The sequence below is a fragment of the Podarcis bocagei genome (assembly GCF_964188305.1).
Source record: "Podarcis bocagei genome assembly, chromosome: W".
In the NCBI taxonomy this organism is placed as follows: domain Eukaryota; kingdom Metazoa; phylum Chordata; class Lepidosauria; order Squamata; family Lacertidae; genus Podarcis; species Podarcis bocagei.
In genome coordinates, this window is record NC_138131.1 from 78,293,590 (window position 1) to 78,363,655 (window position 70,066).

Here is a 70,066-nt window from a genome sequence, read left to right on the forward strand (position 1 = left end):
TGTAATTTGGCCACACGGGAAGGAAAAACTAGATAGCTTCCTCACACATCTCAACAGCCTACACCCCAAAATACAATTCACTATGGAAATAGAAGCCAACAACCAACTTCCCTTCCTTGACGTCCTAATCTACAAAAAACCTGATGGCTCCCTAGGACACACTATCTACCGAAAAAAACACACACCAACCGCTACTTACATGCACAATCACACCACCACCCTGCACAAATAAACTCCGTAGCCAAGACTCTCATCTCCAGAACCAAACGCCTGGCTGACAAAGACCACTTGACAACTGAGTTACAGAATCTCTCAAATGTGTTAATCGCCAACGGATACCAGCAAAACAGGGTTACGAAGCTAATCCAAAAAGAAACACCCCCCAAAAACCAAGACACAGAAGAAAACAATGGCATGGCCCTCCTTCCTTATATCAAGGGCACTACAGATAAAATTAGCAAAATCCTCCATAAACACAATATCAAAACAGCCTTTTGCACCAACCAAAAAATAGCCAATATCCTCAGAAACCCAAAAGATAAAATCCAGTTAGAAAACCAAGGGGTCTATGAAATACCCTGCAAAGTCTGCCCAGCCACGTACATTGGACAAACAAACAGACGAATAAATGCACGTATCGCAGAACACAAGAATGCCGTCAAAAAAGAAGAAAAAACTTCCTCTCTTTACCAACACATGAAAGAAACAGGACACGAAATTAATTTTGCAGATTCCAAATTGCTCTTTAACATGGAACATCACCACAAGAGAATAATCATGGAAGCCATCGAGATAGAGAAACACCCTCACAACATGAACAAGCGTGACGACACGTCCCGCCTGCCAGACATCTGGAAATTAGCCCTCCCCACAAAAACCGACACCAGAACCAGAGGCACACAGAACGCCATCTCCAATCAACCACACCAGACCCAAACCCAGACCCTCTCCACAGATAAATTACAGACACCATCCAGTAGCCAAACCATAGTGGCACCTCCGGATGCTGCACCCCCCTGCAATCCCTACACAGATCTGACTGGCACAGGGCACAAAACCACAGCTCGCCCCTATACACGAAGCCAAGCCAGAGCACAACTAAGTGCAGTACAGCCATCTTCTCAGAAAAACTCTACACAAGCTCAAGAGGTCAAGACACGAAAGCTTTAGCAACTAATCCACACCTAATGACCCTCCTAAGTGGTACTCAGAATATCACTCAAGAAATCACTCAAGATATCCCTCAAGTAATTAATGAACAAAAGAAGAAAAGGCACAATAACCTGGGAACTTCCTCTCTGCCCAGAACGTTGGAGGCTATACACCACACCCCCTCAACAGTATTTATAGGAACTCAAACACTGAGATCCTGCTCTGTTCTAGTAACAAGAAGCCGAAAGCACCAGCCTGAAGATGACGAGTGAGACCTCGTCGAAACGTCGCCTAGACACCCCAACTCTTACACGGGAAGATACCCGAAGACACCAAAACCTGCATTCCTGTACCCGTGAAAATCTACGAAAGCATATATATATATATATATATATATTCTTTCAGGGCCTCAGTACCTTAAAACTTGGAGTTAAAAATTTAATTAAACTAAACTAGGATCATTAGCTCCATCACAGGGCTCCCTGCACGTCAGTTTTGGGTAAAAGGGAGAGGTTCCAAGGCCTCCCCAGGCCCTTATCAGGTAAGCAGTTTTTCTTTCCTCCCAAAGATTTCTCTCTAATCACGTTCTGTTCCTTTAGGGAGTTATACTCACTCGGCTGCAGTAAAAGTTCACAGCAAGGTTCCTTCAGCTATTAATCTCGGAACTGAATTTCGCAACGCTGTTTTTCACAACAGAGACCTACTTCTTTTTCTTTCTTTTTTATAATATTTTATTAGGTTTTATCAATAGAAAAGTTTAGAAAAATACAAAAACGAAAAAGATACAAAATTACAAAATACAAAAATACAGACATTGAACACAAAAAAGAAAAAGAAAAAACACATATAAAAGAAAACAAAAATTCCCTCTTTCTTAATTTCTCATCTTTAGTTAACTTATTTTCCTGACTTCCTCACGTCTCCCATTTTTGTATCCCTTTTAAAAATTGGTTCAGCAAATTCATGTCCTATTAGTTTATCTATTATTAATCCAATCTTACATTTTACCTTGTTGCTAGAACCCCTGCAATTCATTTCAATGTCATCAGCATTCAAAAATTTTACAATATTTCTGCAAATAAGTTTTAAATTTCCTCCAATCTTCTTCCACCAACTCTTCTCCCTGGTCTCGGATTCTGCCAGTCATAACAGAGACCTACTTCTTGTTGTCTTGTTGTCTTTGAGTCTCTCTTGCTCTCTCGAACTTTTAACTTGAGCTTTTAACTCAAGCCTTGTGAGTATATTAGTTGAAGAGCAGCTGCCAAATGTTGTAGATAAAATACTGAGGCTGATAAGAGCTGAATAAAAACTGATAAAACTAATAAAAACTAATAAAAAACTGCACAACTGCTGTGGAGCTCAAGTCAGTGCTTCCACTAACTTTCCACCAATCAGTCGACTGATTTTATATTGGGGAACCATTTGTCCCAGAGGAAGAGGAATGAGATCCTCAATGGCGACTATGTAGATATGTTTACACCTTCTCCCTCCTACCAAGCTAACTGGGAAAGGGGAAAAGAAGCGCTCTTTCAGTAAACGGAGGTATAGGACGAACGCACCTTTGAGACCTGGTTGGATGGGTACCAGGTCTTCATGGGAGTTATCTGTGTGGCTTATCCTAAACGTTCAATGGATCTGGATGCTTATTTGGCTCATGTGAGGTGGGCTCACACGCTGGCAGGTGAGACTGCGGCATTAACGTATGAGAATTTTCGTAGAAACGCTTCTCTCGTGCCCTCCACCCGGTGGGACCTAAGGGACCCCAATTACTGGGGCGAGGACATTAACCCCTATATCGAAAAGAAAAACCAGGAATTGGCCAAGTCGGGTAAGACAGAGGCAAAACGGTGCCGCCAGTGCTGGGAGTACAACAGGGGTGTGTGTTCGCGACCTTCCTGTAAGTATCTTCATGAATGTGAGCGGTGCCTGGGAAACCACCCCGCCTCTGTTGGGATTCGCAGGATACTGGATAAGTCTGCAGGCTTCAACAGGATGATGCAATACTCTGCTGGGTCAGAGTGACTCAGCAGGAGTGTGATTAGTGTAATTGGCTATCACCTGTTTTAAAAAGGAAAGCCTGTTTAACAGGGGGTGTGGTGGTTGTGCCGTAGTGTGGTGGTGCTGTGGTGGAGAGTATTCGTTTGTAAGTACTCTGTATGGACTGTTTCTTTTGTAAATGCCTGTATATAGCTCACATTAAAAAGGACTGCACTGAAAAACCTGGAACTCTTAGTGTTTCGCTGAAAACGCCGCGTGGAATACGCGACAGGGTTATGGGCCCAGCACGCTTCCGCTGCGCAAGAGTACAGGAGGCAGTTATCTAGCCGTGGGTGCTGGAGGAGAGCTGCAGGGATGGAGCAGTCCAGAACTGGCGTGTTGCTGGAGAAGCTGACGGCCACGAACTACAGCATCTGGTAGGTCCGCATGCAACACTTCCTCAAGCGTGAGGGCCTGTGGAAGGTGGTGGAAACTCCACCGCAGCCCCCTGAGGAGGATGAGGACGACGATGAAAAGCTGGCACTAGCAGAGGCCCAGCTTGAAAAGGATGAGAAAGCTTTGGCTACGATCATCCTTGGAGTGGATGACAGCCAGCTAGTCTACATAGATGATAAGGTGACGGCAAGTGAGGCGTGGAATGTGCTCAAGGCTGTCCATGTGCGAGAGACAGCTGGCTCACTGATAACACTGACCAGGAGACTGTACCGGTGTCGGAAGAAACCGGGGGACTCCCTGGTAAACCACCTAAAATTCCTAACAGGCTGTTTCCAGGAGCTAGCCTTAAGAGGGAGGCCTGTGGGGGAAGAGGACAAAGTCTTTATAGTCCTGAGTTCCCTTGACGACAGCTATGATATGCTGGTCAACTCCCTCGAGTCTGTAGAGACTGATAAGCTGACTCTGGAATACGTGACCGGACGGTTGTATGCAGAGGAGGACAGGCGTGCAGAGCGAAAGATGACCTCAGCCCAGCTGTTGGAGCATCCCAGAGGGAGCAACAGCCGGGAAGAGCAGAGGTGTCGGGAGCCGGAGAAACAGCCAGGAGGAGCTGCTGCAGACCAGCCGGTGGTCAACAAAGTAAAAAGGTGTTTTTGCTGCAAGTCCAGTGGACATCTGCTTCAGGACTGCCCGAGAAAACAACAAAAACAGCGGAAGCACAAGTGGCAGCAGAGGGAGTCTACCGCTTGGGTGTCTGCAGATGGTCAAGAAAATGAAGAGCTGTGGGTTCTGGACAGTGGAGCTTCTCAAACCTTTTGTAAAAGAAAAGGATTGCTAACTGATGCTAGGGCTTCAAACAAAAAACATGTAAGTCTTGCTACGGGCCAGAAAGCAAATGTGGTTTGTGAGGGGGAGGTTGTGTTTCCACAGCTGGGACACACATTCAGGAATGTGTTGTGTGTGCCTAGTTAGCAAAACAATCTCCTGAGCATTCCTGATTTGGCAAAAGCAGGCTTTGAAGTAAATTTTGTGGGAGATCAGTGCCAGATAAAGCAAAATGGGGCAGTGTTGGCAAATGCTAGCCTTAGAACTAATATGTATGTACTGCAGTGTGAATCTAAGGTTGCGAATGTGCAAAATGTCCTGACCCATGATATGTGTATTCATCTCCTGCACAGGCGTCTAGCTCATGCTAGCTATAAGGTGCTAAACAAAACATTGGAGTTGTGTGGGGAGATGAAAAACATAAAAAGTTGTGATAATTACTTAGACTGCAATATCTGCAAGGAGGTTAAAAGCAGGGCTTGCCCAGTAGCAAGAGCAAGCCAGAGAGAAACCAAAAAACCACTGGAGTTGATTCATGCTGATGTAACTGGTCCTTTTCCGCCAAGTGTCTCCCACAACAAGTACTGTTTGATCCTAGTGGATGATTTTTCTAGATTTGGCTGGATCTATCCATTAAAGCAAAAGTCTGGCATTGCCCAAACTTTGAAGTTCTGGGTAAGAAGGGTAGAAAGGCAACTTGGTGAAAAGGTGTGCTCTATTCAATCAGACAGGGGAGGGGAGTTTATGGCAAGCTCCCTAAGAAACTGGTTGCGTTCCCAAGGGATTAAACATAGGCTTACCAATGTGGCCACGCCTCAAAAGAACGGAGTAGCAGAGCGTAGGGGAGGTGTCTTGCAGACACAAATGAAAGCATTGTTAGCAGATGCAAATATCCCAATTAAGTACTGGGCTGAAAGTATTAAGACTGCGAATTATATTGGGAATCGCTTGTGGTCAAGGGTACTAGATAACATACCCTATAAAATTCTCTATAACAAAAGTCCCAGTTTACAACATTTAAGAATCTTTGGGACAAAGGCATGGGTTGACATACCTGTGAAAAACCGAAGAAAAGGTGGGAAAAGGGCACAGCAGTTGCTATTTCTTGGGTATGAAAGTGGTACGAAAGCCTACAGGTTTGAAGATGATAAAAACCTTTTGAGTTATAGTCGATCAGCCAGCTTTAATGAGCAAAGAAATTGGCCCAAGATACATGCAAACCTGCTGCCAGGAAAAGTTTTACTGCCGAGCATACCTGATAAGGCAGCTGAAACAAAGCTAAGAATTGGCAGCTCTCCCAGAGAAACTGAAAGGGAGGAAGTAAAGGTTGAGCATTTATCTCCAGCTGCTAGCATGGAGCAGGGAAGAGAAGAAAGTGGAACAGGGACAGGAGGAGGTAGTTCTACAGAGTCAATCCACCCCAAAAGCAGTCCTGAAGGTAGCCCAGGGGGTGAGATTAATGAACCAAGGAGGTCTGCAAGAAGTAATAAAGGTCAACCTCCAGACCGTTATGGGTTCCCAGCCACCATAAACCAGGTTGTGTAACTGAGCCAGAAAACTTTGAAGAAGTGCTAGAGTTACCTACTCTAGAGAAAGAGGCGTGGTTAAAGGCAATGCAGGCAGAGTATAACTCTCTGCTAAACAACAATGTGCTTGTACCTTCAGAATTGCCTGAAGGTAAAAAGCCCATAAGCTGTAAGTGGGTTTTTAAAGTGAAAAAGCTGGCTGATGGAAGTTGTCAGAGGAAAGCCAGGTTGGTTGCATGGGGCTTTACACAGAGGAAAATGATACATTATGATGAAGTGTTTGCCCCAACAGCAAAGGCTGAAACAGTAAAATCAGTTTTAGCAATGGCAAGTCTGAGAGGGTTAAAAGTTAATCATTTTGATGTTGCCTCAGCATATTTAAATGCTCCTATTGACGCTGAGGTGTATTTACAGCAAATACCAGGTTATGAGCTGGGAAAAGACAGCATGGTGTTAAAACTGCAAAGGGCACTATACGGTTTACACCAAAGTGCACGTCTATGGCATGACTGCATAGACACAACTTTGAAAAAGATGGGATTCAAACAAAGCCTGGCTGATTCCTGTTTATATTCAGCAATGGTGCAAGGAAGTGTTTGTTATTTACTTTTGTATGTTGATGATATCTGTCTAATAACAACTGCACAAAAGCATAGAATCATAGAATCATAGAGTTGGAAGAGACCACAAGGGCCATCGAGTCCAACCCCCTGCCAAGCAGGAAACACCATCAGAGCACTCCTGACATATGGTTGTCAAGCCTCTGCTTAAAGACCTCCAAAGTATCCAATATTTCCAGGCCTTTGACCATTTTGGTTGCCCTCCTCTGGACACGTTCCAGTTTGTCAGTGTCCTTCTTGAATTGTGGTGCCCAGAACTGGACAGAGTACTCCAGGTGAGGTCTGACCAGAGCAGAATACAATGGCACTATAACTTCCCTTGATCTAGATGCTATACTCCTATTGATGCAGCCCAGAATTGCATTGGCTTTTTTAGCTGCCGCGTCACACTGTTGGCTCATGTCAAGTTTGTGGTCAACCAAGACTCCTAGATCCTTTTCACATGTACTGCTCTCAAGGGACGGGTTCTCCATGGGATTTAGAATCCCAGTAGCATTCCCCCCCAACACCGTGGACCCCCAAAATCAGAAGTCTGTGCGGGAAAGGCCAGAGATAGTTAGGAAAAATATACAGAAGGAGATCACGGCAGGCAGGGTTGCAGGCCCTTTTCCCGAGCCCCCTCTGGAGGGACTTCACCTATCCCCTCTGGGCATAGTACCTAAAAAAGCTCCGGGGGAATTTCGCATGATCCACAACCTCTCTTACCCAAGGGGAGGTTCAGTGAATGATGCAATACCTCAGGAACTGTGCACGGTAAAATACGCCTCTTTTGACCAGGCAGTCAAAATGATTTGTAGATTTGGCCGAGGAGCGCTCCTAGCGAAATGCGACATCGAGTTCGCATTCTGCCTCCTGCCTGTGCATCCAGAAGATTTCCGTTGGTTGGGGTTTAGATTTGAGGGGGCGTATTTCATTGATAAGGCAATGCCTATGGGCTGCTCCGTCGCATGCTCTGCATTCGAGTCCTTTAGTACCTTTCTTGATTGATTTGTCAGAAACAAAAATTCTCATGTGCTTGATGTATGGTTTCTTGCCAAACATCTTTTCATAGGGGGTACAACCAATCGGTGATTATAATCTGTGATTATAGGTGTAAACAAAACAGCCGAGCGCTTCTGCCCAATAACTCTCTGGAAGATTGGCATCATGCAGCAAGGTTTTCAAGCCTTGAAGCAATGTTTGGCTTGCCCTTTCACAAAGTCCATTCATCCAAGGAGACCGTGGACTTGACAGGCCATGTTGAATTCCTTTCTCAGTCAGAAAAGCTTCAAACTGCTGAGAAATGAATTCTCCCCCTCGATCTGTAAATAAACATTTCACCTGTTTATCATGCACATTTTTCAACCAAGCACAGAATTCCTTGAACCTAGGAAATGCTTCTGATTTCTGCTTGAGATTGAACACATGAATATATCTGGGATATGAATCAATGAGAACCATAAGGTACCTGGCTCCACCCAAAGAGTGTGTTAGTGGACCAACGAGATCAGCATGCACTACCTGGTATGGTTCTGTAGCTTGTCTACTAGACACTTTACCTTTTGCAGCCATTTTGACCTTGTTTGCTGCGCATGCCTTGCACTTCATGTGGTACCTGCAGGGTTTAATTGTCATACCTTCAACTAAGGCAGGCATTTTGGAACTGCCTTGAAGTTTAAATGACCAAATTTCCTGTGATAATCATGGATACATCCTGCATGCAACACCTTGTTAGTATCTGCAATACAAGTTTCATCCTGCACAACATCAACAGAATCATCATAATGCAATACAAACAAATGATCAATATAATCAGCATGCAATACAAAGTCATCTTTCTTGGTGATGGTGCACTTCCTCTTCTTGAAGGAAACGTCTATGTCCTGTTCAGTCAGCTGCGAGACGCTCAATAGGTTGTGTACAGTATCTGGAACAAAAAGAATGTTGCGTATTGATGCATCCAAGCTGTGAAGAATAACCGTTCCATAGCCTTGAGTGGAGATCGTGTGGTCATCCGCTTGGTGAATTGCACCTTCCTGTGGAGTAAAGGACACGAACAGGTGTTTGTCTTTGCAGATGTGCCTCCCGAGTCGATGATGAAGAAAGATCTAGACGTCTTCTGGACCTTTGGAGTGAAGCGTGAGACCATTGCCTTGTGTTGCGTCGTCCTGGACTTCTGACCTTTGCCTTTGCCTTTTCCATGTGTTGAGCTTTCGCTGCGCTGCTCTGTTGCCTTGGCCTTGGGATGTTTGCAATCCCTCTTCATGTGGCCTAGACGTCCACACAAGTAGCATTTCACTGCCTTCAAAGCTTTGGTGCCATCTAGTGTCCTTCGGAATCGCCCTCTAACAAATAATTAATGACCTGAGCCTTTGATAAGGCTCCAAGGCACGTTCCCCCATTCAGCAGAGTTTCCAAAGCAGCAGAAGTGATGAGATTTATGGCTACATCACTATGCTTTATTTCTTACTACACAGACAGCAAAGAAATATACATCCTCTCTCTATGAAAGCAGAGAGCAACTGGAACAAAGGAAACAGGAAACCAGTAAACATCACATCCGTCTCCCTTCTCCCGTGAGACTTCCAATAGCCTGGACTGTCTCTGGAATGTAAACAGAGCCTTGTGACTCTAAGCAGCTGCTCAGTGGCAAACAGAAACTAACAGTCACTCCCTGCTGGGATATTCATGGTAACTACTCAATAGTCGTTATATTGACCCTACTCAATAAATATGACTAACTAGGGTATAGGGACGCGGGTAGTGCTGTGGTCTAAACCACTGAGCCTCTTGGGCTTGCCAATCAGAAGGTCGGCGGTTCGAATCCCCGTGATGGGGTGAGCTCCCGTTGCTCGGTCCCAGCTCCTGCCAACCTAGTACTTCAAAAGCACACCAAAAAGTGCAAGTAGGTATTGCTCCAGCGGGAAGGTAAACAGTGTTTCCGTGCACTGCTCTGGTTTCGGTGTTCCATTGCGCCAGAAGCGGCTTAGTCATGCTGGCCACATGACCCAGAAAAACTGTCTGCAGACAGTTTTTTTTGCTCCCTCAGCCTGTAAAGCGAGATGAGCGCCACAACCCCAGAGTTGTCTGCGACTGAACTGTCAGGGGTCCTTTACCTTTACCTTTTTAACTAGGGTATATGAATTTCAGTGTGTCTGCTGTCAAGAAAACTTAGTTGAATGAAAGCTAATGTTTTTAATTGTTTTTAGAAGTCTTAAAAAAGTCTTGAAAATTATTAATGACCTGGTTGCCACCTGGGGCTCCTTCAGAAGGAGCAGGATATAAATTGAATAAATAATAATAAATACATAATGTGTGCTTGGGACCTGAGATCTTTGTACCCATTTTTCATACCTGGCTGCAGTGCCTGATAAATCACTGAAATTGATATACCCTAGTTAAAAAGGTAAAGGTAAAAGACCCCTGACAGTTAGGTCCAGTCAAGGGCAACTATGGGGTTGCGGCGCTCATCTCGCTTTCAGGCCGAGGGAGCCGGTGCTTGTCCACAGACAGCTTTCCGGGTCATGTGGCCAGCAAGGCTAAACTGCTTCTGGCGCACGGAAACACCATTTACCTCCTGCCACAGCAGTACCTATTTATCTACTTTCACTGGCGTGCTTTCGAACTGCTAGGTTGGCAGGAGTTGGGACAGAGCAACGGGAGCTCACTCTGTTGCAGGGATTTGAACCGCCGACATTCTGATTGGCAAGCCCAAGAGGCTCAGTGGTTTAGACCACAGCGCCACCCGCGTCCCTTTTCCCTCCAAGGTAGGCAGTGACTGATAAAGTACTTCTAGCCTTTCAGAAAAGTTGTTGTTTATTAAATTTGTATACCACCCTTCATCCATAGATCTCAAGGCTGTTCAAAACATAAAAATACAATATAAGAACATAAAATACTTAATAAAAACAATACAAACTAATACTCCCTCCCTCAAACACACGCTTACTCAGCCAAAAAGGCCTGGTTGAAGAGGAACATTTTTGCCTGGGAATTTAGAATATGAGATGCAGCTGACCAGAGAGACTTTGAGTGCATAGAGACATGCCTCACGGCTGTGCAGGGTTGGGCGATGTCAACTTTTCAACATTGTGGTGTTGAAAAATGGAGGGAAGAACAAGCTGTGTTGGGACCAGCCCTGCAAGGTGCTGGAGTGAAACTGCTGAGGCCCTTCATCCAGGTAGCATAATTACATCTTACTTGAACATATATAATGTGGTTAGTTTGGGGGATTCAGTGGTTAAAGTAGCCAGGCCAGCTTTTGGGTGAGTCAGTGGGCCTGGGCATGGTATAACAAAGGAAGTGGCTTTGTACCAGAGGACAAATGGGTGGGCCCTGGGCCCCCTCCCTCACCTGGCTGCTAGTGAGAAGGGCAATAGCCAGCGTTGTGTGAGAGAGCTGGGCTAGAAGCAGGCGGCTGGCAGAAGCCAGGGCGTCAGAGCTGTACCCGATTCCTGCTTGGAATCCAAGGCTGTGGTCGTGGGAGAAGCAAGACCCTTTCGGGGTGCTGATGCTGTGAGCACCTCCATTGTAGACTCAGGTTGTATATATGTGTAGATAAACCATCTCTCCTAAAGACATAACAATTGCTGCTGTCCATCATTCCAAGGAAACCGAACATGGGTAAGTGCCTGAAACCCCTGGAGTCCCACACCCTTCGGAGACTGGGGTAGTGAAGCACAAAAGAGGGTGTGTCTACTTGAATTTGCTTCAATTCATGCAAATTAGTATCAAATAAATTGTTGTAATAATTTTAAGGTGCACACGCTTAGTGGGCCACACTCCACAGAAAACCAGTAATAATAATAAGTTATTATTTATACCCCACACATCTCGCCGGGCCTCCCCAGCCCCTCTGGGTGGCTTCCAACAGGGTATTAAAAACACAATAAAACGTGAAACATTCCCTAAACAGGGCTGCCTTCAGGCGTCTTCTAAAAGTCAGAGAGCTGTTTACAGTATTCCCTTGACATCTGATGGGAGGGTGTTCCACAGGGCGGGTGCCATTACCAAGAAAGCCCTCTGCCTGTTTCCCTGTAACCTCACTTTTCGCAGGGAGGAAACCGCCAAAAAGCCCTCGGCACTGGGCCTCAGTGTCCAGGCTGAATGACGGGGGTGGAGACACTCCTTCAGGTCTACTGGACTGAGGCAGTTTAGGTGTGCTGGTCCAGGGGGGAGGTTACTGTTATTGGTTTCAGAACTCACAGGGTTAAGGAGTTCTGGTGACGTCTCTTTCCTGAGGCGTGGTTAGAAACACATACGGGAGTGGTTTGACGCTACGTGTTTCAGTCTGGTTTCGCTTTTGCGGAGGGAGGACGCAAGATGTGTGCGTTGTCACCGGGACAGATTTAAGATCTGGTTTACTTCATGATTAAAGGCTAACAAGATAAGGAACGCTTTGTGTCAGTTCTGAATTATTCACCCACATGCTGCAATTGCTTCACCGCTGTGTTTATCTCTGCTACCGGCAAGAGGGAGAGGCAGGAAGGATCTTTGGATCAGCACGGACAGACAACAGAGCTGCGCAAAGGGAAGCGTGCTGGACTCCATGTTTGTTTTTCTTGGAACTCATGGCAACACTGACCTCTCCGTTGCCATAGGTTATGGGTGCTTGCCAACGCTTTGAAGCATTGCAGGAACGTCTCACATGTGGGGGAAGCCAGCAGGAAAGTTGCTGGGGCCAGCCGGAGCTGTCTTTGAGGCTGGAAGGAGCTCGCTGGGAGGAGAAGCCGATCTGCCAGAGGCCGGAGGAAGCTGATGCTGTCGTGAGTACGCTTACCCCGGGGGAGAAGGAGATGGCTCAGTCCCAGGAACATGGCTTTGAGCTTAAGCTGCCATGTGCGAAGTTAACAACCCAAACGTGGTTGGAGTGGAGTTATTTAGCAGAGTTGTCCTTAGTTGGAGCCAAGCTCTGGGAATTGGTGAAGCCGATGTCTTCGTCAGCTGGGGCAGTTGGAAGCCAACGTGAAGCTGAGCAGCGTGTTCTGGTTTTCTGGCTGAGAATGTAAGTGCTGATTTAAGGCCTATAGTTCTGGATGCAAGGAAGCCGACGGTCGCTTGGCTAGCTCTCCAGGAAGTGTGCAACGCTGGGGGCGGAAGCAAGGGCCGGGAGATGGCTGCATCAGAACAGGAGAGGCAAGATGGAGCTTACCACCTTTGTGGAAGCCAGTGCACAGCTGGGAAAGGCTGTGGGACCCCTGAGGGGGGCAAAGGGACTATTACCACTACTGCTGCTGTTGCTGCCAGTTTTGCAGAGTCTAAAAGCTGCGTGGGTGATGCAACGTGTCTGCGTGAGGAGCTTGGAGAGAGGCAAGCTGCTGGGGGCCCTTTACCTACCACTGGGGGTGCAGGAAAGCGTCCTGGGAGCCCTGGGAGCAGTGGGGGGGCAGTGAGCAGTAAAAGAACAGAAAAGCCTCTTTTTCCAAAGGCTGCCAAGAGTTGTTTGCGTCGTGAGTCGAAGCCTGGGAAACAGGACAGAGCTAAATGCTTCAAGGTCAGACATCTGCTGCAGAGGGAGATAAGGCCTGCAGAGTTGTCTGGGAACTCTGAGATAAGTCCAGTCTTCAGAGCAACGCAGGATGTTGCGGTTTCGGACGCTGCCAAGGACAGAGGCGGCAGCGGGACGTTTGTTGCTGCTATGGCAACTTTGAAAAACAATGCCAGCAGGAACACAGATGTGAAGTGGGTGTTGGATTCGGGTGCCAGTCATCACCTCATTGGGACGCCATCTGCTGGGGAGCTGCGGAATTGCAGGGCTGTTTTAACTGGAACTGCTGTCACATTAGCTGACGGGACAAAACGAAAAGTTTCTAATGCTGCAAATGTATATGTTTCTGTTTTGCAGGCGGAGCTGGAGTGTTTCATTGTACCAGGGATGAAGTGTTGCCTGTTATCGATACCTGCTTTGGCGAAGCAGGGGTACAAAATTTGTTTTGAAAATAACACCTGTTCTATTTCCAGAGGGGGGAAGCTGCTTGTCAACGTGGAAGGCAAGGGCAATCTCTTTGTTCTGGAGACACCTCTGGAGGGTGGGGGGAATGCAGGAAAAGCACAGGCGCAGTGTGCTAGTGTTCCCAGTCATGATTCATGTGTTCATGTATGGCACAAGAGAATGTCTCATGCTTGTCTGGAAGATGTTAAGAGGCTGCCAGGCTGCACCAAAGGTTGTAAAATCACACCATGTGAGGGATCCCTAGTGTGCAGGGCATGCAGCAAGGTTCAAAGGTGCGGGTTTCCCGGGGTAAAGAGGGTAACCACAAAACCTTTTGAGTTGGTTCACACAGACCTTACAGGACCCATGAAGTGTGAGAGTCTGGGTGGGGCCAGGTTTCTGCTAACGATGGCAGATGATTTTTCTCAGAATTTATGGTGTTTCTCTCTCAGGTCACAGAGGGAGGCAGCGCAACTGATCCAGGATTGGGTTGCGGAGGTGGAACTAAGGTTCTCCACCAAGGTGCAAGAGTTCAGGAGCGACCGTGGGTCACAATTCACTGGGTCTGCTCTGAAGGAATTCTTCAAGGAAAAGGGAATTCGTCACCAGGTGACGGGTGCAAAGTCTCCTCAAGAGAGAGGCATGGCAGAGCACAGGAGTGAAGCACTGGCTGAAGCTGTCAGGGTTTTACTGTGTGACTCTGGGTTGCCTCAGAGCTTTTGGAGTGAAGCTTGGAAATTTGCCAGCTTTGTTTTTAACAGGTCCTACAATCATGATGTAGGTGACACACCGTATTTTCTGTTGCACAAGAGGAAGTCACAGGTGCATTTCTTCCGTTCGTTTGGGTCTAGGGCTTCAGTGCCGATACCAACAGCGCAACGGAAGGAGGGTGGTCCTAGGTGCCAGGACATGATCTTCTGTGGGTATGATCCTGCAACAAATGGGTGGAAGTTTGCATACCCAGAGGGTGATCAGACCAAGCTGCTGGTCAGCAAGCATGCTGAGTTCTTTGAGCAGGGTGGTTGGTCACAGCCTAGGTATGGTTCTGATTTTCTCTCAGAATGTCTGTCCGATTCTGAGGGGGAGAAAAGGGAGGAAGAAAGGGAGGAAGGAGAGTCAGAGGCGGAGCCTGTTGCTGATGACCAGGTTGCTGATGATGGTCAAGCACAGGGGTGGGTTTCTCCACAGGTTAAGATGGAACCCAAAAGTGAGCCTTCATCTCCTGTTAGCCAAGTGCAGGAGGCCCGAAGACGCAGCAAGTCAGAGGGGGAGTCCTCTGTGCTGGGAGACACACTTGCTGACCCCAGTGGGTCAGGAGGAGCGCCCGAGGTTGTACTCCGGCGGTCAACTCGGACCAAAAAGGGGATTCCACCGGAAAGGTTTCAGGTCACCAATGCGTGGGTTGGTTTCGCACAGTGTGATTCTGGGAGTGTGGAAGGGATTCAACAATTGCCTGGGATAGATGCCAGTGGGAGGCAAAAGGCAATGGGAGGTGAGTTGAACTCAAAGAGGTCTGTAAATAGGGGTTCACAGTTTCCCTCAGGGTTCGAGACGAGAGGGGGTGTTATTGGTTTCAGAACTCACAGGGTTAAGGAGTTCTGGTGACGTCTCTTTCCTGAGGCGTGGTTAGAAACACATACGGGAGTGGTTTGACGCTACGTGTTTCAGTCTGGTTTCGCTTTTGCGGAGAGAGGACGCAAGATGTGTGCGTTGTCACCGGGACAGATTTAAGATCTGGTTTACTTCATGATTAAAGGCTAACAAGATAAGGAACGCTTTGTGTCAGTTCTGAATTATTCACCCACATGCTGCAATTGCTTCACCGCTGTGTTTATCTCTGCTACCGGCAAGAGGGAGAGGCAGGAAGGATTTTTGGATCAGCATGGACAGACAGCAGAGCTGCGCAAAGGGAAGCGTGCTGGACTCCATGTTTGTTTTTCTTGGAACTCATGGCAACTCTGACCTCTCCGTTGCCATAGTTACCGTGGGGCGAGGTCCAGGACCTGAGTCGAGGGTCGGCAGACAGTTCTCCACGAGCGAAGCGGGGTCCACAGCGAGGAGCCGGGCAAGGACAGGAACAGGACTGGGTGCTGGCCGAAACAGCTCTTCAATGACGTTGCTCCCGCAACCTGGGACCGGGCTGACTGGCCTTTATCTTCTCTGAGGCCGGGGGCAGTCCCGGCCCCCAGGTGACCCGCCTCTCCTGGCCTTAAGGCGAGCACTCCTCCTGGGAGAAACCAGTTCCCTCCGCCTCTCTGTCCTGAGCCTCTGCAGCTCAGGAGAGGCCGGTGGGTTACTGGACCCAGGGGGAGACTCATTTTCCCCTGACAGGGCTGGGAGAGGCGCACCTGTAGGCAATGTGTCCTCAATCACCTCCGGAGCCAGAGTGGATTCACCTGGTGCCTGCTCCTGAGGTGCAGGCGCTTCAGAATCAAGGCCCTGCCCCAGCTCAGCCAGCCCTGGAGGCGGGGACTCCTGTGCAGGCTGGGATTCCTCCGGTTCAGCCTCTGAATCGGATTCCCAGGCCATCACATTAGGGCTTTAAAGGTCAGCACCAACACTTTGAATTGTGCTCGGAAACGTACTGGGAGCCAATGCAGATCTCTCAGGACCAGTGTTATATGGTCCTGGCGGCCACTCCCAGTCACCAGCCTAGCTGCCACATTCTGGATTAGTTGTAGTTTCTGGGTCACCTTCAAAGGTAGCCCCACGTAGAGTGCACTGTAGTAGTCCAAGCGGGAGATAACCAGGGCATGCACCACTCTGGCACGACAGTCCGTGGGCAGGTAGGGTCTCAGCCTGCGTACCAAATGAGTCTGGTAGACAGTTGCCCTGGACAGAGATTTGACCTGTGCCTCCATGGACAGCTGTGAGTCCAAAATGAGTCCCAGGCTGCGCACCTGGTCCTTCAGGGGCACGGTTACCCCATTCAGGACCAGGGAGTCCTCCACACCAGCCCGCCCTCTGTCCCCCCAAAACAGTACTTCTGTCTTTTCAGGATTCAACCTCAATCTGTTAGCTGCCATCCACCAACCGCCTCCAGACACACAGGACCTTCACCGCCTTCACTGATTCTGATTTGAAAGAGAGGTGGAGCTGGGTATCATCCGCATACTGATGAACACCAAGCCCAAACCCCCTGATGATCTCTCCCAGCGGCTTCATGTAGATGTTAAAAAGCATGGGGGAAGAGGACAAAACCCTGAGGCACCCCACAAGTGAGGGCCCAGGGGTCTGAACACTCATCCCCCAACACCACTTTCTGGGCACGGCCCTGGAGGAAGGAGCGGAACCACTGCAAAACACTGCCCCCAGCTCCCAACCCCTCCAGATGCTCCAGAAGGATGTCATGGTCGATGGTATCAAAAGCTGCTGAGAGATCCAGCGGAACAAGGAAACAGCTTTTACCCTTGTCCCTAGCCCGCCGGAGATCATCAACCAGTGTGACCAAGGCAGTCTTATGTGGATTAAGCTTCAGTTTGTTGGCTCTCATCCAGTCCATTACCATTTAATTTTTAAGATGGCAAAAATGGCAAATTTAGGATGATCTTGGCATTCATGTGGGAGGAGGCAGTTCTCTGGGGAAACTGATCTCCCAGCTGTTGTCAGACTACAACTCCCAGAATCTTTAGCAATGCTGACTGGGGCTGATGGGAGTTGGAGTTGAGGCTGATTTTCTACCCCTGGTGTTCATCATTTTGACAGAAAAGGAAGCTGTACTATGAATATTTAAAGTCATTTTCAGGCTTATTTAAAGGACAGAATGAATAGCTAGCTGAGCTTTCCTTCTGGTCCACCTGGGGGCAATTATTCAACACCACCTTCTTCATGAAGTTTGTTCACCATGATTTCTGAATCCCACTACAAATCTCAGCATCAGGCAAGCCATTCCCCCTCATGTTCTTGGCCCCAGGTATAATAATAGTGCTGACCTACCTTACAGGGCTGTTTCTAAGAATTAATGTGGAAAAGCCTGTGAAGAACCTTTGAGGACTTTGGTAGGCAGTTGTGCCTACCATAGTGTATAATAGCATGTAGCTACCTCCCAATGATAATCCTTACAAAAGCCCTGTAAGGTAACGTTTATTAAATGTTCAGCCTGTTAACTGATTGCCATGTAAAGCGTCTCCAAGCAACTTACAAAACTTTTAAAAAGCATAAAGCACAGCATAAAAGTATGTGGTTTTTTTCAGGTGGTTCACAATTTAGCGGAACCACCTGCAACATCGGGGCCCAATACGGGCCACATGTTCTCCTGCAATGATTTTGCAAAGTTTTTTGCAGATAAAATCGCTCAGATTCGGGAAGAGGTAGACTCCACCGTGGGAGCAGGGCGGGAGAGTGCTAGAGTTCTGTCTAGTCAAGTTGCGTGGGATCAATTCCAACCTGTTACCTCCGAGGATGTGGACAGGCTGCTTCGACGAGTGGAGCCAACCACCTGTCTCCTGGATCCTTGCCCATCCTGGCTTATAAAAGCTAGCCGGGAAGGACTGGGCGATGGGCTTCGTGGGGTGGTGAATGCTTCCCTCTGTGAGGGAGCCTTCCCAGACCTGCTGAAAGAGGCGGTTATTAAACCGCTTCTTAAAAACCATCTTTAGATGCGGCCACGATGGCCAATTATCGCCCAGTCTCAAATCTTCCATTCTTGGGCAAGGTGATTGAGCGAGTGGTTGCTGAACAACTCCAGGCACGCCTGGAAGAAGCGGACCATTTGGATCCCTTCCAGTCGGGATTCAGGCCTCACCATGGGACTGAAACTGCCTTGGTCGCACTGGTTGATGATCTCCGGCGGACTAGGGACAAAGGTGAGAGCTGTTTAATAGTTCTGCTGGATCTCTCAGCGGCATTTGATACCATCGACCATAACATCCTACTGGACCGTCTTGAGGGGCTGGGAGCTGGGGGCACTGTTTATATATACAGTGGTTCCGCTCCTTCCTCCTGGGCCGTGTTCAGAAAGTGGTGTTGGGGGATGAGTGTTCAGACCCCTGGGCCCTCACTTGTGGGGTGCCTCAGGGTTCTGTCCTCTCCCCCATGCTTTTCAACATTTACATGCAGCCACTGGGAGCGATCATCAGGAGGTTTGGGCTGGGTGTTCATCGGTATGCGGATGATACCCAGCTCTACCTCTCTTTCAAATCAGAACCAGTGAAGGCGGTGAAGGTCCTGTGTGAGTGTCTGGAGGCGGTTGGAGGATGGATGGCGGCTAAAAGATTGAGGTTGAATCCTGACAAGACAGAAGTACTGTTTTGGGGGGACAGGAGGCGGGCAGGTGTGGAGGATTCCCTGGTCCTGAATGGGGTAACTGTGCCCCTGAAGGACCAGGTGCGCAGCCTGGGAGTCATTTTGGACTCACAGCTGTCCATGGAGGCACAGGTCAAATCTGTATCCAGGGCAGCTGTTTACCAGCTCCATCTGGTACGTAGGCTGAGACCCTATCTGCCTGCGGACTGTCTCGCCAGAGTGGTGCATGCTCTGGTTATCTCCCGCTTGGACTACTGCAATGCGCTCTGCGTGGGGCTACCTTTGAAGGTGACCTGGAAACTACAACTAATCCAGAATGCGGCAGCTAGACTGGTGACTGGGAGCGGCCGCCAAGACCATATAACACCAGTCTTGAAAGACCTACATTGGCTCCCAGTACGTTTCCAAGCACAATTCAAAGTGTTGGTGCTGACCTTTAAAGCCCTAAATGGCCTTGGTCCAGTATATCTGAAGGAGCGTCTCCACCCCCATCGTTCTGCCCGGACACTGAGGTCCAGCTCCGAGGGCCTTCTGGCGGTTCCCTCACTGCGAGAGGCCAAGTTACAGGGAACCAGGCAGAGGGTCTTCTCGGTGGTGGCGCCCGCCCTGTGGAACGCCCTCCCATCAGATGTCAAAGCGATAAACAACTACCTGACATTCAGAAGACATCAGGGAAGTTTTTAATATGTGACATTTTAGTGTATTCTTCATCTTTGTTGGAAGCCGCCCAGAGTGGCTGGGGAAACCCAGCCAGATGGGCGGGGTACAAATAATAAATTATTATTATTATTATTATTATTATTATTATTATTATTATTATTATTAGGGGGGGATCCATATATTACAATAAAAAGCATACAAAATCTGCAAATCATGCTCTGTAAAACTGAAGAAAAACTTGGGTAGCAAAACAGCTTGGACCCGTTTACTCATGAGATTTCCTTACCCCACCTGTGCCCACTCGCTTTGTACAGTGGAATTGGTGCTGCTACAGCTGCCAAACAACACCCGTCTTTCAATTGCTTAGTGTGGCAATGCCAACACTGTGGAACTCCTGGCCTATTGAATTCAAGCAGGAGCCTTCACTGTACTCTCTTTCGTGCTTGCCAAGCCTACCCGGATGCTTACAAAGTAGAAGTAATTTTAATCTGTTTTAGTATTTTAACTTCTGTATACTTTTTAAGGATTGGTTGTGGTTTTTTCTTGATTTTACTTTTTTTGTAAATGGCTTTGGGGTTAAAGAAAATGAAAATAAGCCTTGCCCTCTTGTTTAAGCTTCTTCTTCCAACAACAACAACAACTGTAGTTGTTATTATTATATTTGTACCCCACTCATCTGAATGAGTTGCCTTAGCCCCTCTGGGTTGTTCCCGAGAAATAAGAAAAAGCATAATCAAACATCAAACATTAAAAAGCTTCCCTATACAGGACTGCCTTCAAATGTTTTGGCATATGACAGGAGGGCGTTCCCAGGGAGGGTGCCGTTACCGAGAAGGCCCTCTGCCTGGTTCCCTGTAACCTCACTTCTTGCAGAGAAGGTTCTCAGAGCCGGATCCTGTGTCCAGGCTAAACGACGGGGGTGGAGATGCTCCTTCAAGTGTACTGGGTTGAGGCCATTTAGGGCTTTACAGGTCAACACCCACACTTTGAATTGTGCTCAGAAACGTACTGGGAGCCAGTGCAGATCCTCCGGAACCCGTGTTATATGGTCGCAGCGGCTGCTCCCAGTCACCAGTGTAGCTGCCACATTCTGGATTAGTTGTGGTTTCCAAGTCACCTTCAAAGTTAGCTCCATGAACATCATGTGGCAGTAGTGCAAGTGGGAGATAACCAGAACATGTACCACTCTGGCAAGACAGTGCATAGGAAGGTAGGGTTGCAGCTGGTGTACCAAATGGAACTAGTAGACAACTGCTCTGGATACAAAATTGACCTGCATCTCCATGGACAGCTGTGCATCTAAAATGACCCTCAGATTGTGACCTGGTCCTTCAGAGGCACAGTTACTCCATTCAGGACCAGGGAATTTCCCACACCGGCCCTCCTCCGTCCCCCAATACTTCTGTCTTGTCGGGATTCCACCTCAATATATTGACTGCCATCCATCGCCCAATTGTCTCCAGACACCCACACAGGACGTTCACCGCCTTCACTGGTTCTGATTTATATGAGAGGTAGAGCTGGGTATCCTCATACTGATGAACACCCAGCTCCAACCCCCAGATTATCTCTGTCCACGGCTTCATATAAATTATTCTGGGCAACCTTCTGAGCTCCACATGCCAGTGGTAGGTGGGGTGAGGCAAAAATGAGTAGGGCAGCTAATGTAAATGTTACCTCTGTGCAGCAGGCCAGTTTCCATATCCACACACGCCCTTCCATATCCTTCATCTAGGCAAGCAAGAAGTATTATCAGAGTGAAAGAACGCATTCCTGCCAGGCAAAAACTCTCAGGGAGGATGTGAAACATGGTTTGTGGAGGGTTGTGGCCAGGGGAGAGTCCTGAGGGCCAGGCAGGGAAGCCTGGAGGGCCACATCTGGCTTAGGGGGCCTGTGGTTTCACCATTCCTGGGCTAATGATCCTTAAGGTCCCTACCAACTTTATGATTCTATGAATGCAGGAGTGATAATAGGAAAGCTGAGCACTGATGGGTGGGGCAGGGGAGGCACCCCATCACCAGAGGCTGTTTGGCTCAAGAAATGTGTCAAAAACGCAACCCACACAGGCGTCACCATTTTCAAGCAGCCACTCTGCTTTAATGTTAGGGTGTCGTTTTTCAAGAAAAGTCTCTGTCCGAGTGAGAAGAAGCTGTGACCCCACTCCAAAATAACAACCAGAACAACCCACCCTACCATCTCTGTTAGCACCCTGGGTATTCCTAAAGGTTGGTAGTGCTGGATCAATGCAAGCCAATTCCACAGGGAAGGGAGAGGAGAGTACACAACTAAAGCAAAATGCAATAGGAAAGGCATTCTCAAACTCAGCTTGGCCTGACCAGAGGGTGTGTGCATGTGTTAGGAGGAGGCAGTATCCCAGAAGTGCATCAAACCATGCCCTGATCTGCAGCGGAGGCCCAGGGAGTCACAGCAGGCTGCCTTCCTTGGCTGCGGGAGCTGGGCAGGGCCAATCCGGCAGAAATGCTCCTTCCGCCTACTCTGCCATCCAAAGCTTGAAAGTCCTGTCATAAGAGCATGTGGCGATCAGCTGCCCGTCCAGGGAGATGTCCAAGCCCATGACTTTGCCCTCGTGTCCTGCCAAGGTTTTCAGCGGGGATGAGCCTGGGTGCGTCCAGACCTTGGCTGTGTTGTCGTAAGATCCAGTAAGCAGGAAGTTGCCATGATTTGCTGGGTGGCGGAAAGAGAAAAATAACAGGAAGTGGGGAGGAGGACTAAGGAGGTAATATAGAGATTTACCACTTACAGCAGGGGTGAGGAACTACAACTCCCATCGTCCATGACCATTAGCTATGCTGGCTGGGGCTGATGGGAGTCCAACAACTTCCAGAGTGCTACCAGTTTCCCCAAAACCTTACCCAAAAGCCAACCATAAGCAGGGAACGGGGGATGCAGGAAGAGGGAGGGTGAGTGACAGAGCATACAGGCTATTCTCAAGAGCCAGTGTATTTGGGGAGGGTGGGGAGCGGTATATATCCAAGTCTTGGGAATCTATGTTGCACATGGAAACCACAGACAAGGTACTTTTCAACCCATTATATATCCTCAGTTTCTGGGAAAAGGCATTAGCAGCTACAGAGACTTACGTTCAAACTTCACTCTGGTCACCAGGTTCTGATGGGCAGGGATGGTGTAGATGCACTTTCTCTGGCGGAGATCCCACACTTTACAGGTGTTGTCGCCGCTTTCAGTGGCAATGTGGTACCTATGAGAAGTACGGAAGAGGAGGAATTCGGGTTTGCGTGCAAGGGGGTTGTTCCCAGTTTCAGCCCTATTCATAATCCTACATGATTATGAAAAAGCTTTAATAAAATATATTGGAGGAGGGGGGAAGGCTATGTACCCATCATACATTTAAAGCACACGGCTTCTGCCAAAGAATCCTGGGAACTGTAGTTTACTAAGGGCATAGGGAATTATAAGCTCTGTGAGGGGGAAACTAAAATTCCCAGGGTGATTTGGGGTGGGAAATGTGCTTTGAATGTATAGTGTGCATGCAGACCAAATTAGTTCCATTAATTTCAATTAATCTACTCCAAGCAGAAGTTAGTTGTCTGTGTGTCAATATTAAGACCTGCACCCCAAGAGGGGAAGGCAAATTGGTTCTTACCCGTTAGGGGAAAAGTTGATCCCATAGATCTCCTTGAGATGACCCTCCAAAAACATGATACAACGCCCTGTGCGCAGATCCCACACGCGGCCAAATGCATCAAGGCCACTGAAAGGAAGAGAAAAACGTCAAACAATCTCTTTCTCACACAACCCCCTTCCCATGCTTCCACTCTGAATAAGAGGCATCACTTAAAGCCATCTTTGGATCTTCTTTCCTCTTTAGTTGTCACCTAGGCTGGATGCCTCTTAACATCACTAAACAGGAGCCAAAGGAGCTTCTGCGAACCACAGTTGTTAAATTGGAGCAAAGCCTTTCTGCAATGCAGCTCGGATTGCCTCCCATGTTACTACCACCTCCTGTCTGCAGTTCCAAGGTTTTGCAAGCAGGACCCAGATCTGACCTACCTGGCAAATCACATGTAGGAAAGTCTAATTAGCACACTTTGTTTGCATAGATTTAGAATATTTATTATGCACTTAAATCAAAAAGTTATCTAAGAGGAGTACAAAAACTGAACGTGAAACATAGCTAAAATCTACAGAACAATTAAAAAGCAAATATACCTAAAAGCCATTGGCATTATAAACACGCATAAAAATAAGTAGAACTTTAAAAACAAAGTAACTAAATTATGCACTTGGGTAGGCTTTTCAAGCCAAAAAAAAAAAAAAAAGGATTCAGCAGGTGCCTACAACTATATAGCTTGCTTAATGTCAATAGGCAGGGAGTTCCAAAGCATAGTTACATGACAATGAAGGATCGACTCAATTACAAACAAGCTAAAGCAAGAGCTGCCCAGATCAGAATTTGCAAATTAAGAACAATGATGGGGCAAATCTTAATATTGCCCTAAAAAGTTGAAACTTTTATTTTAATGAGCAGTATAAACTCAGGAATACAGTCAAGCTATTAGGAACAAAGGAAGTTTCCTAGAAATGAGTCAGAACATTGGTCCATCTAATTCAGTAGTGTCTACACTGACTGGCAGCTGCTCTCCAGGATTATAGATAGGAAGATAACCATTGGGGATTGAAGCTGTGACTTTCTCCACGCAGAGCAGACGCTCTTATCGAAGCTATGGCCCCTCCCTCATTAGAATTTCCACCCTGTGACTTTTTAGCTCCAGGAGTGAAGACTTGAGTGGGATCTTCTGAAGGTAGAATCCCAACCAGTTCTCTCTCTTTTCTGGCATTTTAGAACTAGCAAGAATGAGCATCATTACTGACTGGCTGATACTTGCTCAGTGACACCCCCAGGGAGGGTTAGGACTTGCACATGCATGTAGATTTACCCAGTGGCAGAAAGGGAGCCGTCAACATGGAAGGTGATGTCGTAAACTCCTTTGCTGTGCCCCTCCTGGTGCAAGATTTCCTCCTGAGCCTCCAGGTCCCACAGGCGCCAAGAGTGGTCATAGCTGCAGGGGGGGAGGTGGAGAAGAGACAAAGACTCAAGTGAATATCTCACAAGGCCCCAACAGGTCCCCCCCCCCCCGAAGTTCAAGCAGGTGGCTGGATTGTCTATCCTGATCTCCACTACAAGCTAAGACCATGGAATTAATCTAATCTGCCCCTGGCCCCCACAAACTTAGACGATCAGCCAACTGATACAGGGATATGTGTAGCATTTAGGACACATAATTCAATTCTCTGCTCAGTATTGGGATCTTCAACTGCAGCTTCCTCCCATTCTGACCTCTCACTTTCCAGTCTTGTGTAATGAGTGCTGGGCTGAGTGGAAAGAAGTAACATATCACAAGGGGATGACAACAACTGTTTTTCTATCGAGGGCAGAATTATTTCGAAGGTAACCCATGGTGGTGGCATTGCCAGTGGTGGTGAGACTACTAACAATGGAAGGAACTCTCTTTTCTTCCTTTTCTTTCTGCTGCTCTCTGCTCTTCCTCTTTCTCCATCACATCATTTCCCTATTTATTCACCTCCTTGCTACCCACAAGAAATTAGACCAGGTGCCATGTGTGGCCCTTTGGGCAGCACCCCCTCCTCTGACTTACCAGGTGGTGCCCAGAAACCTGCCAGAGGGATGCCATGCCACCCGGGCTACTCTCGCTGTGTGTCCCTCGATGTCAGCCACTGGTTCATCACTGAAAGAAACACAACATCTCACGGCAAATTCTTGATGATGCTGACTGTCCCATAAGAGAGACTAAAATAAAGAGGGAGCAATACAGAATAGGAGAAAGGGAAAGGTGCGATGGGTGGATCCAGCTGGCTGGCTGGAGGACAGAGGGGGGGGGGGTGTGTACAGAAACTAATCTGCTGTGTGAAGGTAAAATTTACAGTAGTTACTCCACCCACCACTGGTAAGTGACCCCCCTGAAGGGTGCCCAGAAGAGAAAAATGTTTCAGTTGTTATTGAAAGATTCACAGACTAGCTTGGCTTTATCCAATGACTTTATTAACAGCTTAGTCATAGTATACTACTGTATAAGATTTGTACACTGCTTGCTGCCTTTCAAGCCTAAAATATGTTGTGACGGGGCTTTGCAAAACTAGTTCACAAGTAAACAAACAATGCTGTCTCTGACTGGCTGCAAAAATACACAGGCAGCTTGGGATGCTTCATGTAGGCTACTCCCCATTGTTCCCAGGGCTGCAAAGTACAAATATTAAAGTAATCAAAGGGCATTCGAAACAGAAGGGAAAACCCTGCCTGCCCAAGCAGAGCAGTTGTGGCTCAGTGGTAGACACACTCTGCAGGCAAAAGAATCCCAGATTCAATCCCTGGTGTCTCCAAGTACGGCTGGGAAATCCTCCCACCTGAAACTGTGGAGAGCCACTGCCTGTTAGAGCAGACAACAGTGGCCTTGAGAGGCAATTAGTCTGGCTTGCTATAAAGCAGCTTCCTATGGGGTTGTATTCAATTCAGTTCATTTCAGAGTAGACCCAGTGAAATTAATGCATGTCCATGCATTTCAATGGGTCTACAACCCTGTGTTCCAAAAGAAAGCAACTGGATAGTGAACCAGTAACCTCATTGGCAGGAGGAAGTCCTAATACTTCCTCAAGTATAAGAGCTACTAGACCAGCTCCACTTACTGTAGCTGCTCTCTTCAGTTTGATTGAGCCCCCTTGTTGCTGGAATGATCCAGTCCTGTACACGCAACCCTGACTTTCTTAAACAAAAGGTGAAGGAACTCAGGGAACTCCAGAAGGAAGCCTAGCCCAGTGGGGTTTGAATTTGACATCAATATAACAAGCCACAGAATGGCCCCAGAACAACATGTTTTAAAGCTCTTCTACTTGTTCCTTTTGCGGCCGTGTCTTTACCTGCCCCATGTTATACAAGATGTCAGGGGTGGGGCAGGTGTGGCTTGGCAAAAATGGCCCCATGGGCCATATCAGGTTCCCTGCCAGGCCCAGTCAGGCCCATGGGCCACAGGTCCCTTACTGTTGCATAAGAGGGTCTCGAGTTCAACAGGTGGGAAAAAATCTATCACTAAATATGAGTTTGAGCAAAAGATTCCTGCATTGCAGGGGGTTGGATTCAATGACCCTTGTGGTCCCTTCCAACTTGACAATTCTATGATTCTATGATTCTATGACCTCACAGGCACCCAAGACTGAGAGAAGGAGTGCGAATTTACCACCACTGATGCTTCGGCCCACAGCAACAGTATCTGACAGAAATAAACCTCTTCCCTGAGGCCCAATTAAAGAATCTGCTCTCTCTCTGTTTCCTTGGATAACGCACTGACAGAATCAACTGCCTTCCCCAAGAGTCACAGTGCCTTGACTGTTGGAACAAATGCAGCCTATCTGGGGACATAGCAAGACAAGAGGTGTAAAAAGTAAGACAAGTATGACATGGGGGAGAAGTGGGAACCCCCCACCTCACAGTTTGGGCCAGGGGGCACAACCAATAAGCCAAGCAAACTCGTGTCTCTATAAAGGTTTAGAAACAGTAACACAGAAAAGAAGCCTCATTATAAGGAGAGAGGAGCACTGCTGGATCAGGCCCCCAAAAGCACCCACAGCAAAATAACTCTGGGAACTATAGTTCACCCTCACAGGACTATAATTCCCAGCACTTGTAACAAACTACAGCTCCCAGGATTCTTTGGGGGGAGCCATGTGCTTTAAAAGTATGGTGTGGTCATGCCCCTGCCTCAATCACTTGTGTTAGTGTTTTGTTTGTTGCAGAAGGAGGTTAAGCAGGAAGCCATTCTTTAATATTTTTCTCTACCACCCGCAGCAGCCAATAAAATAAGGAAGGGAAGGCAACTGATTTTCCTGGGCCCAGGCGTACCTTTCAAGACTCCAGAGTTTGACAGAGCCATCTGCTGCGCATGAAGCCAGGTTGACGTCCTTCTTGTCCAGGAAGATGGTTGCCTTTGGGTGAAAGACAATGGCTCCAACGTTGGTGTTGTGCCCTTGGGAACAGACGAGACAGACAGACAGTTTGAGAGCCAGCCAATTTTAAGCTTGCTTCCTCTGTCTGAGTCTGGGCCTCTTCCTATTGCTCCGAAGAGACTCTTTGACTGGGAATCACTCCAAATTTAGTTTTTGTGCTAAAGCCGGGGTGGGGAACCTTGGCCCTGTAAGCCAAATGTGGCTCTCAAGGCCTTCCACTTTGGTCCTTGGCACTCTCCCCACACTAATTCACTCTTTCCCCTCAGGCCACACACTTCACTCTCCCTGCTTCACGCCCTTCTTGAGTGTCTTCTGCTGCATGCCAATAGTGGGAGGGGCCAAAAGCAAAAGAAGGTGGAGCAACAAATGCAGCTTTTCCCTTTGTATAGTAGGCTACCTGCCTTCACACTCCCATTTCTAGTCTCCTTCCAGGCCTGATCAGAATTCAAGGCCACATTCCACCCAAGTAAAAACACTAAAGGAGGGTGCCAAGCAGGGTTGGTGCAGTTTGAAGAGAGCCCCAAGGGCCAGAGAGGCTGTGAGGGCCACATGTGGCCCACGGGTCTGACGTTCCCATGCTCTGAATTAGTCAGCAGCTAAGCAGTGGACCTATAGGATATGACTCCCAACACTGATTATTAGAGTCAAGGCTGTCTTCCAGAAAGGAATGCCATCTCACCCAAGCCCAAGGGGGACAAACAAATAAAGGAAGAAGTTTGCACAGCACCACTCTCAAAATTCATAGCCTCCCACCCATGTAGCCTTATGCTCCTAATCAGCCATATACTGTAATTGCTCCAGTCATTTGAGGGAAGATAAGAGAAAAGCAGGCTGCTTTGGCAATGGGTGCGGTGGGAGTCAGATACTATACCTCGCAAAGTGCAGATGAGATTACAATCCGGCACTGACCACAGTTTACAGAGGCCACTCCTGGGAGAGAAAAGGCAGAAGGAAAACTGACTGGCATTTTATTTTATCTTAAAATGTTTTCTATCCCTTGTCTTTCTGTTTTACAAACAAAACCAATCAAACAAAAGCAATCAAGGAAGCTAAGAGAGTAAAAAAAAAACCAAACACATATAAAAACCAAGCAAAATTCAGTTGCAAGATAACAAGTCTAAAAACAAAACAGAAGATAGCAAGTCTAAAAACAACCTTCAACAAAATGATAAAATGCACCCACAGAACTATCACATTCTAAAAACTACTCCCACAATAGCCTTCCAGAACTTGCTAATTACAGGGCGTTGGACAAGATGACTTTCGGGATCCTTTCCAGCTCTACAATTTTATGATTTTATGACTGCTCCCAACAGCTCAGGCAGCCTCTCCTGTGCACTATAGGAGAACTTAGCAGGATTGGGAGGGACATAATGAAAAGCAGAACAAAGTTTACCAGCAAGCTGTAGCCAGGAGCTTGGAGTTGGGGCTGAAGTTGCAATAGGAGATAGGGCGGTCGTCTCCAATTTGGCTGCAGAAATTATTCAAAGACTGAAAGAAAAACAACAAAAAAAGATAATATTTTGCCACCAGAGGAAATGAAGGGCTCAATAAAATGAGATGGCGCTGAGATGGTAAAGAAAAGAGATGACGTTTCCTGCCCAGGCTGCTCCCCCACCTCACCCCCAGTAGTGTTTCCTACTGAGCTGAATTGTGGGACCCATTTAGTGCAATGTTATGTGCTCTGAACTGGCAGCTGAATTCCAAGCAACCAGCAGAGATCTTTCCTTGTCCAGGAGATGGAGATGCCAGGGAGTCAACCTGGGATCATCCACATGCAAAGCATTTGATCTACCATTGAATTATGCTGAGGAGGAGCAGAGGCACAGAAGCCTTCTGCAAGCTCATTTGAACCTCAGCATCTCGGGGGCCTTCTGGGCTGCAGCAGCCCAGTGCCCAGAACTTTTAAGTCATAGCAGAGATGGGTCCCACTTACCCTTAGAGATTTGTGCAGCTCCTGTTTCTGGGAAGTCCGTGTGGCCTCAGGGACCTCCTTGAGCAGCCGGGCTTCCTCCAATCGATTCATTGCCCTGTGAAGGGAACAAAAATTAATGCAACCAGGTCTTGCCCATATTCAACCCTTGCAGAGGCCTACAAGTTGTAATGGTGACAATTCTTCTGCCACGTGCCATCTGTCTTTTGAGGTGGGTTTGAAATCCCCCATTTCTCAACCATCACCACCACTCTAGTTAGGGACAATAGATATACAAGGCCTCATCAATGTTTGCGTTAGCATTTCTCAATCCCAGCCCCTTACCGAGGGAGGGAGTAGTTGGCGATCCACAGTCTGGCCGTCTTCAAGGTATTTGGTCCTTCGTGGTACCAGGTTTGCTGATACTAAGAGAAATGAAACATTAAAGGGGTGGGTATCTCTTGTGAGACTTGGGTACTATAGTGGGCACACATTTATAGCTAAGGGGAAAGGTCGGAGCTCAGTGGGAAAGTGTGAGCTCCCAGGGTTTGTGAAGACTCCCATTTGAAACCCCAGAGCTGCTGTCACTCATAACACACTTTAAAATTTATTACCTCCTCTTTTGATTTCTTGGACTTCTCATCTTCTTTTTGGGTCTTCTTCAATGCGTCTGTGCCAACCACAGACAGAATGTTACGTAGCCTGTTGAGAAATAAAGTGAAGATTAACTTGCCTTTGTTTATATGAGTCACATCAATGAACTGGAAAAGGAAGTGAGAGCAAGTCAATTTCATCCTCTCTCACCTCTCCCTCCTTTCTGCAGGGCCCTCTCCAAAAAGTGTGATGGGCTTCCCGAGGGCTCGTAAGCAGGCCTTGACCTCAGAGTCATCTGTGGAAACATTGATTTGCCTGGCACGCTTCCGGCGCTCAAACTCTGCCAGGACCTCTGCCTGGCGCTCGCTGATGTGCTCTTCCAAGTCAAAAACTTCACCTGATCATAGTAGAAAGCCAAAGGTTATAGGAAATACAACCCCAACAGGACCCTACAAAGCCTCAACACTTGACCCTCACTTCAAAAGTTTGCTTCATTCCAATGAAGCCACATTCAAAGAGCAACAATATGTGGTATATGCTGTGTCACCTCTCTCTGCTCCTTGAGTGTCCAGGTCAAAGCTTATGTTATCAGTGAGGCCTGTGGCTTAAGACTTTGACGGCTGCTGTTGCTGCTTGTGTGAGTGCTGGGAAGACCGCTCCCTCTCCTGCCAACTCCATCTGGCCTAGGGGGCGGGGCCTGCACTACCATTACAGTTTAGAGGACTGAGCAGCTACCGGCAGCAATGGACAAAATAGTTTTAAATGTTTTAATTGCTTTTAATTTGCAGCACCTTAAATGGGGGTTGTTGTTTTTTATAATATTATATTATTTCATTATCTGCAGCAAATGTTAAAGATGTTTATATATATTTTAAGTTGTTTTAAAGGTGTTTTTATTGTTTACTTTGTTGTACCACCGTGAATGGTGGTTTTTATCTATGTATTTTTGTTTGTTCCGTCTTGTTTTGGTTTTGGGGTTGGACATTTGAGTGGGGTGGGGACTGGTTTTGTTTGGGCATAATTGTTTTGGTTGTTTTGTTTTCTATTTTGTAAATGGAGGTTAGTATGAGGCTTGGGATTGCTACCGTGGAGGGGCGAGGGAGGTATGGCGGTGGGGGCAGATGTTATAGGCGAAGGGGATCGAGATACGGATATGCTCGTACCCCTTCCAATCTGCGCCCCATCCCGAGAGACAAGGGTAGGGTGAGCAAGGATTACTCACCTCCTTCACTGGTGTTGTGCAATGCCAGGTCTATAGGCAACAAAACCACTACCCTGCGAGATTTCTTTACCTCGCAGGGAGTCGACCTGGCTTGTGTGACGGAGACCTGGGTGCGCGAAGGGGTAACTGTTACCTTACGAGAGATTGCACCCCCGGGTTTCTCCGTCCTCCACCAGTCACGGACTGTGGGCCGCGGGGGAGGGGTGGCAGTATTAATCCGGGAAGATTGTTCTTTCAGGGCTCTACCACCGCCATCGATCCCCGGCATTGAATGTGTTGGTCTAGTGTGGGGCTCCGAGGAGAGCTTGGCTGTCTGGCTGGTGTACCGGCTACCTAACGCACCAGCAGCCACCCTGTCAGGCCTGCTGGAGGCGGTGGCCGGCTGGGCCTTGGAGTTCCCTAACCTATTGGTATTGGGAGACTTCAACTTCCATGCTGATGCCACTCCCTCCTCACTGGCTCTGGACCTGGTGTCTTCCATGGCGACAGTAGGGCTCTCCCAGTTTGTTTCGGGCCCCACACATCAAGCAGGCCACACGCTGGATTTGATCTTTGGCGCCGGTATAGATGTGATCATGTCTCCTTCGATGAAGGTGCCATGGTCTGATCACTATGCTCTGAAAGCCAGGATTGACTTTCCACCCCCACCCTGCTTAGGTGGCGAGCCGATTTGGGCTCGCCCGCAGAGGCTGATGGACCCGGATAGATTCCGTCAAGCCTTGCGGGACCTTGCTCCCCCGGCGACTCATTGACTGAGCTTGTTGAGGGCTGGAATACCCAGCTCCTGGCAGCCATCAATGAGATCACACCTAAGCGCCCTCTGCGACCCCGCAGAAACCGGGCTCCCTGGTTTACCGAGGAGCTTCGGAAAATGAAGCGGGACCTCAGACGGCTAGAGCGAGTATGGCGGGGTGCCCGTGACAGAGCCTCAAGAACATCTTATAGGGTTTTTATGAAAACCTATGAGATGGCAGTGAAGGCCGCTAAGAAGTCTTACTTCTCGGCCTCCATTGCATCCGCTAGCTCTCGCCCGGCGCAATTATTTAGTATAATTCGGTCTCTTAACGTCCCTTGAAGGACAGCCAAATTTAAATAACAATCTGACACACAGCTGTGAGGCATTTGCGAGCTTTTTTGCGGAGAAGGTCCTGTTGCTCCGCCATGACCTCCCTGCCAATTTGGATACAATAAAGGAACTGGAGGCCCCTCGACTGTGCTCGGGTCCAGTATTGGACCACTTTGACCGGATATCTCCAGCCGATGTGGACAGATTCCTCCAAGCTGGAAAGCCCACCACCTGTCCTCTTGACCCGTGCCCGTCATGGCTGATTAGAGCGTGTCCAGACGAGGTGCGGGGCCCCCTGGGGGATATCATCAATTTGTCCCAGGGGAACAAATTATTCCCAGGGGAACTGAAGGAGGCGGTGGTGCGTCCGCTCTTAAAGAAAACATCATTAGATCCCTCAGATCTATCCAATTACCGCCCAGTCTCGAATCTTCCATTCCTGGGTAAGGTGATTGAGAGAGCGGTTGCTGAACAGCTTGGTAGGTTTCTGGATGAAACATCTGCTCTGGATCCATTCCAGTCCGGCTTCCGGGCTGGTCATGGGACCGAGACGGCTCTGGTCGTCCTAACAGATGATCTCCACAGGCAGCTGGATCGAGGCAGGTCGGGGCTGCTGATTCTTCTAGATCTGTCAGCAGCCTTTGACATGGTCGATCACGAACTCCTGGACCACCGCCTTGCCGACGTGGGGATCCAGGGCACAGTCCTTCAATGGCTGCGCTCGTTTCTCTCTGGTCGGGGACAGAGGGTGGCGCTTGGGGGGGAATTGTCATCACGCCACTCCTTGGTGTGTGGAGTGCCTCAGGGTGCAATTCTCTCCCCGATGCTTTTTAACATCTTTATGCGCCCCCTCGCCCAGCTTGTCCGGAGTTTTGGGCTGGGTTGCCATCAGTATGCTGATGACACCCAACTCTATCTGTTGATGGATGGCCATCCTGACTCGGCCCCAGACACACTGACCAGATGTCTGGAAGCTGTGGCTGGATGGTTACGTGGGAGCCGGTTGAAGTTAAATCCTTCGAAGACAGAGGTCCTCTGGCTGGGGCGGGACGATATGGGATCGAGGGGGCAACTCCCATCTCTTGCGGGGGTGCAATTAGTGCCAGCACCGTCCGTTAAGAGTTTGGGTGTAATCTTCGATACCTCCCTCTCTATGGAGGCGCAGATTACAGCTATAACAAAGGCGGCATTTTTTCATCTCCGCCAAGCTAAGCAGTTGGCACCTTATCTCTCTCGTCCTGACCTAGCCACTGTGATCCATGCGACGGTCACCTCCAGACTGGATTATTGTAACTCGCTCTACGTGGGGCTGCCCTTGAGACTGACCCAGAAACTCCAGCGGGTGCAGAATGCCGCGGCGAGACTCCTTATGGGGTCTTCGCTGCGAGAGCACATTCATCCGGTACTATACCAGCTGCACTGGCTCCCGGTGGAGTACAGGATCAGGTTTAAGGTGCTGGTTTTAACCTTTAAAGCCCTATACGGCCTAGGACCCTCGTACCTACGGGACCGCCTCTCCTGGTATGCCCCACAGAGAAACCTACGGTCTGCAAATAATAACATCCTCAAGGTCCCAGGCCTCAGAGAGGTTAGGCTGGCCTCAACTAGAGCCAGGGCCTTCTCGGCTGCGGCTCCAAACTGGTGGAACGCTCTGTCCCAAGAGACTAGGGCCCTGCGGGACCTGACATCTTTCCGCAGGGCCTGCAAGACAGAGTTGTTCCGCCAGGCCTTTGGTCAGGGCACAGCCTGACTCCCTCCTCTGGCAACCTGCACAGAATTTTGCTTAATTGGTTGCCATCAATTCGATTTAATTAATTTTCATAATGAAATATTTTTAGATTGTGTGACTATTTGACTGATTATTTGATTGTTGTTAGCCGCCCTGAGACCGGCTTCGGCTGGGGAGGGTGGGATATAAATAAAATTTATTATTATTATTATCCCTCTTTTCAGCCAAAACTGGCTCCCCAAATGGCTTAAAATCAACATTCATACAAAGGCAAAATGTAATTAATGTTTTGCTGGGGGGGGGGGTAAGAGAGCACAATCTCTTATGGCCACTGGAAGTACACATTTTTATATCCAGAGGGAACAAATAGGATCTGCAGATGCGCAGGAGCTAGCCAACAAGCATTTGTTCCCCTGAAACGAAACCTACCCACATTGATCTGCTGCCACCTGTGACACTCCTTCTCATCTAGTGTTTTGCTTTTTGCTACCCCTATCTAGATTTAAATTATAAAGACCTCAGGGCAGGGATTTGTCTCTTGCTTGCTTTCTCCTGTAAAGAACTACAGTGGTACCTCATGTTGCGAACCGTCCCCCTTACAAATTCTTCGGGTTACGCGCTCCACTAACCCGAAAGTAGATGCCCCTCATTGTGAACTTTGTCCCGGGATGCGAGCAGAAACCACGCTCCGGTGGTGCGGCAGCAGCGGGAGGTGCCATTAGCGGAAGCGCACTTCATGTTACGAGCGGTTTCCGGTTACGAACGGACCTCTGGAACGGGTTAGGTTTGTAACTGGAGGTACCACTGTATGTATAACTGATAGCATCCCTGGGATAAAGATAGCCTGGTCACATTTATCCATGGGCTGATTACTATAACGCACTGTACTTGGGGCTGCCTTTGAAGATTGCTTGGAAACTACAGTTAAAGCAAATAAATGGGACTGGTCATATGGAACCTATTTTGCCTGTCCTAAAGAGATACACTGGATTAAAGTTCATTGCCAAGCTCAAGCCAAAGTGCAGATTTTGACCTACAAAGCCCCAAATGGGTTGGGGCCAGGCTAGTTGAAAGATTACCTGTTCCCACATGAACCCACCCAAACATTAAGATATATTCTAGGTCCTACCACCCTTGGAAGTATGGTGGACAATGACACAGGCTTCTTAGTTGTGGCATTCTGTCAGCACCAAGTGAATGTCTTCTTTGTTTGCATGTGGTTTTATGTCAGCATCTCGTTTAATCTCATTATGCTGTGTAATGCTTTAGTGTGATTTGTTTTAAAGGACTTCCTGATTTAATTGTAATTTTAGTATTGAACTGAGAACTTCTCTGAGAGCATTTGCTGAAAATGGCCTGCTTGCAAGCATTCTAAACAAATTATCAGCCCCACTAAGCAGTTCTTCCCTCCATCCTTTTCCTTCCATCTCCCAGTCAGCTCACTACCATCTCTTACCACTGGTGATATTGATGTTGCCAGCCTCAATAGCTGCTTTGACTGCATCCTTGCCCATCAACCCAGACTCCCCTTTGAGGAGACGCTCTTGCTCTTTCTCCTCTAAGCTCCCATAGAAAATTGGGGCTTTCTTGGCTGGAGGAGCATCCCCTTGATCTGAAGCCTTTGTTTTTGAACCCTGCAAGAAGGAAACTCAGCAGTAGCCTACATGGAGAAGGAAGAGAGCAAATTTGGATTTTCCCCCACCTGCTGTCATGGGCTGGCTTGATGCAGAGAACTGGGGAAGAAGGCTCAGAGCCAGGGGGGCAGCGATGCATGGTCAGAGGGAGAAGAGGCAACAGGCTTTAGTGAGCAGGAAGAGACATGGGGCAGAGAGCAGTCCAGACTGAGGCAGAAGAGGAGGCTGGAGAGGAATGGAGCCAAAAGGCAGTAACCAGCTCCCCTCCCCCTATACTCCTGACTCATGACATCTGCGCACATCTGACAGCCCCCACCCCATCAAACAGTACATGAGACAATTTTGTTTTGAATCCCAGCATACTGTTAATCATTAAGGCTAAAACCCTAAGCCCACCTCTGTGGGAGTCAGCACTACTGAACTCAATAGGACTTTCTTGTGAGTTGACATTGTTAAGGATTATACTGTTTGGTAATATATTTATTACAGTGACTAACATAAAATATTCCACAGGAACAGTCCTGTTAGTCCATGAGTATCATGGTACAGTGGTACCTCAGGTTACAGACGCTTCAGGTTACAGACGCTTCAGGTTACAGACTCCGCTAACCCAGACCTAGTACCTCGGGTTAAGAACTTTGCTTCAGGGTGAGAACAGAAATCACACGGCGGGAGCAGGAGGCCCTATTAGCTAAAGTGGTACCTCAGGTTAAGAACAGTTTCAGGTTAAGAACGGACCTCCAGAACGAATTAAGTTCTTAACCCAAGGTACCACTGTACTTTAAAAGCAAAGGAAATCCATGTCTTGCTCTGAGTAGGCCCAATAAAACTAATGGGCTTGAATTGGTTATGTTTATTCATTTCAGTGGGTCTGCTCCGTGTAGAGATAGCACTGGATACAATCCTAACATATATATATATATATTTATTCTGGCATAAACTTTCATGGACTACAAGTCCACTCTAATAGGTGGTTTTGAAACAACAACGTTTGTTAGTCTTTAAGGTGGCAAAGAATGCCTTGTTGTTTTAATGCAGCAGAAATATTAGAACTCTTAAAGCATAACATTTTGCCTTTTGTGGCAGAAGCTGAAGCGTTGAGTTGCACCCAACTCAGCTCAACTGAAAGAGGAGAGCCACTGAAATTAACAGCCGCAAGCGAGTCATATTCATTAATTCAAATGAGTCCAACCTTGAATTGAGCTTTAGTTGGATACAATCCGTTACGCTCTAAAAACTTTTACTACCGACGTGAGGTTACGTTAGTCACTGCAGTAAATAAGTAGGCACTGGTGTCTTTCAAACAGATTTTTCATTTTATCATTTCTATGAAAAGATACACGTTTTTTAAACAAAGAAACCACATTCTATCCCAGTTTCAAACCCCCTGCCTTATTCACCGCGGCGATCCGCGACGCAGCCATGGCGCTTTCCCGACCCCTGCTCTCAGACCGGGGCTCTGTAGTGGGGGAATCACACGCAACGGGCTCCCCACAAACACTTCCGGCACAGCGGCTTCCCCCGCCCTTGCAGAGCGCCACAGCCAATGATGCCTTTCCATTCCATCCCGGAGAGTGGGCCGCTCTAGCTTCCCTGGAGCTCCATGGTTATGCGGAGCGAGAGCTTCCGGGTTGCTGGCTGGCGACGTGGGGCGTGGTGGGATCGAGCCTCTGGCGTCGGCGTCTGAACTAGAGGTGCAGGTGAAGAAAAGAGCGGGGAGCTGCTGCGCACGTGCGAGAGAGCCGCAGTGTGGGGAAAGGTCTGCTTGCAAGATGCTGCGGCGGAAACCGACGCGGCTTGAGTTGAAGCTGGACGACATCGAGGAGTTCGACGGCGCCCGCAAGGAACTCGAGGTGGGTGAGTCAGCGGCGTAGCGTGAGTTGTCAGCACCCGGGGCAAGGCACGTAATTTGCGCCCCCCTAACCCCTAACCTGCGAGTTGCTGCTGGCGCTGCTGCCCAAACGACGCCGCTTGCCCGGAGGAGGAGGGGGGCAGAGAGGCGAGGAAAATGCAACGGTCCAGCAGCGGCAGCAGCACCGGCGGAGGCGGGGCTGTGAGGAGGGGCTGCCTGGCGCGTCCTCCGCGGCGAGCACTGAGAGCCGCTGCCTGCCGGGCGCCTTCAGCCCGGGCGCGCGCACAGCTCGTCGGTTCCGCGAGACATGCGGCTCCGCTACAGCCTGCGCCCGAGGCTCTTCGGCGACTCCGGAGGCAGCGAGCGCGCCCCCCCCAGATGTTGCGCCCGGTGCGGCCTGCCCCCCTTGCACCCCCCACGCTATGCCACTGGGGTGAGTGGTTGGTTGGTTGGTTGGTTGCGGGACGGCAAGGCGCTCCTTGCCCACCTTTCTTCGGTGTTGGTGTTGTTGTTTGCGCACTCTGCACATGCTTAGAGATTCTCTTGGCCTTGCTTTCTCTTTTCTTTTTTAAAAACCTGTTTCTCCTCACAAGGGGAGTAGCCATCCTGTTTGTTATTGAGCTGCAAGGCCCGGTCTTCTCTCTCCCACTCAGGAGGGTACCGAGTATAGTAAACAGGCGGTGAGGTAGAGCCACCCGCTGGAGTTGGGCGCAGTCCCCCCCCCCACTGTTCTTACTTGGGTGGAACATGCACAAACAAGCTTATAAAATTATGCACAGTACGGAGAAAGAACACTGGCTCCTCAGGGCTGCCATTTGCTTGTTTTAATAAAAGGTTGTTGGCTGGGGAAAAGGTCGCAGCTCAGTGTCAAAGGGTTTTCTTTGCATTGAGAAGGTCCCAGGTTCAATTGTGAGTATCCCCAAGTAAGTTTGGAAGAGGCTTCCTGCCTGAAACCGTGGAGAAGTGCTGCCAAACAGGGTGGACAATACTGAGCTAAGTGGATCCAATGGTCTGACTCTGTAAAAGGCAGCTTCCTGTGTTTTGTTCCATGACCATAAGCTCAGCTGTAAAGCATTTCCTTTGCATGCAGAAGCTCCCAAGTTCAGTCTCCCAGGTAGGGCTGGGAGACTCCCTGCCTGAAATCCTGCAATATTGTTGTTAGTTAGAGTAGACAATACTGAACAAGATGAAACAATGGTCCAATTTGGTATAAAATGGCTATTTGTATTCCTGTGCAAGAAGGTGTGTTTGTGCGTACACAGTAGCAGATCTAAATGCCAAATTATGCTTGAGGTTGCCTCCATGTTAGCCCCCTGCACTCACGAGTAAAGGTGTTTGGCCCCTTTCTGTGGCAGAATTTTTTGACAGCTTGCAATGTCTTAAATCTGAAAGCAAAGAATCAGATTCATTACAGCTATATTTGAAAAAGAAAACATGTCATGGCATGGGCGGAGGAGGTACATATGTGATTGTCCTGGAGAAGTTTTCTTTAATTATGCTTTAATTATGTTTCCACAGAGTCGTAGGAAGCGCGAGGAGGTGGACATGGTGGGAGCCAGCGATGCTGAGTGTGCGCTGGGACTCAGCACTGATCATAAGAGCCGGGAGCAGATGATACATGACCGGATTGGCTACAAACCCCAGCCCAAACCAAACAATTGTTAATCTCAGTTTGGGAACTTTGAGTTCTAGAGCCCAAAGGGTGGACAGTGGGAGTGCCTGGTACCTGTGAGCTTTGGAAGAAAGCAGGAATTTGTTTCAAGAGCCCAACAAACTCTGTTTAGAAATAGCAGAAGAGACTGAGCTGCTCTCCTCTAGGTTTTAAATGGAGTTCCTCCTCCAAGCAGAGCAAGTCTTGCTTTCCCTACAAAGATGGGATCTTCCTTACTTGATGGTTTCTTTTGTGCAACCTTGCTAGGCTGCTGTGCTTAATAAAATATTTGTTTTTAACTTTGCATGCTTCATTGTATAAACATAGATGGACATTTTTACTTGTGAAAGAGACCTTGAGCCTTGCTGATGGGTGCAGCAACAGAAGTGAAATTGAGCATTTTTTACTTTTTACTTTGAGGTGGTTGTAGAGTGGGTTTATTTACAACTGAGAGGCCCTAGATTATTAGTGGAAGAGCAGAGACTGGATATGCAGAAGGTCCCAGGCTGAACTGCTGACATCACCAGTTAAAAATGCTTCTGAGTTGCCAGCCTGGGAAATGACCATTTGCTGCCTGTATCCCTGGAGTAGACAAGGAGTGCGGAAGCTGTGGCCCTCCAGACAGTGCTGAATCATAGCTCTCATCCTCCCTGACCACTGAAATAGGGTGGCTGAGGTTGATAGGAATTAGGAGTTCACCATTGTCTGGTGGACAGTGGCAGAATTTCGCCTACTTTAGAGTGGACTGTACTGAGTTAAGTGGACGAAAAGTCTGACTTCGAAGCAAAATGGATTTGGGGGGCAACCACACTATATTCCTCATCTTTCTCACACGAAGATGAGTTGACCACGGTTATGATCAATATGGTTTTATTTTCGGGGTGAAACAAGGTACCAAGATCTACTTGTTACAGAGATGCTCCAAAGGTGCAGGAGATGTTACTTAGTGTTTGAGGATTCCCCCTCCCCTTTTGTCTTGGGAAGAAGGCATTCTGTCTAAAGCTGCTGCATACTGACAAATTAATCTTCCTGCAAAACAGTATGCCACAAGAGGCTGCCTTACAAGTCCATGGGTTGCAATAAAACATCTGCTCCTGCCTTTTGTGCTTGAATTCTGTGTGATCCATTCATAAGCAATGGGCTGTAGCCAATGCTAGTCCTACTCAGAGTAGATACACTGAAATTAATGAACGAGACTAACTTGGGTCCATTACTTTATTTGGGTTTACTGATTAGAACAAGCGTTAGCTGGTAATGGTTTTCTGCAAAGAATTCTGGGAGCTGCCGTTTGTTAAGGGTGCTGAGAGGAGTCGTTTTAGTTAACACAGCTGATTTTTGGTTCTTGCCAATAAACTGAGTAGCATAAAAATTATAGCGGGGATCAAATACTGGAGAGAACTCACAAAAATACAGTGGTGCCTCGCAAGACGAAATTAATTCGTTCCGCGAGTTTTTTCGTCTAGCGAATTTTTCGTCTTGCGAAGCACGAACTCCCATAGGAATGCATTGAAATTCAATTAATGCGTTCCTATGGTCAAAAAAAGTCCAAACAAAGCCAAATTTGGTACAACAAGAGTTTATTAAGTGCTCTTTAAAGTCACACATACTGTAAAGAGCATTTCAAAAATTGAAGGAACAAGTAAGTTTCTAAACATGACAGAAAAACATTTAAAAATCAACAAAGTGTACAGTACATTTTCTAAGACTCTGGGGGACCACTCGAAGAAGGTTCCTCTTCCACTCTTTGCTTCTTGCTGAAGAACCTGCCCATGGTCTGCTGCTTCATCCGCCTTTTCAGCACCTCCCTGAAAGGCGACATGACCCTCGTATCAAAAGTGTTCGCGAGGTCATGTGCCACGTGCTTGTCAGGGTGGTGCCGCTGTGCAAAAGCCTGCACATCCTTCCACTTCAGGCAAATGTCCCTCAGTTCTTTGGAGGACGGCCATTCCTCAGTTGCTTCCTCCTCTTCCAGCGAGGCCTGCTCCTGCGCAGCCTCTGCCTGCAGTTCGACCAGCTCCTGGGTGGTCAGCTCGTGGTCGTGCTCCTCCACCAGCTCGCTGATGTCCTCCTCTGTGACCTCCAGGGCCCATGGTCCTCCCCAAGGCAACAATGTCCTGCACCACTGTTGACTCTGGTGCATCAGAGTCACTTGGTGCCACGCAGTCCGGCCACAGGCTGCGCCAAGCGCAATTCAAATTTCTCTGGCTGATCCCATTCCAGGCCGTGGTGATCATCTTCAAGCAGGTGACGATGTCAAAGTGGTCCTTCCAGAATTCCCGCAGGGTGATGGTGGTGCAATCAGTCACCTCGAAGCATCGCCTGAAAAGCTCCTTGGTGTAGAGTTTTTTGAAATTGGCGATGACCTGCTGATCCATCAGCTGGAGCAGTGGCGTGGTGTTAGGCGGCAGGAACATGATGCTGATGAAGCTGAACTCCTCCAACAAGTCCTCCTCAAGGCCTTTAGGATGAGCAGGAGCATTGTCCATCAGAAGCAAAGCCTTCAGCAGCAGGTCGTTGTCCAGCAGGTACTGTTTGACAGCAGGGCCAAAAGCAAGATTGACCCAGTCCACAAACAGCACACGTGTGACCCAAGCCTTACTGTTGGATCGCCACATGACACTCAGCTGCTCCTTGTCGACCTTGTGTTTCTTGAAGGCCCGTGGGTTCTCCGAGTGGTACACCAGCAGGGGCTTGATCTTCAGGTCGCTGCTTGCGTTGGCACAGAAGAGCAGGGTCAGACGGTCCTTCATGGGCTTGTGGCCAGGCAACGTGGCCTCCTCCTGTGTGATGAAAGTCCTTTTGGGCATCCTCTTCCAAAACAGCCCGGTCTCGTCACAGTTGAAGACCTGCTGTGGAACGTAGCCCTCCGTCGTCACAACCTCCAGGAACTCCGCTGCAAAGTCTTCAGCCGCAGAAACATCAGAACTTGCAGCCTCTCCATGCCTGACCACGCTGTGGATTCCAGATCTTGTCTTGAACCGGTCAAACCAGCCTCTGCTTGCCTTGAAGACTTCTGGCTCGCCTGAGGTTCCTGGCTGTTCCCGGACGAGGTCTGCGTGCAAGGCCTTGGCCTTCTCACAAATGACGGCCTCAGTCACTGTGTCCCCTACACGCTGCTTCTCTTCTAACCAGATGAGCAGCAACTTCTCCACCTCCTCCAGAACAGCTGGGCGGTTCTTCACGATCCTGGTGACTCCCTTGGCTGCATCAGTCGCAAGGATCTTCTCCCTCACCTTCAGGATGGTCCCGATGGTCGATGGATTCCTCCCGTACTCCCTGGCGAGGTCTGTCACACGCATTCCACCGCCGTGCTTCCGGATGATCTCCTTCTTCATTTCCAGCGTAACCTTCGCCTTCTTCCCCTCGCCGGCCTCTGCAGCAGCAGTCTTCTTGGGTCCCATGGCAGCACAGCTCCTACCTTCGCAAACCCCCAAAAATAAATAAATCAGTGCTTCAATTCCAAAAAATTCAAAAGCACCCAGCCACCCACCACACAGAAATTCAAACCCAGAACCAGGTCCTTGAATTCCAAACACCCCAACCCAAAATCCAACCCCCCCCCCCAAGTTTTAAAACTTTAACTTACCGATTGGCTGCAAAAGAAGTTTTGGAAAAGCTTCAAAAATCACCAAAGTCTTCAAAAACCTCAACTGTTCCCCCAGCCCCTCCCCAACTGTTGCAACCCCCTCCCCAACTGTTGCAACCCCCTCCCCAACTGTTGCAACCCCCTCCCCAACTGTTCCCCCAGGCCCTCCCCAACTGTTGCAAACCCCTCCCCAACTGTTCCTCCAGCCACCCACCACACAGAAATTCAAACCCAGAATTTTTTTTAAAAAAAACACAGCAGAGTGGCCCAATGGTCACAGAAAATCATAAAAATGCAGAAAAAACCACACAAGCTTCCAAATTATTGCAAACCCCTCCTCAACTGTTCCCCCAGCCACCCACCACACAGAAATTCAAACCCAGTTTTTTTTAAAAAAAAAACCAGCAGAGTGGCCCAATGGTCACAAAAAATGCAGGAAAAAAACACACAAGCTTCCAGATTCTTACAAACCCCTCCCCAACACCAAGTCCTTGATTTCCAAACACCCCAACCCAAAATCCAAAACCCCCCAAAAAAGTTTTAAAAGTTTAACTTACCAAATGGCTGCAAAAGAAGTTTTGGGAAAGCTTCAAAAAGCAGCAAAGTCTTCAAAAACTTCAAAAAATACTACCACACCACGTGCTATGAGTTGCTCCTCGAAGTCAAGTCGCAACTGCACCTCTTCAAGCAATGCACCCTGGGTATTAACGGTTTTAAGAAAAAGGAAACAAACTTGCAATACGTTTTCGTCTTGTGAAGCAAGCCCATAGAGAAATTCGTCTTGCGAAGCAGCTCAAAAACCGCAAAACCCTTTCGTCTAGCGAGTTTTTCGTCTTGCGAGGCATTCGTCTTGCGGGGCACCACTGTAATAATCCTAATAACATCTTTTGTCTTCAGAATTGACGGGTAAATCTCAGTCTAACTGGAGCTCAAACAAAGGTAGTAGGGGAACTTCCATTATTGTTAGCAGGCAGGTCTGGTTCTGGAGTTGGGTGGCCTAACAGTGAGGGGGGGGGTGCTATTAAAGCCACGTAAAAAACAACGACCTACTTGATGTTTAGAACATTTGATGTTTCTCAATCCTCTCCCTGGAGGAAAAAAGATTCAGTTACATTAAAAGGCAGCCGTGGCTTCCCCCCACCCTGCCCCAGTGTTGGGAGCAATAGCCCTCAGCAGCTTGTGTAGATGTTGGAAGGTTTATAAGAAGTAGGTGCTGAGAGAGATGGGGAGAAACAATCTCTATTCAACTACAAAAGCCCTCACAGCATCCACCAGGCTTTGGCCAACAATCACAAGAAAGCATCACACCATTCCTTCAGGCAGCCATAACAGTCTCTGGATTGCTTGGCGTTGGCACCGCATGTGTCCTTCAGCCACTCGCGGAAGAGGTCCTTCAGCACTAAGAACTGTCCCAGAACCACGTACGCCTTGTCAAAGCCTTTGTCTTCCAGCTTCCTGCCAAGTACATCTCCAATGCCAGCTAAAGTACCAAGAGACTTGTCCCCCATGGGCTCAGCCATGAAGTCCTGATGCTTCTGACTGGTGGTCATGTTGCCTGCAGCTCTGCCTGCTCTCTCGCCTCAACCACTGCTCCCATCAAAGGGTGCTGAGAGTTGTTAGAAGACCCACTAGTCTCTTCACAGAGCTACAATTCCCAGAGTTCCCTGTGAAGAGGGATTGATAAACTGCTCTGGGAGCAGAAAAGGGGTTCTCAGCTGTAATGGGTATGGGGTTGCTCATGCGTAAGTTGCTGCCTCTCCTGGTTATGTTGCCTTGTTAAACTTTTCTGTCTGCATAGCCCTTCAATTCGTGGCTGCCTCAGTCGCTAGCAGAATCCGTCAGTGGGCGTTTCTTAAATCTTTTCCAACATAAAAGTTGTTTGACACCCAGTCTCCTCCTACTCTCTCTGCGCGGAAGTCTTCTGTGCAGGGTGGGCGTGGGTAGCGGAGGACCCGTGCTCTCCCCGCTGGTGTCCGGTGAAGAGTCCTGGAGCCCTCTCGCCGATTCCCCCATCAGCCCCTCTATATCCCTGGTGTTGCGCTGATTTGCTTCCCCATCTGCGGAGCTGCATCTCTCCCTGCTGGGCCCTTCTCCAGCATCATTTAAGAGCCTTCCCTCCGCCTCTAGCTCCGATGTCAGTTCCCTGACATCAGCCCTCTTAGCAAATCAGTTCCCAGGATTCTTTGAGGGAAGCCATGACTATTTAAAACAATAGTGTTTTAAGTGTGTTTTGTGAATGTGGCCAGTATACAGGTGAAACTCGGAAAATTAGAATATTGTGGAGAAGTTCATTTATTTCAGGAATTCAGCTTAAAAGGTGAGAGCTGGACCATAAAGAAGGCTGATCGCTGAAGAATGGATGCTTTTGAATTCTGGTGCTGGAGGAGACTCTTGAGAGTCCCATGGACTGCAAGAGGATCCAACCTCTCCATTCTGAAGGAAATCAGCCCTGAGTGCTCACTGGAAGGACAGATCCTGAAGCTGAGGCTCCAATACTTTGGCCACCTCATGAGAAGAGAGGACTCCCTGGAAAAGACCCTGATGTTGGGAAAGATGGAGAGCACAAGGAGAAGGGGACGACAGAGAACGAGATGGTTGGACAGTGTTCTCGAAGCTACCAGCATGAGTTTGACCAAACTGCGGGAGGCAGTGGAGGACAGAAGTGCCTGGCGTGCTCTGGTCCAGGGGGTCACGAAGAGTCGGACACGACTAAACGACTAAACAACAACAATATATGAGATAGACTCATGACATGCAAAGCAAGATATGTCAAGCCTTTATTAGTTATCATTGTGATGATTAGAATATTAAATGAAATCAGCAAAATAAGGACTGCAAATAGAGCAAATCTCTTTTCTGATAAGAACAGCTTTTGCATCTCATTTGGAAACCAAGGACCCAGAGTCTGGAGGAAGAACGGGGAGGGACACAATGCCAGATGCTTGAAGTCCAGTGTGAAGTTTCCACAGTCTGTGTTGATTTGGGGAGCCATGTCATCAGCTGGTGTTGGTCCACTGTGCTTCATTAAGTCCAGGGTCAATGCAGCCGTCTACCAGGAGATTTTGGAGCACTTCATTCTTCATGGGGATGCTGACTTCATTTTCCAGCAGGAATTGGCACCTGCCCACACTGCCAAAAATACCAAAACCTGGTTCAATGCCCATGGGATTACTGTGCTTGATTGGCCAGCTAATTCGCCTGACCTGAACCCCATAGAGAATCTATGGGGCACTGCCAAGAGACAGATGAGAGACATAAGACCGAGCAATGCAGAAGAGCTGAAGGCTGCTATTGAAGCATCCTGGTCTTTCATAACACCTCAGCAGTGCCACAGGCTGATAGGCAGTAATTGATGCAAAAGGGGCCCAAACCAAGTACTAAGTACATATGCATGCTTCTACTTCTCAGAGGTCCAATATGGCTCTATTTGCAGTCCTTGTTTTTCTGATTTTATTTAATATTCTAATTTCCTGAGATTGTTAATTTGGGGTTTTCATCAGCTGTACGCCATGATCATCACAATTATAACAAATAAAGGCTTGACATATCTCGCTTTGCATGTCATGAGTCTATCTCATATATTAGTTTCACCTTTTAAGTTGAATTACTGAAATAAATGAACTTTCCCACGATATTCTAATTTCCGAGTTTCACCTGTATATAAGGAGGCAGCATCAAAATCTGTCTCCTGCATGTGGTTCTGAAAAATGTTTTGACACCGAAATGCATGAAAGATGCTGGCCTAAAAAAAAAAAAGAAGACACTAGCTTCATGGTACTGTTAGGTGCCATGCAGGGTGCTTTGAAACATTTCACACACATCCACAATTTCTATAAAATACATTCTGCTTTATTAGTTACATACACAGACTGTTCATCTGTACTTATATAATGTTATCAGATGCGCAATCTCAAACTGGATTTAATGAACATCTGCCATAGAATACTTTGCTAGAAGAGAGAGACAAGTCTGAAAATATATTGAAAGGCACCATTGTTTATTGGGCACAGTGGGGTATACAGCACCAGCAACACAATTCTTTAGCAAGTAAAATGAGGCCCCAACTGCACCATGTGTTTAAAGCAATATCACATTGCTTTAAGCAGTCATGATTTCCCCAAAGAATTTTGGGAACTTCAATTTGTTATGGGTGCCGCAGTTGTTAGGAAACCCCTAGTCCTCTGATAGCTACAATTCCCTGAGTGGTTTAACAGTCAATCCTTTTACCATGGGAACTTTGGGAATTGTAACTCTGTGAGGGGAAAAGGGAGTTTCCTAGCAATTCTCAGTACTCTTAACTGAGGTTCACAGGATTCTTTGAGAAGCCATGACTGTTCAAAGGGGGCAACTGGCAAGTTGAAGGCTCAGAGGTGGGAGGAAGCTGGAGGCCTCAAGTACACCCAGACCTTTATTGCAACTTCTCATGAGAACATTGTGGATCTTCACTCTCAAGAGGTACCACACTTCCACCAAAGGCACCCCACTCACAGAACATGCCAAGCAGTACTTGCCTGGGCAAACATGGGTTTGTGGGCTGATGGGAGGGAAGCAAGCAGAGAAACAGAAGCAGGCAGAAGAAAAAGGCTGGAATGTGGCTGCCGCCAAGCATGTATTGCTGAAAACACATGTTAAATGCACATAAGATGCAAATTGCCTGTTTTGCTTTGCTTCCGGTTATACATAAGATAATAATAATAATAATAATAATAAATTTTATTTATATCCTGCCCTCCCCAGCCGAAGCCGGGCTCAGGGCGGCTAACAACACTAAAATAGTGCAACATTATCAAAAACATCATAAGAATTAATTAAAATCAAAAATGATGGCAACCATAAACTAAAGTATTGTAAAGATTGCCAAAGGAGGGAGTCAGGCTGTGCCCTGGCCAAAGGCCTGGTGGAACAGCTCTGTCTTGCAGGCCCTGCGGAAAGATGTCAAGTCCTGCAGGGCCCTTGTCTCTTGTGACAGAGCGTTCCACCAGGTTGGAGCCGCAGCCGAAAAAGCCCTGGCTCTAGTTGAGGCCAGCCTAACCTCTCTGTGGCCTGGGACCTTCAAGATGTTTTTATTTGAGGACCGTAAGTTCCTCTGTGGGGCATACCAGGAGAGGCGGTCCCGTAGATACGAGGGTCCTAGGCCGTGTAGGGCTTTGAAGGTTAAAACCAGCACCTTAAACCTGATCCTGTACTCCACCGGGAGCCAGTGCAGCTGGTATAGCACCGGATGAATGTGATCCCGCAGCGAAGACCCCGTAAGGAGTCTCGCCGCGGCATTCTGCACCCGCTGGAGTTTCTGGGTCAGTCTCAGGGGCAGCCCCACGTAGAGCGAGTTACAATAATCCAGTCTGGAGGTGACCGTCGCGTGGATCACAGTGGCTAGGTCAGGGCGAGAGAGGTAAGGAGCCAACTGCTTAGCTTGGCGGAGATGAAAAAATGCCGCCTTTGTTATAGCTGCAATCTGAGCCTCCATGGAGAGGGAGGTATCGAAGATTACACCCAAACTCTTAACGGACGGTGCTGGCACTAATTGCACCCCCGCAAGAGATGGGAGTTGCCCCCTCAATCCCATATCGTCCCGTCCCAGCCAGAGGACCTCTGTCTTCGAAGGATTTAACTTCAACCGGCTCCCACGTAACCATCCAGCCACAGCTTCCAAGCATCTGATCAGTGTGTCTGGGGCCGAGTCAGGATGGCCATCCATCAACAGATAGAGTTGGGTGTCGTCAGCATACTGATGGCAGCCCAGCCCAAAACTCCGGACAAGCTGGGCGAGGGGGCGCATAAAGATGTTAAAAAGCATCGGGGAGAGAATTGCACCCTGAGGCACTCCACACACCAAGGAGTGGCGGGATGACAGTTCCCCCCCAAGCGCCACCCTCTGTCCCCGACCAGAGAGAAACGAGCGCAGCCATTGAAGGACTGTGCCCTGGATCCCCACATCGGCGAGGCGGTGGTCCAGAAGTTCGTGATCGACCATGTCGAAAGCTGCTGACAGATCTAGAAGAATCAGCAGCCCCGACCAGCCTCGATCCAGCTGTCTACGAAGATCATCTGTTAGGGCGACCAGAGCCGTCTCGGTCCCATGACCAGCGCGGAAGCCGGACTGGAATGGATCCAGAGCCGATGTTTCATCCAGAAACCTACCAAGCTGTTCAGCAACCGCTCTCTCAATCACCTTACCCAGGAATGGAAGATTCGAAACTGGGCGGTAATTGGATAGATCTAAGGGATCTAATGATGTTTTCTTTAAGAGCGGACGCACCACTGCCTCCTTCAGTTCCCCTGGGAATGTCCCGGTGCCAAGGGACAAATTGATGATATCCCCCAGGGGGGCCCGCACCTCGTCTGGACACGCTCTAATCAGCCAAGACGGCCACGGGTCGAGAGGACAAGTGGTGGGCTTTCCAGCTCGGAGGAGTCTGTCCACATCGGCTGGGGATATCCGGTCAAAGTGGTCCAATACTGGACCCGAGGACAGTCGAGGGGCCTCCAGTTCCTTTATTGTATCCAAATTGGCAGGGAGGTCATGGCGGAGCGACAGGACCTTCTCCGCAAAAAAGCTCGCAAATGCCTCACAGCTGTGTGTCGAATTGTTATTTAAATTTGGCTGTCCTTTGAGGGACGTTAAAGACCGAATTATACTAAATAATTGTGCCGGGCGAGAGCTAGCGGATGCAATGGAGGCCGAGAAGTAAGACTTCTTAGCGGCCTTCACTGCCATCTCGTAGGTTTTCATAAAAATCCTATAAGATGTTCTTGAGGCTCCGTCACGGGCACCCCGCCATACTCTAGCCGTCTGAGGTCCCGCTTCATTTTCTGGAGCTCCTCAGTAAACCAGGGAGCCCGGTTTCTGCGGGGTCGCAGAGGGCGCTTAGGTGCGATCTCATTGATGGCTGCCAGGAGCTGGGTATTCCAGCCCTCAACAAGCTCAGTCAATGAGTCGCCAGGGGGAGAAAGGTCCCGCAAGGCTTGACGGAATCTATCCGGGTCCATCAGCCTCCACGGGCGAGCCCAAATCGGCGCACCACCTAAGCAGGGTGGGGGTGGAACGTCAATCCTGGCTTTCAGAGCGTAGTGATCAGACCATGGCACCTTCATCGAAGGAAACATGATCACATCTATACCGACGCCAAAGATCAGATCCAGCGTGTGGCCTGCTTGATGTGTGGGGCCCGAAACAAACTGGGAGAGCCCTAGTGTCGCCATGGAAGACACCAGGTCCAGAGCCTGTGAGGAGGGAGTGGCATCGGCATGGATGTTGAAGTCCCCCAATACCAATAGGTTGGGGAACTCCAAGGTCCAGCCGGCCACCGCCTCCAGCAGGCCTGACAGGGTGGCTGCTGGTGCGCTAGGTGGCCGGTACACCAGCCAGACAGCCAAGCTCACCTTGGAGCCCCACACTAGGCCAACACATTCAATGCCGGGGATCGATGGCGGTGGTAGAGCCCTGAAAGAACAATCTTCCCGGATTAATAGTGCCACCCCTCCCCCGCGGCCCACAGTCCGTGACTGGTGGAGGACGGAGAAACCCGGGGGCGCCATCTCTCGTAAGGTAACAGTATCCCCTTCGCGCACCCAGGTCTCCGTCACACAAGCCAGGTCGACCCCCTGCGAGATGATGAAATCTCGTGGTTTTGTTGCCTATAGACCTGGCATTGCACAACACCAGTGACGGAGGTGAGTAATCCTTGCTCACCCTACCCTCGTCTCTCGGGATGGGGCGCAGATTGGAAGGGGTACGAGCATATCCGTATCTCGATCCCCTTCGCCTATGACATCTGCCCCCACCGCCATACCTCCCTCGCCCCTCCACGGTAGCAATCCCAGGCCTCATACTCTAAGCCAAGATCTAAGCCAAGATTAGCCACATTAGAAGAGACTGGTTTCCTCCCATCTATATAAAATGAAAGTTTAAGTCTCCTAAAGCTGAGAGCACACCGATACTAGTTAGGGCAGAGGTGGGGAAATCTGTGGCCTTGCAGATGTTGGGACTCCAGCTCCCATCAGTCCTAAGCACCACGGCCCCTGGTCAGAAATGATGGGAACTTTTGTGCAGCAGTACCTGGTGGGCCCAAAGGTTCCCCATCCCTGTACTCTAGTATGAGCATCTTGCCTGTAAAGGGATGATTCAGAGGTTGGAAGCTGCTTGCACCTAGCTCAGTTACCTGCCATCTACTATAGACTTTCACCTTTTCAAGTGACTTAGTGTATAGTGAAATGTTAAAAACACATAAAACACAACAACATAGACCTGGGGAAGCCATTTGACTGTGACATTTAAACTATGACACAGTTTGTTTGCTTCATGCTAAAGACAGACTGCATGCGGAAATTCTGTAATAACCTTGCATCTCACTTTATAAAGTTACTAACTTTACTTGCACAGTATTATTCATTTGGGGCATGTAGTGATCTTGGATGAAAAGAATCACCCACACTCAAAGCAATTTACAAAAAAAAGACAACTTGAAGGAAATGGCTATCTAAATTCTACTCTTTTGTTGCCTCCAAAGTCAATTTTTGCAGAAGTCTAAAGCAGAAAAGTGGGTATGATTTTTATATGCAGGGACTGAAAGCCAAGCCTGCTCAAGAAGGGTTGCACATGCCTTTTAAAGAAATTATGCCAAAGAAGTCAATCCAGAATATTTCCATTACTGGTAATGGAGGTATAGACCTTCAGTCTTAAGTGTTTTATTTCAATTAGGACTCAATGAATGCGGTTGCAGGGAAGAGCTTAGGCAAATTATTTTTAAAAAGCCTCTCTTACTATATGCTAAGCAACATAACAACATATTAAATGACCAACAGTTAAATGATACACTGCTTTCATTTTTAGCTTCCAATAAACTTGCCCAAAGGGCTACTGTAGATGGGGGTAGCCAATTGGAGACCCTCTCCGGATGTTGTGAACTCCCAACTCCCATCAGCCCTAGCCAAAATTCACATGAGGCTTGAACAGCAAAACTCTGGGAGGAGTGCCAATAATAATAATTCTCCTCTGTCCACCCCTTGGCCCAGGTCGTTTGATTCACAAAAGAACTTTTTACACAGTGTTCATAAGAACCAATCAGATTTCCTCTGAGCATTTCAAAACCCCAACGTGGGACAAAGTCAGATCAGAAGAAATTCTTTTAACGACAAAGAAACTATTTCCTACTTGAGCATGCATATGTAGTTCAGAGTAAATAAAATAGGAATAAAAGGAGGAATGCATTCAGCAAAACCCTAGAGGTCGTAAACAGGAGAGGCAGGATGGCAGTATTTACTATCTTCTCGTGAACTCTCTTCCTGGCCCTTAAGATCTATCTAAAAATTAAACTACATCAAAGCTACCTTCTATCTTTATGACCCAGGATGCCTGATGAACAACTGGCCTGTGTATTTAGAATGTTTATACGTGCCTGTCAGGCGTAGAGAAAGCAAATGGCAGAGGTGGAGAGGCTTGTGGGATTCGATCAGAAATTATTGTCAATGAATCAACCCCCGTCAACGCGATGCTTTCATCGCAGACACAAATGGCTTGCTCCATATTTCATAATTCCTCATAGCAATCCCACCTGACCCCCACACTCTGGATATTTGCACCCCTACATCTCACCGCTTTTTATTTTTAAATTTTTTTATTTGTTTTTGTTTTTTGTAAGAAGAGCTTAAGATAGTAGAGGTTAAGGTAATAGATGTACTGTGTTCTCTTCATGTTCATGTATGTGTTCTTGTATCACATAACGATGTCTAGCAGACATTCCTAAAGGAGTGCTCGACAACCTCTGCCTATTCTTTTCTAAAATTGAGTGACTAGGCAAGACCAAAGTCAGTCTGCTGCGGCAGCACTGAGCATCAGATAAATTGGCGGGAATGTAGTTATAACTTCTTTGATTACACGTGAAAAACCAATCATCTGGCAAGCTAACATGAGCATAATTAAAAATAATCTGCTGAACATGTGAGCAATTCCAAGTTGGCCATCCTGCGTCCAGACAGCAAGTTGCTTTCTTACTGCAATTCCCAATCTGAACACAAGAGGTGTCTGGTGGTGCTGCAACTCTAGGTGTGTATAATGCTATCGCATCCAGAGGTAACTTTTGTGTCACCTTTTCCCAGTCATGGAGATTGGTATAACCAATGATACCTTCAGGAATCCATTTAGAAAACCACTTTCCCATGTGTGTGGCATGTGCCATATGAAAGGGTTGTGTACAAACAGGGAGTATACAATTTCCTAAGGTAGTGTGCATATCATATGCTTCACTCAGACAAAAATGAGAGACGTTAGCCACTTTAGCGAAACGCATCCACAAATTATAGTTATGACTAGAAGAAGTGCCAGGGGGAAGATAGATACACTGAGTACTTGGTATCAAGAAAACAAATAATACACATGTTAAAATCAGCATAGAGTTCATATTTAGCTGAGTAATCAAGGCTACTAAAAAAGTCCCTGATGCTTCTGGAACATCATGATGCTGAAGTTGTGAAAAGATAAAGTGCGAGACTGGCTTCATTACTATCAGATAATGGAGGCATATAATTTGGATAAGAAAATTGGCTTCCAGGTGGAAAAATCAAAATTAGAAACAGAACTGTTAAAACCCAAAACTAAGATTTTGTCAAAGATGTATAACTTGCTGTTGAAATGGAATACTCAGGATGAAACGGTGAAATCTGCTATGATTAAATGGGCACAAGATGTTGGACATAACATTATGTTTCCTGACTGGGAACAGTTATGGACCACAGGTATGAAGTTTACGGCATGTAATGCTTTAAGAGAGAATATTACGAAAATGATATACAGGTGGTACATGACACCAGTCAAGCTTGCAAAAATCTATCATTTGCCTGACAATAAATGTTGGAAATGTAAAGAAACTGAGGGTACATTCTTTCACCTTTGGTGGACGTGCCCAAGGATTAAGGCTTTCTGGGAGATGATCTATAACGAAATGAAAAAGGTATTTAAATATACCTTCCTGAAGAAACCAGAGGCCTTTCTCCTGGGCATCGTCAGCCAATTGGTGCCAAAGAAGGATAGAACTTTTTTTATGTATGCCACAACAGCAGCAAGAATACTCATTGCAAAGTATTGGAAGACACAAGATCTACCCACCCTGGAAGAATGGCAAATGAAGGTGATGGACTATATGGAACTGGCGGAAATGACTGGCAGAATCCGAGACCAGGGAAAAGAGTCGGTGGAAGAAGATTGGAAGAAATTTAAAGACTATTTACAGAAATATTGTAAAATTAATGAATGTTAGAATGATGTTGGATAGAAATTAAGGGGTTTTCAGCTGTAATATTATAAAGGAATATGAAAAATGGATTATTAATAGGTAAAAATTTAATGTTACAATAGCTTAAGATTAAAGACTAGGATAAACAAAGAGGGTAAGGATTTGCTGAACCAACAAACTGAACTGGAATACAAAAAAGGGAGGTGTGAGAGGTCCGGGAAATAAGCTAATGAAAAATAAGTAATGGAAAGAATGAGTTGTTTTTAACTATTTTTATTTTGTATTTTCTTACTTTTTATTTTTATTTTGTAATACTTTGAAAATCTTAATAAATATCTGTCAGGGGTTCAGAAGCAGAGACGCAGAGAAGGGAGGAGACAGAGAGCGAGGGGGAGGAATACGAAGGAAAGATGAGTGGGGATGACGAACCGAGATCACCGAGCTTATCCAGTGAGTCCGAGGATTCCCAGAAGGGAGCGCCAGCGGTCAGAGCAAGGGGGGAAAGCAGGGGGACACCCCAGGAAGAAGGGTCCAGAGAGGAATCAGAGAGCAGCAGTTGGAGATCGGGACCCACGTACCCAGCCGGGAGCAGCGGGGAGAAAGGGGACCAGATATCGGGTTCCGGAGGCTTTCAGAAGGAGGGAGGGCATGAGTCAGGAGTAGTCACGCCCACCTCGGGGAGCGACGAAACGATCAAGAGGAAGGTTGAGAGTTGGGCGCGCGCGCCAAGTTCAAATGTAGCGGAAGCTGGCGCAGTAAGCAGCCCAGAGAGTGAACCAGGTCCCAAAGCCCGCCGCAAGGAGGCGGAAGGGTCAGGGGGGTCCGCGTCAGAAGAGAGTAGGAAAAAGGAGACCCCGGGGGGCAGAAGGACCCAGAGACGGAGGGAAAGGCGCAGGAGGTGGAGCAAGGCTAGGGTATTAAGCTGGTGTGCTAGAGGCGGAGACTCAGACGGGTCTTCGCCGGTCTGACCTAGAAGAAGTAGGGCTGCATATTGCAGTTTGGAAATGGAAGCTGTAATCCAATAAAGACTCTTTTAACCTGAACGCTGGCTAACGTGGTCCTATGTGAGCTGGGACTGAGTGGCAGCCCTGACAGTAAGACCCGTCTCATTTAAGCTTCGGACACCTGATACCTCGCAGCGGAGGCAGAAGCAGCGAGAGGAGGAGATTGGTGTTTGGGAGCGAGCTCACAACGGTTGGCAGAGATGACGGAAGCAGAGAAAATTTCAGCGCTGCAACAGGCAGTGACCCAATTGAACGCGGAGGTACAGGCATCCAAGAAAAGGGAGGAGGATGCGGCAGCCGCCTACAGAGATCTCCACGCCAGGTTTGAAGCATTGGTTAAGCATGGGCAGCCAGGACCCAGACCGGAGGGGGTTGGGTTGGCACGGAGAGCAGGAGGGCTTGTGGCTCACTTCGATGGGAATTTACAACAGTACCCCAATTTTCGAGCAGACGTAATGTGCGCACTGCAACTGCTGGCAAAAGACTTTAGAGATGAGGAAGAGAAAGTGGGGTTTATACTATCCCATTTGCATGGGGATGCTAAAGCGTGGCTACGCAATTTGTGGAGGGATAAAGATCCGGCGCTTCAGAGTGCAGATGCCTTTATCAAAGCGATGGATGCGTGCTTTTTATCTACCATTGACGTGGATCTTGCCCGACGGGAGATTCATGGACTGGAACAAGGGAGGGCGAGCGTACGGCAGTATCACGCCCGCTTTTTTGCGCTGGTCAGTGCCTTAGAATGGGACCGGGATTCGCCCCCAGTCAGAGACCTATTCTGGGAGGGTCTGAGCAGTGCTGTTAAAGACGAAATTGCGAGGGGGGAGAGGCCCCGGAGCACGCAGGAGGTGGTCCAAAGGGCGCTGACTGTGGGGGTGAGGCTGGAAGAACGTCCATGGTGCAGAGACGAAGGACGTGGAGGGCGCGAAGCAGCGAGAAGTTTCTCTTTCGTTCCCAGGGAAGCTGCGCGTGCGCAATCCACACCTCCGCCAGGAGGGGGAGTGGAACCTATGGAGGTGGGAGGCGCCAGGGCTCAGTCAGCTACCAGAGCCCCTGCACCGGCGGCAGTCAAGACTAAACCTCCTAGAGGGACCCGGAAGTGTTACATATGCGACAGCTCTCAACACTTGGCGAAAGAGTGTCCCCAGAGGAGCTCCAAGCACACTGCAGCCTCCGCAACGGTGAAAGCGGCCACGCAACACAGCGAACCCCAGCAGGGAAACGATGATGTCTGGCTGGAGACAGAGGCACTGGGGCCCAGCCAGACGCATCACTGAAGCAGTCCCCAGCGATCTTGCAACCCACGGACCCCCTCCCACCCAAACCAGTAGTGCAGCTCACAGCATCTCTCCAGCTACCCGATGGCGTCACTATCGAAGTGCCGCTTTCTGTGGATTCTGGAAGCAACGCAGACTTTATAGCGCAGGATTTTGTGGAGCAGCACGCTATACAGCTATTACCTGCCACTCTGCCCCTGCAAGTCGTCACAGTGGATGGCAGAGAGTTGCTGGGGGGGCAGGTGGTGAAGCAGACGCCGCCAATGGTGATGCGCCTTGGTAACCACAGGGAAGTCATCAGTTTTAATGTCACCCGACTGTCGGACACACCCATTGTGTTGGGCATGAGTTGGCTGGACAGGCACAGTCCGACACTGGCTTGGTACCAGCGACAGCTGATCTTCGGCTCCTCTTACTGCGCAGAACACTGCATCCTGCCCAGACAGGAGGGAGAGGAGGAGGAATCACAACTGCAGTTGGGAACGTTGCAAGCAGTCCCCCACAAATACGCAGACTTTCTGGAGGTCTTCTGCGAGAAGGAGGCAGACAAGCTACCACCGCACAGGCAATATGACTGCAAGATTGACCTCCTACCAGGGGCGACGCTACCGAAAGGGAAGCTGTATTCCATGTCTGAGGACGAACTACAGGAACTCAAACAGTTCATAGATCACAATTTGGAGCGCGGTTTCATCCGGGAGTCCAGGGCAGTAGGGGGCAGTCCTGTTTTCTTCGTGAAGAAGAAGGACACGCCCCAAAAAAGACTGGTGGTGGATTTTCGCCTCTTGAACAAGATGACCAAGCCCTCTGATTTCCCCATGCCCAGGATTGACGACCTACTGGCGACGGTGCACAAGGGACGCGTGTTCACCAAGTTGGACCTGCGAGTGGCGTACAATCTCATCCGCATGAGGGAGGGCGATGAGTGGAAGACAGCCATGTTCACGCCTCTGGGCACCTACGAATACAGAGTGATGCCGTTTGGATTGCAAAACGGTTCTCACTGTTTTCAAGCTTTCATGCATCATGTGTTGGCGGGACTCCTCTACAAGAAGTGCGTCTGCTTTCTGGATGACATCCTGATATTCTCCGAATCGCAGCAAGCGCATGACCAAGACGTTCGGGAGGTGCTGGAGAGGTTGCAGCAGCATAGACTGTACGCCAAACTGGAGAAGTGCCAGTTCGACACGAAGGAGGTGGATTTCTTGGGTTACAAGTTGTCGGACAAGGGGCTAGCCATGGACAGCGCCAAGGTTCGCGCGGTGTTGGATTGGAAGAGCCCGCGCAACCGGAAGGAGGTCCAGCGGTTTGTCGGCTTCGCCAACTTCTATCGCAAGTTTATCAAGGGGTTCGCGATGCAGACGGCGGCTATTACGGACACGCTAAGCTCCAAGAAAAAGAAATTCATCTGGACGGAGCAGGCGGAGCAGTCCTTTCAGGCACTCAAGCGTCTCTTCGCGTCGGAAGAGCAACTGCTGCATATCGACCCCAGCAGACCGATGCGGGTAGAGACAGACGCGTCCGATAGAGCAGTGGGAGCTGTCCTGCTGCAGAGGGACCCACAGGGGGTCTGGAGGCCGGGAGCGTTCTACTCCAGAAAGCTCAGCAAGTCGGAGCAGAACTACACCATCTGGGACAGGGAGTTGCTTGCCATTCATGCAGCTTTCAAGGCGTGGAGACACTTCCTGATCGGCGCCAAGCACACGGTGCAGGTCTGCACGGACCACAAGAATCTGGAGCACTGGCGCACGGCGAAGTTCCTGAACCAGAGGCAGATACGTTGGGCGGAGTTCTTTGCTGACTTCGATTTCCGAATAGAGTACGTCCCAGGCGACACCAACATCATGGCGGATGCACTGTCCCGAAAACCGCAATACCTCGAAGAGGCGACGCCAGCGGCAGCCATGCACATCTTCGCGCCAACAGCGTGGGCGTGCGCTTCAGCCACAGTAGACCTGGATGCGGTGCGGCGGGCGTTGCAGGACGACTCATTCGCGCAGGCGAAGATGGCCGAGGTGCACAAGGGCACGGCGAAGAGCGACGAGTTCCAGATACGAGACGGCTTGCTCTTACGTAAAGGGGCCATCTACGTGCCGGGAGACGAACTTCGCGCCAAGGTACTGCAGCAGTTGCACGACGCACCCACGGCCGGGCACTTTGGCACAGAAAAAACGGTGGAATTAGTCGCAAGGGACTTTTGGTGGCCCAGACTGAGAGGGGAAGTCGCGGACTACGTCGCGAGGTGCGACACCTGCCAGAGGGCCAAACCGGTGCACAAACCACCGGCGGGACTGCTGGAACCGCTGCAAACGCCGTTTGAACCGTGGGAGAGGGTGGCCCTGGACTTTGTCACGGATCTACCCAGCTCGAGAGGCAAGACAGCTGTACTAGTGGTGGTGGACTTGTTCACCAAGATGGCACATTTCATACCGTGTGCGAAGGTGGCCACGGCAGAACAAACAGCCAAACTGTTCATAGATCACGTGTTCAAAGTGCACGGGCTGCCGCGGTCTATACTGTCCGACCGCGGCCGCCAGTTCATCTCGAATTTCTGGCAGAAGCTGATGGGCTTCCTGAACGTCAAGATCAACCTGACATCAGCGAGACACCCGCAGACCAACGGGCAAGCGGAGAGGGTCAATGCCATCATGCAGCAGTACCTGAGATGCTATGCCAATCAACAGCCTGCGACGTGGGTGGATTACCTGCCGCTCGCCGAGTTCGCCTACAACAACACGAAGCACGTGTCCACAGGGGTGACGCCGTTCTTCGCCAACAATGGGAGGAATCCCAGAACCTTCCCGGGACTGGACAGAGTGGGGGAAGGGGAACCGCAGACGGCGGACGCTTTCGCGTCTGAGTTGCAGGAGGTCCACGATCAACTCCGACGGCAGCTGGAGCTAGCGAAGCACGCATACAAGGTGCAAGCTGACAAGCACAGGCGGGTTGGCGAAGAGATACGAGTGGGAGACTGGGTCTGGTTGGCAGCCCACGCAGTGCCGACCAGATCGTTAGCCAAGAAGAAGTTGGGGCACAAGCAACTCGGTCCATACCAAGTCGAAGCGCAGATCAACCCAGTAGCTTTCAGGCTGGTGCTACCGGAGGGTTCCAGGATGCATCCGGTGTTCCACAGGTCGGTGCTCACTCCCTACAGGACACCTCACAGGTTCCAGGAACCAGGAACGGCACCGAGTCCGTCTCAGGAGCGGACGGAGGCGGGGAGATTGCCACAGCAGGACCCCATCAACGAAGTCACGGAGATTTTGGACTCCAGATGGGGGGAAGACGGAGTAGAATACCTCCTAGCCAGAGAGGGCACCCGGGCCAGTGCTAATAGCTGGGTGCCAGACTACGCTTTGGAGGAACCCCTGCTCAAGGACGAGTTTCATGCCCTTTTCCCACACAGACCCATGCCACAGGTGCCACAGGGTTCTGTCTTGGGCCCGGTCTTATTCAACATCTTTATCGACGACTTGGATGATGGACTCAAGGGCATCCTGATCAAATTTGCAGATGACCCCAAACTGGGAGGGGTGGCTAACACCCCAGAGGACAGGATCACACTTCAAAACGACCTTGACAGATTAGAGAACTGGGCAAAAACAAACAAGATGAATTTTAACAGGGAGAAATGTAAAGTATTGCACTTGGGCAAAAAAAATGAGAGGCACAAATACAAGATGGGGGACACCTGGCTTGAGAGCAGTACATGTGAAAAGGATCTAGGAGTCTTGGTGGACCACAAACTTGACATGAGCCAACAGTGTGACGCGGCAGCTAAAAAAGCCAATGCAATTCTGGGCCGCATCAATAGGAGTATAGCATCTAGATCAAGGGAAGTAATAGTGCCACTGTATTCTGCTCTGGTCAGACCTCACCTGGAGTACTGTGTCCAGTTCTGGGCACCACAATTCAAGAAGGACACTGACAAACTGGAACGTGTCCAGAGGAGGGCAACCAAAATGGTCAAAGGCCTGGAAACGATGCCTTATGAGGAACGGCTAAGGGAGCTGGGCATGTTTAGCCTGGAGAAGAGGAGGTTAAGGGGTGATATGATAGCCATGTTCCAATATATCAAAGGATGTCACATAGAGGAGGGAGAAAGGTTGTTTTCTGCTGCTCCAGAGAAGCGGACACGGAGCAATGGATCCAAACTACAAGAAAGAAGATTCCACCTCAACATTAGGAAGAACTTCCTGACAGTAAGAGCTGTTCGACAGTGGAATTTGCTGCCAAGGAGTGTGGTGGAGTCTCCTTCTTTGGAGGTCTTTAAGCAGAGGCTTGACAACCATATGTCAGGAGTGCTCTGATGGTGTTTCCTGCTTGGCAGGGGGTTGGACTCGATGGCCCTTGTGGTCTCTTCCAACTCTTCTATGATTCTATGCCCTCCCAAGAGGATGGTACGGGGTCTGTTTTCCAGCCTACTTAATACCCCCCCATGTGGATTCCTGACCAGATTGCCTCTGCACTCCCTAGAAGGAGGCATTTCGACTGACCTGGCAACAATTGCAGGTGGGAGTTCCCAGAATTGGGGCAAAAATCAGTGGCCTCCAGAAAGGATACTGGCCCATTATTCTCCAGCCTCATGGAATCGGGGAGAGAAAATCTCTGGGGCAAGGGGGCTGATCTAGAACTTGAACCGCGTAATCAGACTCCAGGCAGTGGTAGAGATTGTTGCTAACACAACAGCCACGGCCCTTAGGTTAATTGCCACGCAATTGGATGAGACACGCGTTTCTCTCAGTCCGCTTAGCGTTGGACTTTCTCCTGGCGCAATATGGCGGCTTTTGTGCAGCGTTAAATCTCACGGGTGGGGCCTGTTGCTTTAACATCTCTGATCATGGTGAAGCCATTCGCAATTTGGCAGCAGGACTTGAAACAGTGGCCCATATTCCTACCGAAACCTGGGAGGGATGGGACATGTCATGGCTTGACTGGTTGCCAAACCTAGGATGGGTAAAAGGCCTGGTTTTGCTGCTGCTTGGCCCACTGTTCATCTTGCTAATTTTTTGCTTTTCTGTACCTTGCCTGCTGCAATGCTTGCATACAATGACACGCAATATGATTTCACGCATGCTTCGCCCCCTTTCGCTTCCCAGATCCAAGATAACCTTGTCCTGGTACATTGACTTGCAACATACTTCCGGGAACAGAGTCAGAGAACGAAAAGCAACATTTCTATGTAAGAATCTGTGAAGGGGGAGAGGGAAGGAGGGGCTTTGGAGAACAGGATAAAAACCTGATGTAAAATACTTTTTGCTGCGGCCTGTCTTTTGTGAACTGAATCACACAGGTGCCTCTGCCCCCCCCCCCATGGCAGAATAAAACACTCTTTCTCTGGATTAACCCCTTGGTGTCGTTTGGCTCCTTTTGTCTCTGCTCGGGTGCAACAATTTTTCCTACCCATGGATTAAAAAGGCTACATACCAAGGAGAGCCTAATCCCATCCCCAAACTTGCCAAGGGGCCAGACATGCAAAGGAAGTTCTGTTTTACTTTGGGTGGTGGGACTTCAGAAGTGTTTGCCTATGCTAATCTAACACCTGGGTCTTGCCCTGACATGTCTGCTTATGCTGATGTTGTACCAAGGACTTGTCTGGACATGTTTGCCAAGGTTAACCCCTCCCCTTTGAACTGTATTCTGGGATATGGTGGGAAAGTTTTAAAAAGTCGCCACCCCATCCTCGGGGTTCCAAATTCCTCTTTGACCCTGTTGCAGAATAAACTTTGGTCTACAGCTATTTGCTCCGGTTGGTGGCTGGACTCCTCCTTTATTCTGGCTCTGCCCGACCGGTTGGGGGACTGAGCAGCCTCCCACCTAGATTCTTCCGTAACAGTATGTTGTTTGTTACTATGGTGTGTATTTTTGCTTGGATGAACCCCCCAACTCACAAACAAGCCCTGACACAACCAGCATGTTTTTCTCCTCTGAAACACAGCTAAACTTTTATCTCTTCGTACATAAGAACATAATAGCCTGTTCAGGAGTCTCTGGCGAGGTGCTGTGGCTGCTTTTTGCAGGAAGGAGTTCAACAGGAGTAGCCCATCTTTCCTGGCGGGCCATTTCTGCATGTTTTGGCCTTGCTAGCAAAGCCACATCATGCAAGAGTTGGTTGCTGAGAGCCCTTGAAGCCTCCTCAGACCACAAGGGTCTTACGGTTACCTACAAGGCTTTCCTGCCTCAGCCACAGTTAAAGTCCTCCCGTTGCCACAGGATCCTTTCCAGAAGGGCCAAACTCAAGCTCAAGCCACCTATTTCCCTTACCCCTGAAGAAGAAGAAGAAGAAGAGGGGGAGGAAGAGGAGGAGTTTGGATTTGATATCCTGCTTTATCACTACCAGAAGGAGTCTCAAAGTGGCTAACAATCTCCTTTCCCTTCCTCCCCCACCAGAAACCCTCTGTGAGGTGAGTGGGGCTGAGAGACTTCAGAGAAGGGTGACTGGCCCAAGGTCACCCAGCAGCTGCATGTGGAGGAGCGGAGACACGAACCCGGTTCCCCAGATTACGAGTCCACTGCTCTTAACCACTACACCACACAGGCCACTGCACTGCTGCCAACGAAAGGGCAGGGAGGCTTGAGAGGGAGGAGACGCCCTGAAGTGGAGCCTGGGCACGCAGCTCACCGGAGGAAGACAGCAGAAAAAGCCAAATTCAGCAGTGGAAGAAGAAAATTTCAGAATATAAATGCAGAAATATAAACATTTATTACAAAAAAAGTATCATGACTTTAGAAGACAAAAGAGTAAGAATGGGAGTCGCTATCCAAGACGCAGAAAGACCAGCCGCCTCCGCCGCCCTCACTTCCTCTTTGTCGCTGTGCCAATGACACAGTCATTCACCTGCAAGGCAAGACCGGGCAGATTTGGGGGGCCAGAAACTGGTCCCCACAGCTGCTGCTGCCGCCACCTCCTCCATCCAGCTGCGGTCAGGATGCCCCTTCCGCAGAGGAGATTCTGCAAGCAGCCCAGAGAAAGGGACACCCCCGCCCCCCCCCCCCAGCCGGATGCTGCAGCCACTTACCTTTCTGGCAAAGCGAAGGGAATTGAGGGACTCGGCAAAGTTCTCCTCCGAGGGCGAGATGTTAACAAACATCAGCCTGGGGGGAAAGGCCAGAGGAGAGGGTGAGGAGAAACAGAGGCTGCCTCAAGGGGGGTGCATGGCCCCCCTGTCAGAGACCTCTGGGTTGAAAGGGGTCATCTAGCCCAACCCCCTGCGTTCCTGGCAGGACAGCGCAGACCAGGCCTCAAAGGGGAGGGGGAGCCATCAACTCCCTCCTTGCCGACTCACATCTTGGAATTGCCGCCTAAGGAGTTCTGGAGGAGGTAGGTCAGCTTGCTGTTCCGGTAGGGCACATGGGCCTCCTGCAAGGGGGCAAAGGAAGCGGACAAGGATGGGTGCAGGAGGGGGAAATGTGTGGGGACCCTCCTCCCCACTTAGGGCAGGCCGGTTCCGCCAGCATCATGAGGCTGTCCCATTCCCGATTGAATTGTAGAGTTGGAAGGAATCACAGCTCTAGAGCCCCCGATAGGTGGGCACCCCACACGTGAGACAGTGCTGGACGCCACATCCTCACCCTCGCAGAAGACCAGCGCACTGCGGGAGGCGGGCTGTGGGGCTGCAAAGGGCTGCCCCATGGCTGGCCAGGACTCCCCCCCCCCCGGAGGCACACGCGACCCCCCTCTCCCGCCTACCTTGTTGCTGAGGGCGGTGATGACCAGGCCCAGGTTGGAGAGGCTGCTGTTGATGGCCTGGGTCTCCTTGAGGCGGTCGCCGGTGGAGAGGGACCTGTCCAGGCGCTCGCTGCCAGCCAGGTCCACCAAGCTCAGCACGGCTGCGGGGGGGGGGGGACGACAAAGGAGGGGTGAGGGTGGAGGGAGAAGGGGGGGGTGCTGGGGACCAGGGACCCACAGAGGGCCTGGCCTAGAAGAGGAGGGAGAGCAAGGGAGCGCCTCTGGGCCAGGGCAGGGACAGAGGCCTCCGGCGAAGGGGGTCGTGGGGCCGGCCACACTCACAGGAGGTGTGCAGCTCCCGGTTGGGGTTGTGGCCCTCGATGCGCAACTGGAAGAGGCTGTGGCTGCGGGACGAGCGCTCGTTGAGATTGGTCTTGGCCACCGAGCGGTTGGCTTTGGCTCTCTGGAGCAGCTTCAGGACCTGAAGGGGCAAGCGGGGGGCAGGAGGCGGAGAATGGCGGTCGGAAGGGACCCCAGAGATCCTCTGGCCCTAGCCAGCCCCAGGCAAACAGCGTGAAGAGGCTAGCCGGGCACATTCCCCCCCCCCGGCTATTGGCTACTTGCGACCAGACTGAGATGCCCGGGCGCCCGATGGCGTTGGACATCACCGCCTGGAGGGGAAGCCTGGGAATCCTCGGAGCAAGACTCTTTCCACACACGAGGACCTCGTCCTATAGAATTCTATCCGTTACACAATCAGAATGAGTATCAGGAACCAAAACGGTTTCTCTCAGCAGCCTGAGCAGGAGCAGTGAACAATGGCAGCTCCTTGTTCTCACCTGACTTCACTCCCCCGCTGCCCCCACTGCCCCACGCTCAGCTGCAAAGAATATTCTTATATTCTGAATGTACAGTTAAGAAAGAGAAGTTGGAATAGGCCAAGATATGTGGACTGCCCCAATCCCAGCTCAAGGTGGTCATCTGAACTGGCCAGATGTTTAACTGAGAATCAGTCAGTCAGTCAGGCCATCATTTGAAAAATAAGACTTTAGAACGCCTGGCCCCAAAATGGCAACGAGACATCCCATTTGGGTGAGTTTAAGCTTGGTTTAAGGAGCCGCTTGGTGCCTAGCCTCTACACTGGAGTTTCTACCATTGCCTGCAAATAGAAAGGGAAGCATGGGGGGGGGGGAGTTCTTCCTCTGGGAACTCTAGGGCAGGCAGAAGCCCCATAAGGAGCCGAGGGGCCAAGACCCAGGTGATCTGAGCTCTCCAGACAGGCAGGATGGCTCAGGCCTTCATGCAGAAGCCTCTCAGAGAACGGCACAGTCGGAGGGGAGCCCCCAGGGTCATCTAGCCCAACCCCAGATTCCTCCCTCTGCTCCTCCCCTCAGAGGCTTTGGATGCAGACACACTCTGGCTGCCTTGTCCCCAGACCAAGGCCCTAAAACGGGTCACAATGGGGCTGGTTCTCTGGCTTCTGCCTCTCCTCCACCCCTTGCAAGCAGGCTGGTGGCCGGACACAGTGCAGAGAGCGGGAGAAGAGTAGTGTTGGAAGGGGACCCCCAAGGGTCATCTACCCGACCCCCTGCACCGCTGGAACCCCCCAGGAAAATCCCAGACAGACAGCTGCCCCCCCCCCACCGCGGTACCTCTTGCGCTCCGAAGCAACGGGGACGTAGCAGAGGTTGGGAACGTGCAGCTCCTCCGTGCATTGGCTCACTCGCCGGATCTCCAGCTCAGAGCCCCGCTCAGGGCGCAACACCAGCAGGTCCCGCAGAGACTCATTGTAGATCTCCAGGAAGTTGGCAGTGAAATGGTACTGGGAGGAGACAGGCAGAGGGGCAGGATCAGACCAGGGAAGGCGGCTGGGGTGGCGCGTGCCCAGCCAGCACATCGCTCCCAGCTCAGACTCGGGGACCAACTGGCATGGCTATTCCAAGAGGAGGCTTCCAAAGGTGAGGCCCAGGAGTTCAGACAGGCCAGCCCTCGGGTGTTCAGGGGATCTTGTGAGGCTGAACGGAAGGCCCTGCAGAAAAACACTGGCGGTCTCACCATCCTGTGGGGTGGGTGAGGGTGAAGGAGGCAGCCCTCTCTCACCAGCGCCCTCTCTGGGAGCTCCCAAGCCCAGTGCGAAACCCCCCTGGCAATTGCAGCATGGCGAGTGAATGCAGCGGGGGTCTCCACCCCCTTTGGACACCTGCATCCGCTTTCCCTCTCTGCCCCCACCTTCCAGCCTTTGGCCTCCATCTCCCGGGCTTTCCTGAAGATCTGCTGCACTGCGCGGGGGATCATGCCGGCCGTGGAAGGGTCCTGGCAGTCGGGGCCCTCCATGGTGTACGTCTTGCCGCTCCCCGTCTGCCCGTAGGCAAAGATGCAGACGTGGTAGCCGTCCAAGGCCGACTGCGGGGAGGAAGGGAAGCCGTCAGGCTGGCGTCCACCAGACCCCACCTGCCCCCGGAGGGGGAGAGCCGCCCTATGTGGAATTTCCAGACCATCCTTCAGCCACGACTCACAGGACAAACCAGCCAAATCAGCCGGGAAATCATCCTCACGATCATCATCATCATACAGTGGCACCTTGGTTGTCGAACCGAGTCCGTTCAAAAACTAAGGCTGCCAAAGAATGTTGGGGAGTTGGAACACTTACTTCCAGGTTTTCAGCGTTCAGGGGCCAAAGTGTACGAGTACCAAGGTGTTTGAGGGCCAAGATACGACTGTACCATGCTCAACATAATAACAAACTAGAAGAACTGGGCCGCTTCCCCCCTTAATGTATTTATTCTATATATTTATTTGATTGATTTATGTGCTCTTCAGGGTGGTTGACAGAATAATATGCTTTTCCTTACCTGCACAAGCAGAGAGATCTCCTCAAAGACCTCCTCCTGGGAGCTGGACGGAGGGAAGACCTGGTCAAAGTTGAACTCATAGACAATGTCCTCTTTTCGCTCCCGGCCAACGTGGGACTGGCAGAGAATCAAAGAATTGCAGAGTTGGAAGACCCACGAGGCTCATCTAGTCCACCCCCAAAGCAAGACTTGAACCCACAACTCTGAGATTATGAGCCTCTACCGACAAAGTGGTGACAGGGGCCGCGTTCCCCCTTGGCCAGCTCTCCCGGGGCCACAATGCTCTCTCTCGCGCACACACACACATATCCTCCAGCTGGCATTGGGTCTGTTGGCCTTGGGCCGGCCATCAACATTTGGGTTTCTCCTGCTCCTGCAAAGGTCATTGCAGGAACAACACTGGCTTATTTGAAGAAGAAGAAGAGTTTGGATTTGATATCCCGCTTTATCATTACCCAAAGGAGTCTCAAAGTGGCTAACGTTCTCCTTTCCCTTCCTCCCCCACAACAAACACTCTATGAGGTGAGTGGGGCTGAGAGACTTCAAGAAGTGCGACTGGCCCAAGGTCACCCAGCAGCTGCATGTGGAGGAGCGGAGATGCGAACCCGGTTCCCCAGATTACGAGGCCACCGCTCTTAAGCACTACCCCACACTGGCTCTCGGCAGGCTTTGCGGCAGGTGGAGACTTCCTGACGTCCCCTGGCAACTGTGACAGCCCAAGATGCCACCAAGACTTCGACAACCGCCTTGTCCCCCCACCCCCAGACTGACCTCCTCCGCCTTGGATAAGACCAGGCTCTTGCTGTTGTCTGGCGGGAAGCGGAGGTGGCTCACCCCCTGTTTCTGGGCCTCCTTCTCGCTGCTCAGCAGGGGGCGCACGCGGCAGAAGACACGGATGTTGCCCTGGAGGGAGCGGGGAGTCGTCAGCACCCAGCCCCACAAAGGGTCCCCCAGTGCCAGCCCCCCACCACCACCGGCCCACCTTCAGCTCCTGGACGGCGTTGTGCAGGGAGCGCCGCTCCATCTCCGACTCGTGCTGCTTCTGCTCCAGCTGGGCCTTGTGTGCTGCCAGCGCCTCATTCTCCTGCGCCCGCCGGGCCAGGCTCTCCTGCGCCAGGCGCAGTTCCGCCTGCGTCAGAGAAACCCCAGGGCCAGTGAGGGACGGGCCACCTCAAACCCAGAGCCGCCCACCCGCCCTCTCAGCCAGGCAACAATTCAGGGAGGAGGCGGCAAATGCAGGCTTCCTCAGCTGGGAAAGGAAAAGCACCAGCAGGAACAGACACAGCAGAGGTTAGCAATTCCCCCAGACAGATATCTAGGGCCCTCTTGCGATGGATAGAAAAGGGACTTGTGTGAGAAACAGGGTGTGAGGCTGAGGAGAAGGGAAGCGCTTCCCGCGAGAGCCGAGAGGGATACACTTCTCTGTATGGGGGGGATTGAAGATTAAGATATAATTATGATAGAGGGCTAGACACATAAAATTTTGTGTTTTATTGCAATTATTACTATTACTGTTGTGATTTTTATTTATTTTCTTTCTTTTTCTCCTTATCTTCCCACCTTTTATTGCTTTTTTCTGTATTTCTTATTATCTTTTATTAAAAAATTCTTGTTTTCCAAAAGTGTTTGCAACATCTTTCTCTCATCTTATTATCTTTTTTAAAACTAGTTTGGTTTGTATTATATGTTGAAAATATTTAATAATTTTTTTAAAAAAACATTTTTTAAGGTATCTAGCTCTCTTTTCTGGGGCTGAGGACCCTTAACTGTGATCTTGAGTCTGGCATTGTGGAATCAGAAGGGTACCTACGGGACATCTAGTCCAACCCGCTGGAATGCAGGCGTCACAAGCGGATGTTGGCTAGTCCCAAGGATTCCTCGCCTCACCTTGGGATTCCAAGCACCATTCAAGGGCGGGTGGAAGGGTCCCCAGCCCCCCCCCCTCACCTCTCTGGCCTCCAGCTGGGCAGCCAAATCCTCCTTGGCCTCCCTGGCTTTGCGGCCAGCGGTTTCCAGCTCCTGGATCGTCTGGCTCTGGCTCTTGACGGTCTCCTCCAGCTGCTGCTCCTGCTTCACCAGCTGCTCCACCCTCTGCCGGCTCTCTGTGGCCTGCGCTTGGCAGGTCTGCAGCTCCAAGGCCAGGGCACTGCCAAGAGAGGGTAGGGCAGAGGTCAGGTCCTGCTGCAGGAGGAGCAGACGGAGCCCGCCATGCCCTTCTCAGGCTGCTGCTCGCTCACCTGTTCTGCCCCTCCAGCTGCTGGTTGCGGGCCGTCGCCTGCTTCAGCTCCCCCTCCAGCTGGCTCAGCTGATGCCTCAGGGCCTCATTCTCCCCGGCCAGCCCCTGGGCCTTCTCCTTGTAGGTCCCCCCTTTGGCCCGCAAGTCGCTCACTTGCCCCTTCAAGTCCCAGGGGGCCCGCTTCTTCTCACCCCCGCCAGCAGCGGCAGGAGCAGCGGCTGCCAAGGGGAGAGGGAGAGAGAGAGGACAGTGTGAGGGACCCGGTGGCGGCTCAAGGATGGCACGGGGGGGGGGCACCTCCCTCCCTTCTCTAGGCCTTACCTGGCTTAGGGGCTGCCGCAGCCACCGTCCGACGGGATCCTGCTGGGAAACAAGGAACGAGACATGAAGCAGTGAAAGGATTCCCAAGGGGACCCTGTCTCCCCTCCGTTGCTTCATGAAATATCTCCAAACAATAGTAATACTTCAAAACATAAAATCAGCAAGGAACTCAAGACAGATTAAAGCAACATATGTGGGGGTTCCCTTCCACGGATTGCGCCTAAAGTCAAAATCACGTATAGCTGAAATATGCTGGATTTAATGGTGGGCAGGATTGCCAGAGCATTTTCCCCAGCCCCTCTCCAAACTTTTAATATTGTTTCCTACACTGAATGCACACAAGTTAAAGGGGCACCAGATGCAGGATTACGGGGAACCCACATTCTACACATCTGAATCAGCTTGGAAAAACTAAAATGGCTTCAGCAGGTGCCAAAAAGAGTCCAGCAAAGATAGCTGCCTGGTGTTGTAAGAACATAACTGGATCAGGCCCAAGGGGGCCTGTCTAGCCCAGCATCCTGTTCTCAGTGGCCAAACAGTTTCCTGTGGGAAACCAGAGAGCAGGATTCAAGTCCAAGAGCCCTCTCCCCCTTTGTGGCTTCCAGCAACAGGTATCCAGAAGAATTTCTGCCTCCAGCCATAGAAGCAGAGCACAGACATCACGGCTAGTAGCCACTGATTGCCCTCTCGGATGTGCATCTGTTTAATCCTCTTGTAAAGCCATCCAAGTTAGTAGCTATCACTACCTCCTGTGGGAGGAAGTTCCATAGGTTAGCTATGCAATGCCATTGTTTTTTATACAGAGGTGGCTTGGTTCTCAAACTTCATCCGTTCCTGGAGTCCAAGACTCCAGAAACCATTC

The 70,066-nt window shown here is 49.6% G+C and overlaps 2 protein-coding genes and 2 pseudogenes across 6 annotated transcripts; 1 reads left to right on the plus strand and 3 right to left on the minus strand.

Annotated features, from left to right (window-relative positions):
• Nucleotides 1–21,441: 21,441 nt before the first annotated feature.
• On the minus strand, nt 21,442–36,976 carry LOC308577822 (U4/U6 small nuclear ribonucleoprotein Prp4-like). Of its 3 annotated transcripts, none has more exons than XM_081178201.1 (14): nt 36,926–36,976; nt 35,348–35,525; nt 30,085–30,271; nt 29,895–29,982; nt 29,626–29,705; nt 29,305–29,398; nt 28,765–28,859; nt 28,240–28,298; nt 27,265–27,388; nt 25,010–25,099; nt 24,290–24,412; nt 22,996–23,103; nt 22,472–22,590; nt 21,442–22,055 (listed from the first exon to the last, which is right to left on the minus strand). In XM_081178201.1, the coding sequence occupies exons 1-14, from the start codon at nt 36,947–36,949 to the stop codon at nt 21,862–21,864; spliced, it is 1,563 nt and encodes a 520-aa protein (XP_081034327.1). In that variant the 5' UTR covers nt 36,950–36,976; the 3' UTR covers nt 21,442–21,861. The 3 variants fall into 3 exon arrangements, with proteins under 3 accessions (XP_081034327.1, XP_081034326.1, XP_081034328.1); XM_081178200.1 differs by having other exon boundaries at nt 36,917–36,973; XM_081178202.1 differs by lacking the exon at nt 36,926–36,976 and adding an exon at nt 36,718–36,808.
• Nucleotides 36,977–37,141: 165 nt separating this feature from the next.
• LOC308578355 (anaphase-promoting complex subunit CDC26-like) lies at nt 37,142–39,327 on the plus strand. The gene is made up of 2 exons (XM_081178623.1): nt 37,142–37,378; nt 38,896–39,327. The coding sequence occupies exons 1-2, from the start codon at nt 37,298–37,300 to the stop codon at nt 39,040–39,042; spliced, it is 228 nt and encodes a 75-aa protein (XP_081034749.1). The 5' UTR covers nt 37,142–37,297; the 3' UTR covers nt 39,043–39,327.
• Nucleotides 39,328–43,642: 4,315 nt separating this feature from the next.
• On the minus strand, nt 43,643–44,264 carry LOC308578372 (barrier-to-autointegration factor pseudogene; annotated as a pseudogene). Its single transcript has one exon. The product of its transcript is annotated as a barrier-to-autointegration factor pseudogene (transcript).
• Nucleotides 44,265–62,960: 18,696 nt separating this feature from the next.
• Nucleotides 62,961–69,355, minus strand: LOC308578150 (carboxy-terminal kinesin 2-like; annotated as a pseudogene). Its single transcript has 13 exons — nt 69,205–69,355; nt 68,885–69,101; nt 68,595–68,793; nt 67,630–67,776; nt 67,419–67,550; nt 66,648–66,764; nt 66,025–66,198; nt 65,448–65,617; nt 64,138–64,276; nt 63,817–63,956; nt 63,413–63,486; nt 63,126–63,221; nt 62,961–62,964 (listed from the first exon to the last, which is right to left on the minus strand). The product of its transcript is annotated as a carboxy-terminal kinesin 2-like (transcript).
• Nucleotides 69,356–70,066: the final 711 nt, after the last annotated feature.

Coding starts and splice junctions, on each gene's coding strand:
- LOC308577822 (XM_081178200.1), bottom strand. CDS start 36,949: ATGGCTGCGTCGCGGATCGCCGCGGTGAATAAG. Junction 27,389..28,239: donor TCTCATCTGCACTTTGCGAG/GTATAGTATCTG, acceptor TCTGTTCCCAAG/GGCACAACACCAACGTTGGA. Junction 24,413..25,009: donor AGGTTTCTGGGCACCACCTG/GTAAGTCAGAGG, acceptor CCCCCCCTGCAG/CTATGACCACTCTTGGCGCC.
- LOC308578355 (XM_081178623.1), top strand. CDS start 37,298: ATGCTGCGGCGGAAACCGACGCGGCTTGAGTTGAAGCTGGACGACATC. Junction 37,379..38,895: donor GCGCCCGCAAGGAACTCGAG/GTGGGTGAGTCA, acceptor ATGTTTCCACAG/AGTCGTAGGAAGCGCGAGGA.